Here is a 72,089-nt window from a genome sequence, read left to right on the forward strand (position 1 = left end):
TTTCACTGTATTTCATTCTCGCCTCTCTCTCTCTAGCTGGTTGCCCTTCTGACAACTTCAAATGAAGTACGCCGAGAAACACTCACCATTCAGTTTTGTTTCCCGGACTGAGGCCTCAAACCACACCTTCTGATTTCCTCAATACCAAATATGGTCACTCCATAACTCACCTCCTCCTAACACTGTGTTCGTGACGTCACATAAGTCAAAACGTTTGAGAGTCGAAGACCTCACACGCTGGGGAATTCACCTCCAAATCCTGAGTTGTACTTTCTGAGGACTTCCAAGTGCGAAGCTAAACCTCAGCGAAAAGTAGAAAACAAAAAATTGACACTTAACAATAATCATCGACGTAGTTACCAGACAATAACTTTTAGTTGAGGCAATCCATTGAGTCAGCTAGAGAAGAGCTAACTGAGCGCTCGAAATATTTACAAATTAGTAGAATGTAAACATTGTCCTCAAACGCAGACTAGTGACACTGCCAAGAAATGGAAACGTAGCCAGACAAAAGTAGAAAGTTAATAAATTGCACAAAGGTAGGAAAACAAACAAGGGTATTGACTTTGTATGAGGTTAAAGAAATCTCCTATTGCACTTATCTTTAATAAAACACAAAGGTATACAAAAATGCTTCTAGGAAGCTTGAGACAACATAATTGAACTTTCCGAGGAAAGAAAGAAAAATAATCCAGCGACGTAGATCTGAATCCAAAAGTCCGTCGATGGAATCGAACCAGGAACCTCCGACGTATTGTATCGTAACATGCCCTCCCCGCAAACAAGATGATTGAGTCTAAGAACTGAATACGTGGAAGATCTAGAACAATCATCGGCATCTAAAGGAAACTTAAAAACACATGTAAGTATACATTGATATTTTTCTCAATATTCAAAATTAACAATAAAAAACAAGCCTAAAAGCATACTTAGTTAGGACCTCGAAGTTAAAAAAAACACTAGATGTCATAGGCGGTATCGGTCGACGAATCCATGCATCCAAGCAGACGACAAGCTTTAAAATAAACAAAAGTAACGACATCACCCATCCAGTACCAAAAAAAAAAACAAATGAAAGTCAAAGTTAAAAAACTGAGGGAAAATCAGAATAAAGATAATTTAAAGGTAAGTCCTACAAATATACAACAAAAAACAATATTACAATATAAATATATGTATAGTCTTGAAGTAGGGAAAAAAGAAACTGATATGGATGGAATAATAGCTAAGCCAAAGTAAACGGAAACAAACCTGGTATTAAAATGTGTAAAGCCCAAGCAAATTTAAAAATAATAATGATAATAATATTTCTATTATGTTTGACCTTCCTTACTGAAAACAAAAGTTAATAAGTAGCATATAGCAAACGAAGGGCAGAAAAGACAAAAAAGTAAATAAATAAATAAAAAATCAGATTAATTGAAATCTAATCAGCGTTGCACTATTTTTTTTTTTTTTTTTTGCATGAATATTGAATGAAATAAATAGTTCACAATGTAAAGTCTCTAATGTAGATCTCACTCTAATGAAAGACATAGCTTAATAATTTACGCATTATTAGGTAACTACCCATAGAATAGCACAGAATGTTGGCGGAACAAAACCGGGGGCAAAGAGTGGTCCTATTAATCATTAGAAAATTGTACCATGAAGGATTTAATCTTCACGGTATCCATAGAAATGGACTTATCGCTATCCATATTCGCATTTGCAGACAAGAAAAATAGGACACGACAGACCAACACCAAACTACTTCTAACCTAACGCGGCCTAAAAGTGAAGATGTCCAGGTAAAATATCCAAGGTGAAACCACTGGTCGGGGCGACGTGACGACAAACGGTCGGCAGGATCGAATATCACAATAAATCAGATCCATTAGGCGAGATGCTTCCGTGTCCAGTAGCAAGGCTGAGGCATAGATTTTCCAATTGTAGTCCATATTAGGAAAGGTAAAATAAGTCCAAAGGAAGCATTGAAAGTAAAATGTATGTTCGTAGTGAGAGGTAGAATTTTAAACACTAATAAAATCACAGGCTATAATGTAAATAAAATACGATCTGTCGTAGCATACAAATTATGTAGTATTATTATTTATAAATATCTGTTTCTTCTAATCTCATTAAAGTCAAAGTCTATACAAAATATGCATATACAATAACGATTATACTAATCCATTTCTACATTTTTCTCCTCTTTCCAGAAATACTACTCAAATCCAGCGGTGGGACGTAGGCTTCAATGCATCCAAGGATTTCCACAAGGTAACTGTAATCTCGATATCCTTCAAATAATATAATCAAAATACTAAAATGCATCATATGCCACTACGAATTCTTAACTGTTCAATCTTTATACAAAGATATTGTATCAACGCCCATAAATATCTCTATAATAATAATACCTAATCCCAAGTTGCAATAAGTTCCAATAAATATCAATAATGTGTTATATAGTCATGTAAATAAGAAACTGAAGGCGAAGGATGTACATTAGTTCTATTACTTTCACTAGTAGTTGGTGGAGGGGGTGGAGGCAGGCTAGCACTTCTAAAAACTTTAGGATTTCGACGTAACATGGGGCGTCGCTTATAAATTTTAAATAACAGAAAAACTGCTAACAACAGTTACAAAATTTCCACAATATGAACAATGATCCACAACACATCCTGATCCAAAGACATAGATTCTGCTCTAGAGCCTTTCATAGAAAGAGTATACAAGAAAAAACCTAGTTTATATAATAAGTAACCTATAGCTAGTGTCAAAATAATATTCGAAACCACGAGAAAAATAGGAATAAAATTGTATCTATAATAAATTGCGGTATAGGAAACCAAAGATGCGACAGAATAGCTAGATAGATTTACATGAGGTACAGAGTAGTGCCAAGTAAGATTTAATAAGTTTGAGGAATTAAAAACTTCATGAGGTTTAAATTTCTGATTAAGGTGAAGAAAACTATTGGCTGACAAGAAAGCCGGAAATAAATGCACCACAGTAGGCGTAACTAATTCCGTTTGAAAATAAGGTAAGACGGCTTTCGCAAATAAATGGCTATTAACTCTTAATGTCGTACCACAAGGCAATTTAATCATAATCTAACCATACTTAGCTTTATCTGTAATGTCTATGAGTTTAGTGTTAGTTCCAGTCACTAGTTGAACCGTAGCAGGCGGGTGAGTTAACACATAAGTATGAGATTGTAATTCCAGCAATTGGCTTTGAGAATTCTCATGACAAATATAAGAGCAAGATCAAATTATATCATAGACAGTTACACCAAAATATCCTTTATATAAAGATTGCGCTAAATGGGAAGACACAGAAACATGCGATGGAGTTTTACATAAGGGTGAAACTTGCGAATTACATGACAAAAGGTCTGATCCAGTAATGGTTAGGGCTAAAATATGACCCTGAAAAATAACATAACTGGGTGAAATACAAATTGAACTTGTTTGATTATGATAACCAAATGGAATGGCCTTAACTGAAAATAATTTAAATTGCACATCTTGTTCTCTAAGTGGCACTCTAAAATGCACAAAAATGTAATTATCAGTAATAGTGCACGAAAGTAATTTCAAAAATAATATACATCAATATCTTCAGCAGAAATAGCCAAAATCATACGTTATTTAGTTATAGATTCCTGTAAAATGTGAAGCTGAGCTTGCAAAACTTCATAAGGCACCAATACGTGATCTAACTTCCCTGCTCGACAGCTTTGAATGGACGTTTGATAACGCTGAAATTTTAATACTTTCAAAATGTTCATCGATAACTGATATAATCCACCCAAAATCGCAAAAACTTCCAATTGGTCCTTATTTGATAAATTTTCTAAGGTCCTGGCCAAAAATTTCGATTGATCCAACAATGTTTCAGAAAAAAACTTCCATCTTTTGAAAATTCTTACCCAATTTCGCCTGGAAATTTGTTAATTCAACAGAAGCATTCTAAATATACACAGAATTCCTCAGCAACTGCTGTCTTAGTTCGATAACTGTAGATTCTAATTTATCTTGTTTTTTTCTGGAAAGACAATAACTGTCCTTGGGTAGCCACGTTACAGCAAAATGAAAAAAGGTTCCCTAAAATAGCAATACCTGTCTTAGAACGTGAATGTCCTCGGTATCTGAAAGGTTAATTAATTTTCAAAAAATTATTCGCTATATGTGAATGTAAAGCGTCAAGACTATGAGCTAGAGAGCATGTCTGAACAGAGTACGAAGAATTATTGGCACAGTGCAATGATTCAAATAAGGAAGACGCAGGCAGGGATTGCGGAAATGTGAAACTTACGTTAAACATGATGGGAATTGCATATTGGTATAATATATGGCCTTGTAACTCATTAAAATAAAAACCAATTGAAATCGACACATCAAAATTGGCAGAAGTACCAAAGGCAATGGATAAAACCAGAATCATCTGTAAAAAATACAGACGAACACACATATAACACCCAAAATAAATAACTAAAATAAAATTCAACTCAGAACAAAACTCAAACAAAATTCAATGTACGTTAACGTATGCTATGCATATATATATATATATATATATATATATATATATATATATATATATATATATATATCTTAACTACCATAGTATAACTTGATTCACTAAATAATAAAGCAAATAGATGCATTCAAACAAAATAACTCAGCTTAGTACCATTAAATCAAACTGCTATACTCCTCATAAAATGTTGAAATTACTTACAAACCATGACATAGCAGTCATAAAGACATAATTGCAATAAAAATAACACGATAATCAATAGTCAAACAGGTATATATTGTAATTAGTAACACAACTAACCAAAACTTATATCATAGAATGCGCATATAGACTAAATTAGGAAAAATATTCGTCATAATCAGGAAATTAATATCAAAATAGAGAAAACTAATGTCAAAAATAGGAAAACTGCAGGTTAAAGTCTTAACTCGGTGAAATTCAAACGTCACAGACCAGGGTAAAATACACAATTAGGTAAACATGTGTTATTTTGTGGTCAATTTGAAGGCATTTTGTTATACTACCATTAAGAAACCCATATACATCATATTACGAATCAATCATTATGGAACAATTTCATGTGTTACAAGCAGCTTTGGTACCAATCTTTGAAAGTTTCATTTACAACATTTTTCTTTTTTCTTTTTTAATTGATTTTGTGAGTAATGGTGCATTCAGTATAAAGGTACAATAAAATTCTCTCTCTCTCTCTCTCTCTCTCTCTCTCTCTGTCTGTCTGTCTGTGTGTAATTGTGTGTGTTTCTAGTTTCCGGCGTAAACGTGTGGATACTACTAGGTATACTTCTATGTGTACATATGCTAGTGTGTGTGTGTGGCGGGGGTATATGAAGTATTAATTGGGATCGCGTAGTGGAACTTACCAATATTAGTACGTATATACATGCGGCCGTTACTTCACACGATAACTTTGGAAGAATGCGAATTTTTTAATTCTGCTTTTTGCAATAAATAAGTAGAGTGATTCCTCTCGAGAGAGTTTGTTAATAGAGGTGATTCGCCAACTGGAAGTGCTAGAAATGAGTCATTTCCGATTTTAACGTTGATCACTATAGAGCGGAAATGGTAATAAATAGTAAGAAGCAGTTTTCGGCAATCGATAAAGGGTATCAAGTGTAACGTATATCCTGTTTCTAAATATATATTTATATTAGTACTACAATTATTTTGGAAGGATATTAACACGTTACACGCGCACCTGCCTCCGCAAAGACAACTTAAACGTGCACGCTGGAAGGAAGGAGAATTTAATTCCCCCACTAAAAAATAAATTATGGTTGTTGGTATAGTTCAAATAACTGAACAAAAGTGGGAACTTATTAAATCCAATAGCTACTAGTAAAAATACTCTCATAGCACGCCAGGTAAACTAAGCTCTACATTAGTCAAATAATAGAGTTAAATCGGATATTATCAACTTTATATCTGTAAACTCGAACAATATAATTAATTGCCAAATTTTGAGAATACAAAAAATAACACAAAATGAATTTAATTTAGATCACAAAATTGAGAACTCAACTATAAAACTCATTATCATTCAAATATTGACCAGCGATAGCAGCATAGAAACAACCACAATGTTAAATGGCGTACTAACTTGCCAAGAGAAATTCTAGAAAATAATTTACTTACAGTAGGTATTCCAGTTATAAACCAAAGCTTTCACAGCAATAAACTCACATATTCACAATTTATCAAATACACTACCAACACTTAATTTAATTTAGAAGCCAATTAGGTTGAAACATATTGAATTTTGACACCAAAGGTAAACGTTTTCCTTCCAATTTGATAGCTGCCTGTGATCTGACGATCCCTGGTAGCGCTGCACATGAACAAACTTATCATTCTAAAAATTACCACCAGAGGTCATTGAGAACCATAGCTTTTCTTGAAATGATTTAAATCTCAAATTAGAATACTATTATTATTACAATTCGGTGCAAAACTTGTTATCTCGTTTTAATAACAGAAAAATCGAGGATAATTACAATTTACAATTATTATTTTAGAAAATTCAAAACCTTGACTATAAATGACATATTACACACATCCTGCCCTCCCGAATTAAAAAGTTAACCTTTTTAATATAAATGTTCCTAAATTATAATCCATTTAATAAGCAATTGCCATAAGGTAACTACTCATAATATCTCCGTTAGTTAATTTGAATCATCCACTCCATCATTCATACCTAACCCCCAAAAAGAAAAAGAAAAAAAAGAAAAAGAAACGAACTAAACAAAATCAAATACTAATAATAACGAGAATCATCCATCGCCATACAAAATACATTCACTCATGGACCTCTACTTCTAATCCATCACCCGTTAATAATTATGGCAATTAACTCATTAATAAATTATAATAATAATACAGCCTAAATTATTTTTCAATGTTGTCTAATATCGGATAGATTAATTTCAAATCTTATTCCTCATAAGCATTTTCAAACTATTTATCAATACTCAAATTAACAAAATTTAGCTGACTCGGAAATGCAGAATTGATTTTTTTTTTACAGGTATTGGCTCTCCAAAACGTCCATTTAGGCAATAAACAATAAAAACATACTACTTACATACAGCTGACAAATTCTGCAATAATTGACAATATCCGAAACCAAACTTATTCATGGACACATACATACATCAATGGTAGTCGCGACAATATACAAAACACGGCATTGCAGGCCTGCAATAGAAATAACAATTACTATTTGATCAAAACAAATAATACACAAACAAATACACAACCAAACTAAAACTGTGGTAAGCGGTAACACTCTGACTGAGATACTCTAAATTAGCCGGATTTTTTTTTTATGTTGCAGTTACATCTCTTCTCTCTCGATACTTTTTAGTAAGGGCTACATGTGACCTACGAACATCATTAGGGTTAGCATCAGATCTAATTTGAACACTGTTTTGACCCAGGAATTTGACCAATGTGTACGGGCCCTCCCAACGATAAGCCAAGCTCTTATTAAACTTGTCCACCAATGACGACTTAACTTGCGATTTTATTAATAATTTATCCCCCAATTTATAATCAACAGGAATTCTCTTTTTATCATATAACGCCTTCCTCCTCTTCCACGCTAACTCCATATTACGCATCGCCGATGCCCAAATTTCACCTTTATTCTTATCCACAAATATTTTATCCACATTCCACTTAGTGTCAAGAGGGTCACACACATTATACCCGTATACCATATCCACTGGACTACACTTTAGTTCTGTGTGGATCGAATTATTGAGTGAAAATTCAATTTCGTGTATGCCCTTATCCCACTGTTGTTGTTTATCATGGAAAAATATTTTTAACCCATTTTTCACAGAACGTATGTATCTTTCACTCAAATTCGAAAAGGCTGCATAAGGGGAAATCCTGATATCTTTGATCCCTTGACTATAAGTCCGTGAACAATTTAGATACAAAAATGGAGTGACAATCATGGGCGAAAGCATGTATAAACCCATGCCTACACATTAACTTATACATCTTATTTATAATACTTTGGCTGGACAAAACTTTAATAGGTTCCAGATAAACAAAACGTGAACAACCATCTACTATAATTAAACAATAACGTCCTGATTTTGATCTTGTTATCGGTCCAATTACATCTCCATACCAAAGACCGTTTATAGTCTTTTCATATTCTGATACTAGCAACCCCATCTTTTTCTTATTTTCGGCTTTTGCTAATTGACATTCTTTACAAGTGGTTACGTATTCCTTAATATCTTTCAAGATACCAGGCCATGTATAGCGCGAGGTTAATTTCCCAATCGTACGGCTCACCCCTCCGTGACCACCGGGCAAAATTTGTCCATGATAGAATTCCCACAATACTCTCCATAAATTTTTGGGAACACAAACCTTATAGGGATTCTTATATGCTTTTGTTTTCTTACAAAGTATTCCGTTTACCAATTTATAACCTTCTACCTGTTGTTTGCTTTCCAATTTTTTAATTATTTCTGACAAAAAAGGATCTTTATACTGATGCTCCTTAATAGATAAAGATGCATAGGGCATGTCCCACATATTTACCATACATAGATTTTGCATTTCCTCATCACTAGATTGTACATTCTCAATCAGTTCGAAATCATGGGTGTTATATACTCTAGAAATAAAATCAGATGTTACATTTAAATTTGACGATATGTGCTTAACATCAAAATGAAAGGCAAACAACCTATGCAATAAGCTACCATATTTTTTTACACGTTTAATATTCTTGAGGGCATATGACAAACTTTGATTATCTACTAATAATTCAAATTTATTGTGTAAATAGATTTTAAATCGTTCTAGAGTCTCCACTACTGACATCAATTCAAGCAAATAAATGGGCTTACTATAATCATAAGGACGTAATTTTCGACTGAAATACGCTACAGGTCTCAAGTAGCCTTCTGAATCGTACTGTTGGATCACCCCTCCAAGACTTTTTAATGATGAATCGCAACACACTATAAACTTTTGGTTTAAATCGGGTAATTTAAGCACAATGTGGGATTCGAACATTGCCTTGATATCATCTAAGGCTTTTTTCTGGGCGGGTCCCCAATGAAATGCCACCTTAGGAGATCTCAATTCATTTATTGGATGCATTATTTCATGAAAACCAGGCACGAACCTTGAGTAATATTGCAAGAATGAACATAAACGCAACACCCCCCGACAATTTTTTGGTGCTGGTAAGTTGCGTATAATATCTAGGCGAGCAGGATCCATTTCAAATTTATTATATTCAATAATATGACCTAAATAAGAAATTCTGGTTTGAAACATAACACTTTTATCAAGTGACAGCGTAATACCATTTTCACGAAAAATATTCAACACTTTTGTCAACAATTTCTTATGCGAAACAATATCTTTAGAAACCAGTACGACATCATCAAAAAACCACTCCAATCCTTCCTCTTTTAAGGGATACAACAAGTCTGTCATAAGTTTTGACAACAAGTAAGACCCCACAGATAATCCAAAAGGTAAATAACGAAATTGAAAAAGGCCTCTGTGCGTCAAAAACGCAGTATACTGGCGCGAATTCTCAGATATCTTCAGTTGTAGATAAGCTTTACGTAGATCGATCACACTAAAGATACGCCCTTGAGATAATTGTGCAATAACATCCTCAATAAGCGGAGTATATTGAGAATTAACCAACAGTCTGTCATTCAAACCTTTGTAATTGACTACTAATCTTCTTCCCCCACTCTTATTTTTAACTAAAAATGCAGGAAAAGCCCAACAACTATTACTTTTTTCAATAATGTTCTCTTCTAACCAATCATCAATAATTTTATCCATCTCCTTCTGTTCACTACGTGAAATCGGATATGCTTTATTTCGAATAGGGGTTTCATCAGTCACTTTTAATTCATACTCAAAGTTTTTAACTGTTCCAATACGATCACTGAAAACGTCTGAATAATTAGCAACCAATTCATTTACATACCTTGGTAAATCAGGATCTTCATTCACCAACTTGGGATCGACCAAAACCTTGGTAGCCTGCCTATTAGGAGTTCTCGTATCCTCTCGTACATTGGATCCATCCCCCTGTGTACCATACTGTTGAAAATTATGTACCACCGCCCTGGATGCAGCTCTGCTGTTTGAACCTATTTCTGCTTGCACACCATCGCGATACGCCTGATGTTCCACAAACCATTTAGAAGTCGGACCCTTATGTGACCTGGAATGATTAGTTTCTGCGGCAGAATCATTTTTCAAAGGAGTAGGGGTATTATTTAACCTTATTGGAACTTTAACTTTTCCACCATCTATTATAAATTGTTTCTTGTTAATGTCTATTGCTCCTTTAAGAAAACTAATTCCGTCTATTCCTATAATAAACTTAGGTGATAAGTTTTTATGCAAAAAGAATTTAAGTTTGTAAGTTAAACCGCCAATTTTTATCGGTAGAACAACACACTGATCTAAATAAAGCACTTCCTTTCCAATCCCCACTCCACGAAAAGTATCTTTAATATATTGCACTCTCCAGTAAGTGTTTTGCTCCCATTCTTTAAAAGAGTCTGTATCACAAAGATTCACTGTACTGCAAGTATCTAAGGCTCCTTCTAACTTTCGTCCCAAAAAATACGCATCGATAAATGTAGCTATAGGTTTCCTATTATCTTCGGTTGACGTTCTATTCATCAAGGCCGCCTGTTGTTTTTGTTGTTGCTTTTTATACATACAATTTATACCTTATGATCCCCGCCACAAAAATAACATTTTATTCTCTTTTTACACTCAATAGAAAAATTTGACCCGCACATTTCATCAAAGACTAATTTTGATCTTTCATAATTCACATATTTAACAACTTCCTCATAAAGTTCTTGATAAGTTGATGGAATATTATATTTAAAGATTGCGTATCTAATATCTGGTTTCATACCCTGTAAAACATTCACTTTAATACCCTCTTCATTTAGAGTGCCTTGAAACACCACATAAGCATCATAAATATTGCTGATATATTCTAATATATTTTCATTCTTGCTCTGAATACGTTCAACAAACAATCTATTTATTTCTCGTAAGCCTAATGGTGTCAACAGAGAAGTTCGTAAGGCACGACATACCTCCAACCAGTCATTAACATTGAACAACAACTTAAGTAATTCTGTATTTAATAACCCAGTAGTTTTTCCAATAGCCAACATCATAATACATTCTAAGGGAAACAACCTCAGTTTATTAATTTTATAAACAGAAAGCAAAAACTGAAAGAGTTCTATATCTTTGCTTCCATCACAAAAGGGTATATTACGAGCAAAATCGTTTAAAGATTTTTGTGCTGAATGAGTAACAAGTTTACTTAAATCTGTTCTCAAAACAGAAGCATTAGTATTGCATGTGAAATTATTTACAACCAATTCTGAAGGAAATATCTGAGTTCCAGCCAAGTGCGAACGAATTGCTCGTATTTGTGCTGATAAGCTACCACCAGCTGTTGGAGGTGAACGGCCTTGACCGCCGACTGCTGTTTGCTCGTGGCCACCTGACACCCCCGGGCGACTAGGCGAAGCCTTAATACAAACGTTATCGCTCTGATTTTTATTGCCACTTGCAATAACAAATGAATCATTTTCTACCGTATTATTCTTTCCAGCGTCACTCAAAACACCAGGATCACTAGTGTGATTTTCCACACTAGGATTTGTCACTTGAGTTTGGTTAATTACTAAAACTCCAGTATCACCATTTTCGAAATGATCAAGTTCAAGACATAGGTCATGATTAACAGGTCCGGTCGCCATCTTACGAACCACTCGGTGACGCTCAATACAATTTTAATTACTTACTATTTAACTATAATGCAACCCTTTTACAGAATAATCCGGCTCTATCTATCACATAACAAAAAATAATAACATTTTACATTCCCACTCACCAACTGAGATCACAGGCAGCTATTTAGGTTTGTAACGTATATCCTGTTTCTAAATATATATTTATATTAGTACTACAATTATTTTGGAAGGATATTAACACGTTACACGCGCACCTGCCTCCGCAAAGACAACTTAAACGTGCACGCTGGAAGGAAGGAGAATTTAATTCCCCCACTAAAAAATAAATTATGGTTGTTGGTATAGTTCAAATAACTGAACAAAAGTGGGAACTTATTAAATCCAATAGCTACTAGTAAAAATACTCTCATAGCACGCCAGGTAAACTAAGCTCTACATTAGTCAAATAATAGAGTTAAATCGGATATTATCAACTTTATATCTGTAAACTCGAACAATATAATTAATTGCCAAATTTTGAGAATACAAAAAATAACACAAAATGAATTTAATTTAGATCACAAAATTGAGAACTCAACTATAAAACTCATTATCATTCAAATATTGACCAGCGATAGCAGCATAGAAACAACCACAATGTTAAATGGCGTACTAACTTGCCAAGAGAAATTCTAGAAAATAATTTACTTACAGTAGGTATTCCAGTTGAAGGGTACGGGGAAAAAACAAGGAATGTCCATGTATGTGCTTTTTCGAGTGCTTTGTCCTATCTCCTGGTGACTCTTGGTGCTATTTGACTGTATATGCCATGCATGCGTAAATGTAGAAATGTCCATGTAAAAAGGGGCAAAAGATTTAACTAACCCTATTCTTTTTATGCGGTTTTCAATATTAAAACGCCGTTTTCTCGAAAATGTAGTTTTGTGACATTCCTTCTTTTTTCCCCTTACCCTTCAGTTATAAACCAAAGCTTTCACAGCAATAAACTCACATATTCACAATTTATCAAATACACTACCAACACTTAATTTAATTTAGAAGCCAATTAGGTTGAAACATATTGAATTTTGACACCAAAGGTAAACGTTTTCCTTCCAATTTGATAGCTGCCTGTGATCTGACGATCCCAGGTAGCGCTGCACATGAACAAACTTATCATTCCAAAAATTACCACCAGAGGTCATTGAGAACCATAGCTTTTCTTGAAATGATTTAAATCTCAAATTAGGATACTATTATTATTACAATTCGGTGCAAAACTTGTTATCTCGTTTTAATAACAGAAAAATCGAGGATAATTACAATTTACAATTATTATTTTAGAAAATTCAAAACCTTGACTATAAATGACATATTACACAAGGATAACTTTCAGCTTCATCCTAAACATCCTGGTAAAACCGGAAGAGGTAGAAATTAACTATGATTTCTGGCTTCAAATTAATCTACATAGTGAGATTAGAAGAAGCTGTTTTAAGAATGAATTTAGCATTGTGGGAATAAATATCGTCTTTTCTTTTAAACTTCTAATCAAATCGGAAGTAGCAAAATTCAACTACTTCCCATTTTAGTGTTGATCACAACAGATTTAAACGATACTAAAAAGCGAAAAGAGGTTTTCTGAAATCAAATAAGTGTCCCAACAATATGTTCTATCTCCACTCTAATCTTTCTACTAAAACTTGAAGTGGCAAAAATCAATCGCTTCCGGTTATAACATTGAGCGTTATAGAATAGATAGCGAGAAGGCTTTTTAGGTAATTCATTAGGTGCTCCAAGAGTATATTACATCTCGGCAGTAATCCCTTTACTTAAATCGGAAGTGAAATAAATATACTAGAACTTCTGGTTAACAAACCACTTCAGAAAATATAACATGATCCTCTTTAAGATTTTTTTATTATTAGGATCACGTAGTGTAACTTGTAATATCGTAATGTTAGTAGGTACGTACACTCTTGTCCAATATTATTTTCGCATGTCTACAAGTATGTTTTTGTAAGAATATATGATAATGAATTTGCCCGGTATTTCTTATAATGTTAGTATGTGTATAATTGGCAAGGCCATATATGTGGCAAATTTCATGTCAATAGAGCAGTAAATAAGAAAATTAAAAAGGAAATTAAACTTTTTTGTTCATTTAGCAACATTTTGTTTTACTCATTCTAATTTTCGTATTTATAATTATTTTCCCTTGAAATTTACCACAAATATGTATTTCCCGATTATACACATAGTATCAGTATTAAAAATACCCTGCATAATTATCAACTTATATTTTTACAAGAGGGCAGTTATACATATGCGACAATCATTTTGGACATGAGTGTACATATATACGTCCGTTATTTCGAACGATAACATTTGAAAGGATGCGAATTTTCTAATTGTTTTCTGCAATAGGTATATAGTGTGATTTTCTCGAGAGAGTTCATTAGTAGAGGTGATTCGACAAACAAAATGGTAGAAATGAGTAATTTCAGGTTTTAACGTTAATCAATATAAAACAGAAACGGTAATGGATAGCGAAAAGCTGTTCTCGACAAATGATTATATGTTTCAAGGAAATCTCTCATTTTATTCTTAACATTCTAGTAGAACTGGAAATGGTAGAAATGAGCCATTTCCGGTTTTAGCATTCATTACTATAGAGCAAAAACGATACTAGGTAACGAAATGTTTTCGGCAATCAATTAGACTTTTCAAGAACACCCTTCATCTTCACTTTTAACAAGCTAGTAAAACTAAAAGTAATAGATTTGAGCCATTTCCGATGTCAACGTTGATCATTATACAGAGAAAACTGTAATAGATAGTAAGAAGCAGTTTCCAAGGATCTATATAGCGTTTTAAGGACAACCTTCATCTTCACCCTAACACTCTAGTAAAACCGGAAGTGGTAAAAATGAACCACTTCCGGTTTTAACGTTGATCACTATAGAGCGAAAACGAAAATGGATAGTAAGAAGCAGTTTTCGGCAATCGATAAAGCAATCCAGGAGTAACATTCATCTTTGTGCTTAACACCCTAGTGAAAAGGAAGTGTAGATATCACCTATAACTTCCGGTTTCAATTTAATTTACATAAACTATAAGACATAGGGAGAAGCAGTTTTATGGAATCAATTTAACGTTGTGGGAAAAGGTAAGTTATTATCTCTCTTAAACACCAAATCGGAAGTAGCAAAACCCAACTACTTCCGGTTTTAGTGTTGATCGCAATAGATTGGAAAAGATAATAGATAAGGAGAAGCGGTTTGCTATAATCATATAGTGTCCCAAAAATATGTTCTATCTCAACGCTAACCTTTACACTAAAAGCAGAAGTGGCAGATATCAATCACTTCCGGTTATAAATTGAGTGTTATAGATTGGAGAGCCAGAAGAGATTTTAAGTAATTCATTAAGTACCCCAAGAGTATATTCCATCTCGACAGTAATCTCACTATTAATAACAGAAGTGAAAGAAATATGATACAAATTCCGGTATCCGTATTAATTCAGAACATATTACGTCATCCTCTTTAAGGTTTTTACTAGAGTTTATTTTTAAATTAAATACTGGCCGACTCTTTTCTAAATTTTGTGAGCTACTAGCCCATTTCCTAAGAAATAAGTACTTGTATATTCTGTGGTCAAACTCGGCCAAGAACAGGGTGGGACGGGTTGAATTTCATACCTTATTTCTCGGTAACTACTTAATTAGTGTAACGAACCTTGTGCCGTGGATTGTTTGACACATACCTTAATTCTATTCAAGACAAATAAACAATGATTAAGTTTAAACAAACTATCTTTTGACACGGTTCTGATATCTGGCATAAATAAAAATAAAGAAATCCCCCAAGTAATGCAGGCTTCAAATCTCCCAAACGAAAATGCAAGGTTATCAAGATTACTAATACTAAATATTATTTTAAATGAAAGAAAATATTCATTTGGCTTTTTATTACAAATAATCAAATATCAAGGAAATAAATACAAACTAATAACAACAATTTAAATTCTGTAAATAAGTTTCTTATGAAAAGTGAAAAAGTAACTTAAATGCAACTGAATAATAAGTGAAAGTTATTTGAAAAATTTGTTAAATATACTTTGACTAAATAAATAATTCCAAACAAGAACAATTCAAAAGCTATTAACAATTTCAAAGGTGAATGAAAATTTAATCGGAATAGAAAGTGTCGAATCTTAGTCAAAAGCGAACGCGACTCGAACAATTTAAATACAATATAACGCGAAAACTACAACACTACTTAATACGCAAAGCAAGAAACAAGAAAAGAAATTCGACGACGAAAATTCAATATCTCAATAGAAATTTCAAAAGGATTATAATGGGACGCTAAATGCACTTTTCTTTCGGCATTAAATTACAAACGTATTTCGTACCAAGTTTTTAATCTAGTAATTAATAGTCTAGTAACTACTTCTACTTGCGTTAACAGGAAAAAACGTGTTAGTCAAAAAATTAGTTAATTTACCAAACCAAGGTTACCAAGGTTTTGGGTACTAGAAACTACAATAAGGTTTGTACTTACCAATTTCCAAACTGCTCTACTCTGCCATAGGAATCGTCTGTCCTCAATCACCTCTACTCGATTCTACCTTTCCCAGTTAATAGCAAAAGCTTGGTAGGAAATCTGATGTTTCTAGAGAACGCCAAACCGATAACTTATAATTACTTCGTATTCTTCCGATCCGGTATAATTCAAACGAAGAAAAAAATCAACTTCCAACTTTCTATTCCTTTAGATTCCGTTAACATTCGACCAGAAGAGCACAAACAGACAAGTACTACCAGAAGGACGTTCCAGATAGACGTTCAACGCAGCAACTAACCTGGCTCACGGCTTTCGCTCACGAGCGAGGTAGCTGTCCACGCGCAAACGACCAGACACTACGTCACGCAATTTAACCTTGAGTTTGTTGCAAAGAAACTCGCTTCTACAACCTTCGCTCTTCTTCTCATTACCTAAGATTTTACTTTTTCTTTTTTTTAAAAAAAGGCAAACACAACAGATTATCTCAATCGAGGAAATACAAAAATAGGAGTAATTTATACAATCAGATATTATAACATTTTTCTTTCTTTTCTTTCATTTCTTGTCATTAGTTCATATTTTCATTTCACATCCAGAGGCCAGCATATACAGAGTGTTCCAAAAATAAAGGCAGCACAAAACTCAATGTAGCTGAGCATGCTACATTTCTCCCCCTCCAAAGAAAAAATCTCAGAAGGATTTTTTTTGTATGGCTACCAGGAATCATTCACATTAATATCTCAGCTGGAAAACTCACAAAAAATCATAACAAAATAGGCATTAATACTATGAAACACTTTCATACAATTACATTCAAACACTTCGCAAATCACAATTTCAATTTCACTTTACATATAAAAACATTCTCAAATTTTACTTGAAATTTCAAATTATTATTTAATTATTTAATATCTCAAATTTAAAATTTCTTTCCAAAATAATTAACTTTAAATCTCTTTAAAATTTAAAAACATTAAGATCGTGATCTTTTCAACAATTTAAAAATTTATACTCAATTTCATACAAATTATATCCAATTACAACAAATTAAAATATCTGATTTAAGACATCTTACTCCCTTTACAATTAATCTTACCATTACTGTAATTCATTTTCCAGAGAGCGACGAGAAAAATCTTCTGATTGAATTATTGGAAATTGTAATTAAACATTACTTCTTGGGAAAAACTTCTTAACATCCGACACATGAACTCTCTTATATGAGTCTCGAGAATCATCAGCATCAGATATCAATAATGTATTAGGGGTCAAAAACCTCCGGATAATAAAAGGTCCATCCCACTTAAAACTCAATGATTTCGCTACCCTATCGGCAAGAGAGGATTTAACATGAGATTTTACCAATACTTGGTCATTTACTGAAACCACAACTGGACCTCTAATTTTGGATAATAAAGATGTCCTCTTTAACCATGCATTTTCCATATTCTCAAGAGCATTGTGCCATAAATCAGCATTCTTATGCTTGAACAATTCTTGATCACAAATCTTCCATTTCAATTCCAATGGGGTGTTCAAGGGACGTCCAAAATATAATTCGTATGGAATCGATTTGAGACCGGAATGCTCGCATATATTTAAATTATATTGTAACACAGGTACAAAATTAGACCACTGTTGTTGTTTTTTAGCACAATAAGCTCTTAATGACGCTTTCAAAATTTTTATGAATCTTTCAGCTAAGTTAGCCTCAGCATGGTATGGACTGATCCTAATATGTTCTATTCCTAGTCCAAATAGAAAGGATCGAAAATGGGCAGATATAAAGACTGATGCACTATCAGTAGACAACGATTCCGGAATTCCTAGCCTACTAAAACATCCATTAATCTATTACAGATGACAACAGAATTCAAATTTCTTAATTTTTCGAGAAAAACAAATCTCGAAGCATTATCCACCCCAATTAATATGAATTTGAAAGAATTAGAGGTCGGCAAAGGTCCTATTATATCAACCATTATATTCTGTCCAACTCTTGTTGAAAATTTTGATATTAATGGACCCATTTTCTTTTTTTTTGTTTTCTTTTACTAGTTGACAGGTTTTACAAGTTCTAACATACTCCTTTGCGTCATTTACTACTGAGTACCACGTGTTGCGTCGCATTATTTTCTTTAATGTACGAAAAGTTCCGGTATGACCACCTGTCAATTCATGATCGTGAAAGAACTCAATCACTAATTTGTGCAAATTCTTCGGAATTACAATTTTATACGGAAGGTTTACGGCTTTACTCTTTTTCATTAATATGCCATTATTTAAAACATAATTTCGAATGTTTTCACCACTTTCCAACCTTTCCATAATATTTCTCAACTCGGGATCTTCTTTTTGTAACTCCGGCAAGGGCTCTTTCACCATAGGAAATTGCCAAGAATTTCCCGTTTTTAAATTCTTTTTCATAATAGCCATACCCACAGGTCCGTCCACTTGAACAAATTCAAATGGATCATACATCCGTGTAAGAAAATCAGCGACTACGTTATTTTGGGACCTAACATGTTGGATACTAAATGAGAATTGACATAAAGTCTCAACTAAAGGTCCATATTTTAATAATCTCTTTGAATTTCCCAAAATCCAGGATAGCGCCTTATTGTCAGTAAAGACAACAAACTCATTAATCAAATAGTGACGGAACCTATAAATTGCTTTAACGAGGCTGATGAACTCGATCTCATATATGCTCCTGTGTCGGTCAGCTTCCTTCAATTTTTTACTAAAGTACGAAACAGGAATAAGATTATTATTCTCATCCATTTGACTTAAACAAGCTCCAATCGCTTTTCCTCCCCCGTCAACATGGATGAAAAACTTTTTGGACAGATCAGGAGTCTTTAATATAATATTATATAATAATTCTTGCTTTAACTTATTTAAAGTTTTCTGATGTTCGATGGTCCATTCGAATTTTCTTTTTATTGATTTTAATTCGCTTAATGGTCTCATCAACTCCTGAAGCCCACTACAAAATCGAGCATAATACGAGAAGAGTCCACAAATTTTTTGTACTCCGCGCCTATTCCTAGGTGGAGGAATTTTCTTTATAGCTTCAATCCTTGATATATCAATTTCAATAGTATCCCCATCAGTTACAAATCCTAAGTACTTAATCTTTTTACAAAAGAAAGCACTCTTATCGGGAGAAACTGTAATTCCATATTTTCTCAATCTTTCGAGAACCATTTTCAAAACTTCCTTATGCGATTCTAAATCAGAAGTACATATTAGAATGTCATCAAAATACATTTTTACGCCTAGATCCTTCATGTCACCAAGAATTTTATCAATTACCCTCGCTAAAATGCAACTTCCAGTCTTTATACTGACTGGTACCCTCGTATATTGAAAGCTGCCACGTGGGGTAACAATAGTGGTTATTTCGCGTGATCCCTTTTCCAGTTGCAACTGGAAATATGCCTTGGTAAGATCTATTCTCGTAAAGAATTTCTTACCCGCTAAACTCGTCAAACACTCTTCTAAATTAGGCGCAGGATATACGTCATCCTTAATCAAGCAATTCACCTTACAGAAGTTACCTACAATGCGATGAGTACCATTCTTATTTCGTACCAAGAAGCAACTACTTCCATAATCCGAATGGTTTACCTCTGTCAAAATACCCTGAGACACAAGGTCATCGATACAATCATAAAAAAATTTTTCTTTATTTTTAGGTATCGGAAATGGATGCTCCTTAAATGGTTTCTGTTCTTTTAAATAAAGTTTAGCTTCAAATCCTTGACAACATCCTATTTTTTCTGCTATAACATCAGAGAATTCATTACGCAGATCATCAATGAATTCCAAAATATCTTTATTTTTATACTGAAAGTCCGGACCTGAATTTTTAAATTTATCCTTACTATTATCTTTCGGAAACGACTCCGTTTGCAATTTATCTTCAGGATCTATTTTTTAATTTTTTTATTTAATTGATTTTTATTTTTTTCACTAATTCATAGAATTTATTGGATTGCTCTAAATCCATATCTGAAGCTGCAGAATCACTGTCACAAAAGTTCATATGAACCGCCGCAACACAGTCTTTTTCCTTTTCCTTTCCTCCCACACATCGTTCCACTGATTTCTTTTCAAATTCAGAAGAGGTAGAATTATTATTCACCTTTCGACGACTCTTCATTTTCCTCTTCCTTCTCCTCTTTTTCTTCTTCACATCTATCACCATTGTATCACCCTTTCCCTTATTGGGTGCAGAGCCAAATCTTTTATCCATATCTCCTTGATGGAAAGATGTGGAAGGAAACGATCTCAGATTCGCATCTCCATCAGATCCTTTTTCCAAAAAATGAAGATAATCGGGTTTACGTTGGCTATTTCTCAAATCATGTGAAGAACCATTATTCTGAACTGATCCAGTTAAATTCACAGAATTGGAATCCACAGAGTGTCGAATTAAGGTCTCTTTTTGTTCGGGTTGATTCAGTCCAAAAACACGATGAATTTCCTGAAGTTGTATCGAAGTAGGTGTCTCCAACAATTGCGGCTCAATTGTTGACAATTCGATATCACATTGGACCCCAACATCCAATGATCCTCTGCCATGATGAACTGTCTGACTCCTTTAGAAATTCCCATAAGATCTTGATTGGCCAACTGAGTATCCCGATCTAAGTCCATTTCTCAATGATGAATCATCACGAAAGAACAATGAAGTCGATTTCTTAAGTTTAAGTTCATTCCAACCTACACTTCCTCCATGATGGTCAACACGATCAACAGACTTAAATCCTGAAGTCGGATTCCGAATGTTTTCTGTATCGTCTCTAAAATACAATCTTCCACGAACAAAGTCCACACTCGAAGAGGTACTTCTCAAAAATGGAGTTCCCAGAAGGCAATCACACGGCAAGTCATTGACAACCAAAAGCTAACTCGCTCGAACCAACCCGAAAAATTTAGAGTAAGTTTGATCTCCTTACTGGATTCGTAAAATGATCCCAAAGGTGCACGAATTACAATTTGAGTGGTTTCCTCAAGATAATGCGCGACCCCACAACCTTCAACAACCGATAAAGTAAGTAAATTATAAGATGACCCGCTATCCAAACAAGCGCAAATTATTTCATTATTAACGCGAACATTAACAAAGGTAGCTACTGTTGCGTGTAATTGAGAAGGTACAATATTCTGTTTCTCCGAACCCGCATTAGAATTCATTGATCGTCGTAAATTTTTTGTTTGACTTTTACCAAAGTCACATAATTCAACTTTTCCTCTATTTACATTCAACATACTCATTTGAGGGGGCTTGTCCTACTTCTGGCTCATTAAAAAACAAATTTCTTCCAGAATGAAACCTATTCCTTTCAAAGGACCTATGAACAGTTGAAGGAGGTTGAGCTAAACAACTAAAGTCTCTACTAAAAGGATTCTCTAAACTGCAACTATTTGACCTACAAAACAAATTACGCTGACTTCTGTCTCCTCCTACATTTTTATTCGGGCTATTCAGAATTTCTCTATTTTCTCTTGAAATAACATATAACAATGAATCTCTAAGCGGTGGCGTTAAACTCATTGTCGATCTATCATAGATACTATCGTCAAATCCAGTTTGATCAATGGTATTCCAATCGAAACTCGAATCTACATTAGGCATGTTTATGTTTACATACTCCTCCGACATTTTCATAGCATAGAAATTACAAACTATAACAAGCAAAATACAAAATACAGCAAAAATATTAACATATACTATTAACAAATCAAACTACCACTAATTCTAAGCAAACTATGAGATACTACAGAAACTATCCCCAGGGTTCTAAATATATACAATTCAATCGGATTTTGTTTCCTCGCTCTCTGGAATTTTTCTCTCTTTAGAATATATAGCATTAATATACCAAACAGTAGTAGTCAATCTTATTTTTAACAAACAATTCAAAAAATGAAAAATATTAAATGCCTTACAAATTTCAGGAAGAGATGTCTCATCAAACAAGAGGTGAGTTGCTGCGTTGAACTTGTAACGAACCTTGTGCCGTAGATTGTTTGACACCTACCTTAATTCTATTCAAGACAAATAAACAATGATTAAGTTTAGACAAACTATCTTTTGACACGGTTCTGATATCTGGCATAAATAAAAATAAAGAAATCCCCCAAGTAATGCAGGCTTCAAATCTCCCAAACGAAAATGCAAGGTTATCAAGATTACTAATACTAAATATTATTTTAAATGAAAGAAAATATTCATTTGGCTTTTTATTACAAATAATCAAATATCAAGGAAATAAATACAAACTAATAACAACAATTTAAATTCTGTAAATAAGTTTCTTATGAAAAGTGAAAAAGTAACTTAAATGCAACTGAATAATAAGTGAAAGTTATTTGAAAAATTTGTTAAATATACTTTGACTAAATAAATAATTCCAAACAAGAACAATTCAAAAGCTATTAACAATTTCAAAGGTGAATGAAAATTTAATCGGAATAGAAAGTGTCGAATCTTAGTCAAAAGCGAACGCGACTCGAACAAACAATTTAAATACAATATAACGCGAAAACTACAACACTACTTAATACGCAAAGCAAGAAACAAGAAAAGAAATTCGACGACGAAAATTCAATATCTCAATAGAAATTTCAAAAGGATTATAATGGGACGCTAAATGCACTTTTCTTTCGGCATTAAATTACAAACGTATTTCGTACCAAGTTTTTAATCTAGTAATTAATAGTCTAGTAACTACTTCTACTTGCGTTAACAGGAAAAAACGTGTTAGTCAAAAAATTAGTTAATTTACCAAACCAAGGTTACCAAGGTTTTGGGTACTAGAAACTACAATAAGGTTTGTACTTACCAATTTCCAAACTGCTCTACTCTGCCATAGGAATCGTCTGTCCTCAATCACCTCTACTCGATTCTACCTTTCCCAGTTAATAGCAAAAGCTTGGTAGGAAATCTGATGTTTCTAGAGAACGCCAAACCGATAACTTATAATTACTTCGTATTCTTCCGATCCGGTATAATTCAAACGAAGAAAAAATCAACTTCCAACTTTCTATTCCTTTAGATTCCGTTAACATTCGACCAGAAGGGCACAAACAGACAAGTACTACCAGAAAGACGTTCCAGATAGACGTTCAACGCAGCAACTAACCTGGCTCACGGCTTTCGCTCACGAGCGAGGTAGCTGTCCACGCGCAAACGACCAGACACTACGTCACGCAATTTAACCTTGAGTTTGTTGCAAACAAACTCGCTTCTACAACCTTCGCTCTTCTTCTCATTACCTAAGATTTTACTTTTTCTTTTTTTTTAAAAAAGGCAAACACAACAGATTATCTCAATCGAGGAAATACAAAAATAGGAGTAATTTATACAATCAGATATTATAACATTTTTCTTTCTTTTCTTTCATTTCTTGTCATTAGTTCATATTTTCATTTCACATCCAGAGGCCAGCATATACAGAGTGCTCCAAAAATAAAGGCAGCTTCAACTCAATGTAGCTGAGCATGCTACATTAGGCAGAAGCATTTTCTTTATAACTATTACCGAATCGGAAAAAATTCGGTGATGAGCAGCCCTCAACCTAATTAAGATAGCTACATTTGCTGTTAATTGTTAATTGTGTTAATTGTGTTAATACATTGCCATTGAAAGAAACTATCATTGCACAGGCAAAAAGAAGAAATGACGATTGGGGAAGCGAAGTTCTTCTACGGGTCTGCTCTGTGATTGACCTTGTTGCAGTTGAAGCTAAGTATCACCGAAAATGTTTTTCTACGTTTGCAGCGAAAAATCAAAATCGTCCATCTGTGGGTTATCACAGCAGGGGGGCTGAGTTGGAAAAGGATACAGCGTTTGCAAAACTGTGTGAATTCATGGAAAATGATGATGATGAGTGCCAATATCGTTTAGCCGATCTTCATCGGGTAATGAGTGAGTTGTCTCCTGGTGTAGAACTGTACAGTGAAAGGCGCCTTAAAGAATGACTGCAGCAACATTTTGGACCAAGAGTAATTTTCACACACATCAAAGGCAAATCGGGTATCGTAGTGTCATTTAGAAGTGTAGTGAGCCGTGTACTAACGGACGAATGGTTTAAAAGAGTAGAAATCAGTCTTTCGAATGAAAAGAAGAGAATAGTGAAAATGGCAGCAGAGATTATCAAAGAAGATATTTGTTCTGTTGTATACACGACTGATACATATCCATCAGCTGAAGACATTCGAAAAGGGGTGCTGACATGGTTCCAGAAAATTTAAAACTGTTTTTGGAAACAGTAACAAAGAAGAAACATTACTGCAAATCACAAACAACACTGACCACAGCCCATGCAATTATATCAGTAGTACGGCCAAGATCATTCGTGTCACCAATTCAATTGGGTGTATCAGTTTATTTGCATAGAAGGTTTCGGTGCCGCTCAATTATCGACCTTTTCCATGCCATGGGATTGTGTTCATCTTACAGTGAAGCGATTAAGTATGAATCTTCAGTAACGGAACATTAATAGACGACAGAGCTTTCGTTCAGTATGTGTTCGATAACATAGATCACAACGTTAGCAGTGTTGACGGATATGGTAATTTTCATGTAATGGGTGGAATCGTCTGTGCAACGCCAGCTTCTTTCGTGAAAGTTGAAAATGAGGTTCTTCGTCCAGCGTCAGTGCCTTCTTCCAACAATATCGGGAGGTTTGGTTACACAAAGATCAGGACGTATAATAAGCACTACAAAAGTGGACTGAAGCATTTTTCTATGCAGGATGTTAGCATACTTAACATTAAGCCACAGAATGCTGAATTCGCAAGAAATATCGATTTGTTATGGATGTCTGGACCAAGTTGTAAAGTGTCAAATTTTGTAGGATGGAGCGGATTCATGGAAACAATAATGCAATCCGAGGAGTGTGTGGAAATATCTGATGTACTACCACTTCCAATAGTGAACCTCGAACCCAGTAACATGTCTACTATATACTCCTGTTTGGAGTTTGCATCGGAGCAGTGGAAGAAACAAAATCAGTCATCATGTATCGTAACATTTGACCAGCCAGTTTACGTTAAAGCTATGGACATCGTTTTAGCAGCAAATGTTGACAGCCCGCTCTCAAAAGTGATTGTACGTCTTGGAGGATTCCATTTGTTAATGTCGTTCGTGGGTGCCGTTGGAAAAATTATGGAAGGCAGTGGCTTACAAGAGCTTTGGCAGCAACTATTTGCGAAACACTCTGTAGTACATATGTTGACAGGACATTCTTACGCTAGAGCACTACGAGCTCACTTCTTAACTCAAAATGCTCTCTGCTTATTGCTTGTGAACAAAATCATTAACGATGAAGTGCTGTGTGAAGAAAGACTGAAAGAAGTTAAAGAAGATTATGAACTTTTATTCCAGGGGAAGAAGAAAGTAGATGATGTTCTACGCACCGATGCAGTGAGAAAGTTTATTTCATCGATTAAAACAGCTTTAGAAGTAGAAGCTCTGAAAAGCAGGACAGGCAAACTATGGGTCGAGTACTTTGAGCAGGTAGAAATCATGCGTAATTTTGTTAGAGCAGAACGCACAGGGGATTGGGCACTGCACTTATTCAGCGTCGGTGGCCATATTAATTATGCGAAATCTGCTCACATGTATTTGCAGCAGATGACAAAGCTGAAATCATATTTGTCATCTTCCGACTATGAAGAATTCGTGAAGAAGGGATTTTTCACTGTACGACGGAAATCGAAATTCTGGAGCGGAGTTTGGTCAGACTTGACCATTGAGCAGGTTTTGATGAAGAATATAAAGACGACCGGAGGTTTAACTCGTGGTCGTGATATATCCGACTCTGTTCTCGCACGCTGGATACATTCTATGTCGGCATCAATGAAAGTACTGGATGCTTTGGAAGATTTCGCAGGTGTAGCTATCGCAATAAGACAACAGCATGTAGGACTTGGACAAGCCTGCCAAAAAAGGGACTTAAGGCACATAGAAATATTCGCAATGTTTTTACGAACGCATTCCCCTTTTGAGAAACCTCCCGATCTTCTAGTTTCTGTGCACAGTGGTGTTATAGCAGACGAAACAGTGAACTGTGATTCAGCTTACGAGCAGGGAATTAAGACCTCAAAGAAGCTTGATGGAAAATCTTTTGCGGACATCAAACTTCAACGGAAGGACAAGGTAGTCAGTCTTGCAGCAATGAGGAATGCCATGGTTGTTCGGGATGTGAATCCTAACCAGCTGTTCCATCGAATGGCATGCGTTGTTCGAAGTGAAGAGGAACTGGAAGGTTGTATGAACTACGAACTGGCATCGATGCCACCAGCACTCTTCGACGCAACTATGCTTAGAAAAGGCACAAAGTCAACTTTAAGAGGTGTTATGGAGAAAATATGCCCCCCATCTGAAACCTTTCCTGAAACTTCAAGTTTTGTTCTAGACGGAGGAGATTTACTGCATCGAGTTCACTGGGCAAGACCAGGGACTTTCAGTGATGTATGTCAGAGCTATGTTTATAAAGGACAAGCAAAGTATAAAGGACAGGTTACGATAGTTTTTGATGGTTATACGGAATGTACAACAAAAGCCAGAGAGCGCATGCGACGAAGATCACAACTTTCGTCTTCAGAAGTGCTGGTAGAGCTGCAAACTGAAGCAAGTACTTCACAGCATCAATTTTTAGGAAATGAGGCGAACAAGGCAAGCTTCATAGCGCTTCTACGATCACAATTAAAAGAAAATGGAATTACTGTGATCAACGCTTCGGGTGATGCTGACCGTCTCATAGTAGTTACTGCTATCGAACTGGGGAAAAGTGAGGAAAACCGTCATTGTGGGCACAGACACCGATTTGCTAGTACTTCTTATGGCACTTGCACCAACAAATAATAACATTCGGTTGCTTACACCGGGCTCGAAGTCGCACTCCCCAAAATTGTTCGAATCTACGAAATTGCAGCTGGCCCTGGGTAACATGTATAATCATATGCTTTTCCTTCAGGCAATATCTGGCTGTGACACCACATCGGCACCTTTCAAAAGAGGAAAAATACTCGCCTTTAAGACACTGGAAGTATCTCCAAACCTTCACAAGAAAGTGGACATTTTTAATAAGGAGAATGCAGCAGTTGATGAGATCGTGACGGCTGGTGAAGAATTTCTTGTCGCTATGTACGGTGGAAAAATTTCCGATGGGCTTAACAAAACTCCATATAAGTGCTACGTCAGGACTGTTGCTAAACAGAAATAGATGCAACATTCGATTTAGCAACCCTTCCTCCAACATCAGCAGCAGCGAAGCAACATTGCTTAAGAGTGTATCATCAGGTTCAGGAATGGCGTGCCGCGTGTCCCTTCCTCCAGTCGAATGGGGCTGGAAGAAAAACAGTAATGGTGAGTTAATACCTGTCCCTAGCACTCAACCTCCAGCTCCAGATATGCTGATGAACCTTGTAAGCTGCAATTGCCACGTAGTGTGTGAAAAATATTGTGGTTGTCGGAAAGATGGACTTCGATGCTCACCATTTTGCAGCAACTGTGCAATTGAGGGATGTACAAATCAAGAGGATACTGCAGATTCAATGATTTATGAAGAAGAACATGAAGACCTGATCGATAACGAAATGCCGAACCTGATATCGACCGCAAGCAAGCGACGTGGATGCTCTAAATCCGTAGGTTCCTTCAAAAGAAAATGCTCGAAGTAAAATATTTGGAAGTATTGCCCATCTGGAAGTTGTTTTGTTACATTCTTGTGCAGCAACTAAGGCTAAGCAAGTGACACTCCATTTACTGCGCGCTCTATTAAACCATTCAGACTTGAGTTTTTGGACAAAACTAGGATATATTCTTGTGTATTTTTGTGTGCTCTACAACATTTGCTTCATTACTTTTTTTGATAAAATGGACGGAAAAGAGCGAAAATCGAGTTGTATTGAAAATATGTATCGAAACATTTTCGCAGTTGTAATTTTTATATACTTTGTTTACATAGATTTCCAATTAAGAGTTTAAATGTTGTTTTCAGTGAATAGTCTGGAGTGTCTGCGATAACCTCGCGCAAACCGCACATCAATATCTCTCTTGTGTCCGATGTTATGGCCTTCAAAAGGAACCTAAGTAAAAAAAAATTCAATGGCGGCCATTTTAAAAGATGGCGGCATGTTGCCCAGGTGGGATGTTTTGGGATTTTGAGTATGTTAATCAGTGGTATCCAAAGAACACATCCACCAATTTTCAGCTTGTTATACTATTTTTCCGCACTTTGACCAATTTGGGCCTAATTTTCCTATATAATAAATAATTACTCTACCCATAGTTTGCAATAAATAAATAAATAAATAAATAAGAATTTGCTTTCCTTCGAGAGCTATCGTGCGCAGTAACTTAGTCGGAGGAGCGATCGTGGTCTATTATTATTATTACTATTATTATTATTATTATTATTATTATTATTATTATTATTATTATTATTATTATTATTATTATGTCCAGGTTCTGTTATTCTTGTAACTGTTAGAGGAAAGGTTCAATTTTTCTACAGTCTCATTTTTCTATAATGGTACTTCGGTATTATGGTTAATGTTTAGTTAACTAAAGAAGAAGCGAATCTAGTTGTGTGGAGGCGCCATTTCATGTTAGCCTTCGGTGACCATTTAGTACTGTTCGGTAGAAGTACAATGTTCTTATAGATTATTCGTTGTATTGTTATAAAGTAGGAAATGATACAAGACGCTGTATTTTCTTAAGTAAAGTGTTGGGATCCTCCAGGGCAATGGTTTCAACTTTTTTAACAAGCGCCCACAATTTTAAACCCTACATACTTCACGCCTACATCATTCGCGGTTGTCTTTCACCGTTTTGCAATTTTAGTTGCAGCATTGTATTCTCAAATCATCAGTAATAGTAACAAAAATTGAAATATCGCTCTGCAATATGAAAAAAAATGTTCCGATGATTTTGGTTTGAGTGGCGTTTTCTTATAATTTTAGACCACTGATTACGAATATAACATCAATTTCCCCCCATCACGTCACGTTTCCCTGGAAATGGGAAGGTATGTTTATATCAACACATACAAAATACATTATAATACAGAATACATAATATATATTTTTCATGTACATACAGTGGTTTCAGAATGACAACAGTAACTAAACACACAGAGATTCAAACAAATTCCAAAATTTACTCAAATATGTACACTTAATCATACAAAAGCCTACTACTTCGAAACAATTTCCTTCGTTTGGTCAATTTTCGAGGAGTTACAACGCCTGTGTTCTCCCTTTTCAGCAGCAAACGATAGTTGACCATCATATTAATGGTCCAACCACCTTCATACATTTTTCAATATCCTGTAAGTTCTGGTAAAAGCGTTCTCCGTGTTCTTCACTATAAACATATTATGTGGGAAATTTTCGAAATGTGCATACAAAATTGTAGTTAGACACTCATATTACACCTAAGATTTCTAAGATCTTGCAGCAACTTTTCTACAATAAGTTCGTAATCACAGCGTCTTGTATTACCCACGAAGTTCTTCACAATTGCTGAGGCTTTGTCATGTTTTATTGTCCATTTGGGTCATAGGATTCTGAAAACGTGGATCTTTGATAAGTTTTCTTATCTATGGACCAATAAATATACAGCTGTGAGTTTTCCGAAACTCATAGTACTAAATGCCTTGCATATGTACTGCGAACACTTAAGACCTTATTTAGAGCACGAACTGTGTGATGATGCCTAACTTTATATGTAGGGGAGGGAGTACAATTTTTGAACGTTCAATTCTTCACCCCAGGTGACAGCATTTCGGGATGACCATTCTTTCCTAACCTAATACTCACCTTTTGCACGACTGTCGCTTTCGCAGAAATAACAAGGATGTTTAGTGTATCCTGATTGACGTCCCAGCAGGAGGCCTATAACTTTAAATTTGCCGCACGAAAACCATTGGTGTTGTTTGTAATTCACTGAATGTAGCAAACACGTAACATTTTCATATGTCTCTTTCATATGAGTAGAATATGCAACAGGAATAGACCCAACGATATTGCCGTTGTTAAATAGGAAACCTTTCAACTTGATTTCGATGAATCGATAAAATGTCTCCGATCAGAAGCATTCTAAGTCACACCAACCCATTTTATAAGTCCTGGTATGTCACAGCACTAAACTATTGATCCATGTTCAACAAAAAAGAAATAGTGTCATGTTTTCTTTCCCTATACCAAGAGAAAATTGTCCGGGATGAAAGTCCAGACATCGTAGGACTTACAAATAGCAAAATTAATGTTAACCTTCTAGCAATTACTAGAATATATTCATGTTTTCTACTAGTTTTTCCCATGGACATAAGTAGTTTTTCCACTAAACCTTGATTTCTGAGTATGTTAAATTCTCAAGAAACTGACGTGATAGAAATAAAGTGATTACATATTTGAAATCAGTGTAAACGTCCATTTCAGAAAATGTAATTCGTTTGAAAACATCAGAATGCATGCAGAGCAGTGAAATAATAACAATAATATTAATAATCTATACAGAATATAAGACAGTATAAGTTAGTTACTCATTATCGACCAAGCCATAATACTATTGTGGTGGATACATTAATAATTGGCAGGTCAGATAGTATAAGTGTATAAGGACATTGACTTAAGAATCTCTTGAATTGCTTAAAACCAGACTCCCGTGTATACGCACATTACTCTATAGACTTCGCAACCAGGAAATATGTAAAGCACTTGGTAAAAATTCAGAGTCAGGTATAAGGAAGTCTTGCTACAAGGAAGACAATTTAGTCACCTACGAGGTAATTGTAACGATAGGAATTTAAAGTATTGCAAGAAATACGGAAGGTAGTTTTCGATCTGCATGTAGAGCTCGAGGAGAGCAGTCTCGACTAAACTCCCGTTTCGGAAAGATCCCGCGATTTGACATCCAAGTCTCTATATTTATAGTGATTGTAATCTCGACACTTCCATACCAAGACTGAAGTACTTCAACAGCAACCAGGTTAGTAGTTTCTCTTGAGATGCCTAAATTAAGCAATTATTAACAAAACCGAACGATCTTTAGCTTCAACTAAAGTCAATTAAATTAATTTAAGTTTAAACTGTAAACATAATACTTTATGAATGAAATAGGAAGATAGATAGTAGCCACACTGCCCATGCAAAGCCCTAAGCCGTTTATTAATCTAATTGCCATGAGAATTAAGAATAAATTATTTAATGATATATGTTAAGTGTATTTATTTAGCTGGTTGTCTGGTTCGCTATCATCGAACCCAGATTGACCGAATTACGGTAATATTAGCATCAAATGATTAACCATGGTTATAAATCATTAACAATGAACCAGACACCGCACAGTGGCCAGTGAGTGTTATTTTTTAAACGGGTTTAGGATCATGATGGCCAGTGAGGTTCTTTTCTTTGAAGGTGGCAGAATGTGTTTAATTACAGTATAGTGGGTAGTAAACCTGCTTGTTAAGAGAGAACGGGGATCGATTCCCTGTCAGAGACGCATAATGGCCAGTATAAGTTTTAAAGGAATTTTGTAGTACGAAAAAAAAGTAATTACAGAAGTTAAAACTGGATTATCATACAATTTAGTTTGGGCAAAAGCTACTTTCTATTTTTTTTCTAATTATAAACAATGTTATTGACGGATAGAATATAACTATAATGCTAAGGTACGCGACATTCATCATTATTATTTTACATGAAAGCACAATGTTTTACTCGGGTTAGTTTTTGCGACATATTTATAAGTCAGCATTTTTGGTGTAGTTCAGCTTGTTAACAGGAAATGAAATGACCTTGCAGTTCGAATACTGCATAATGTTAACGTCCGTTTGTTACATTGCTCTTATTTGAAAAAAATGGAGAGAAAAGAATAATGATATATGTATTTTAGAAATGTTTGCGTAATTAAGAGTTAAAGTATAGCTAGGCCAAAATTATTTACACAGTACAATAAAAAAATTCTATTAGTTATAATCTATGAGCAGCCTGAATTTAAGACAATTAGGGGACGAATTAGGTAATTTATTGGATGAAATTGGGCGACGTGCAACACCGGTCTTAATTCGACAGCAGCGTCAACAACAACACGTGAGGTCACAAACTTCTGATAGAAGCGCCTATAATTTAAGATTCAGAGTGCAACGAGGAGAGATGAGTTTTCTTAGTACAGACGATACCGACGATCAGATGAGATGTAGACGTCTCCCGTCCGTTAGTAGCGACCAGTGACGTTCGTCATCTGACCAAGAGAGTCCAGAGAGAGATTTTGAGTGGCGGCGCAGTAGGCCACAACGTAACCCGGAAAATGAAAACAGACGACAGCGTGACCCGCAAAATGAAAACAGACGACAGGATGACCCGCAGAATGAAAACAGACGACAGGATGACCCGCAGAATGAAGATATACGACAGGACCAAGGAGCACAAAATGATGGCGAGAATGATGGATCAGAAGAAAACCAGCAGCGTCGAAGAGATCATAGTCCAAGGAGGGAGAATAGGACGACGGTAATTCATGTACATACAAATAATACACCTAAATTTAACATAAAACACGATTGTATTGAAAAGTTTTTCGTAATATTCAAGGATTTTATAAGGGAAAACGATTATTCGGAACGCAAGGCTAAACACATGTTACCTGCCTGTTTTGTAGGTAAAACGCAAGGTTGGGTATAGAATCTAATTAAGCGCAATAATTTAAATGCACTACCGTATAAGGACTTTAAGAGAGAAATTTTAAAGTTTTTTCTTGATCCTAAGACGAGTGCGGATCCGATTATCAAAATTACTAATAGGACACAGGGGAAACACGAAAGTGCGAAGTTTTACTTATATGATAAATTAGCGTTAATAGATAAATATGCCAGGCATATATCTCCCCAAAAAGGCAGTGTCAATGTTAGCAATGTGGTTTAAGGGCCAAAATAGTAGAAAAGTTAGGGAATAAGAAGTTTAGGTCCCCAGAACAACTTATTGATGCGGTTACAGACATAGAGAACGCGCTTGTGAAGGTGAAGATGGCGGAGATGAAGAGGGCAACTGCGAAGAATAGCAAGAAAAACAATAGAAAGAAGATAATGAGAGATTCGTCAACATCAAGTTCGTCAGAGGACAGCTCTGAGGATGATGACAGTACTGATAGAAACGAAACTACATTCAATTCCACTACGGATTCTGAGTCAGAGACATCTGAGATTGAAAGGAGGTGGAAGCTTAAAATGAAGAAACAGAAGAAACAGACAGGAAGAGAAAAGTCCATGACCAGACCTACGACGAAGCCAGGGAAAGAGGACACCCCTAAGAAAAGGAATAAGACTGATGAACTTCGTGATCTATCCAAGAAGCTAGAACAACTTACGTTGAGTATGTCACATGATACTCAGGTGCCGAAAGAGGACACCTCCCGTCAAGTTCATCAAGGTAACCAACCAGCATTCAGTGCGAGGGGACAACAGCAAAGAAGTACTTTTCGAGGAAGAGGTGGAAATTTCAGAGGTCGTGGTGATAATGCTAGTAGATTCGATGGCCAACAACAATTTCAGAATTCGACCCCGAGAGGAAGAGGAAATTTCGGTGGACGCAATAATGCTATGAGAAATTTTAACGGAAGAGGAAATTACAATGGGAACTGGAATGGAAGACAATCATCTAACTGGAACAGAAGACCAAATAATTTTAATGGTAGGCAAGCATATGGTACAGGACAATCACAACAACAGACGCAGCGCATACCAAATTTTTATTACAGGCGTTACTGGCGTTACAACAACAGCAGGCTTACTTAACCCCAGTGCTCCTAACTTTGTTCCGAATGTAGGGCAAGTATGTTCAAAACGTTTTATGCCTAATAATGTGGCGGAGAACTGTTTACAGCCAAATTTAAACTAAATAATACTGGATGTCGAGGCGGTAATCTTCCAGGTGGACAATATGTTAACCGCCACACTAATGGGAAACGAACACAGGTTTCTACATGTTCAGAGACAATACCAGAAGCAGACAACCAAGTAAATAAGATAGGATTAGTACAACAAAACAAAGATAAAAATAGAATGGCGACAAATAGATATAAATTAAACAAACAAAAACAAATTCAAGTACCTATATATATCACAGGCAATATAGTTAGATTACAAGTTCATATTGATACCTTAAATACTAATAGTATTTTAGACAGTGCGTCAACATTATCTTTAGTTGATAAGAAAATTTTGCTGAAGAACGTGGTATTAAGGCCTTTGGAAACTCAAATTAAAGGAATTGGAGATACAGTTCTTAATTTATCTAATGCTGTGAATTTAAAATATAAAATTGGTTCAAATGAGTTTTATCACTGTTTTCGAGTAGTTGAAGGAGTCGGTTTTGACATGTTGTTGGGTGTAGATTTTGTAATGGCGGCAAATGCGAATATAAATTTTCAAGATAAAATAGTACAATTAATGGTACAACCTAGGAAGTCCATAAAATTAGCACAACAACAAGAACGAACGCTACATTTAATGTCTACAACGGTAGGAGAACATTTAAACATGAAGTTGGAGCCACAGCTACTAACACCTAGAAGAATTTGGATCCCACCAAGGTCGAAGATTTTAATTCCACTGAAACCAATGTACACCAGGGAAAATCATAATCTCTTGTTGGAACCCGAAGATGACGTCATGAAAGAGAAGGGTATAGAGACACCAGTGTGTTTAGTGTCTAGGAAGCATCCATGTGTGGAAATTGTGGAACCAACCCCTGAGGGTGTAAAATTTAAGAAAAATTTCAGGATTGGAGCTGTGCAATCCATTCACCTACTACAGGAGAAGAAAGAAGAAGAAGAAGACCCCTCGAAGGAATATTTGGAAGAAGACAGGAAATTATTTGACCCAAAAAGAATTAAAATTGGAAGTGTAGCCAAAAAGGAGATTAGAAAACAAATTTTGGATCTTTGTTATGAATATGACAATGTTTTTAATTGGAATCCAGACAGAATTGGGACCATACCGAACTATGAACACAAAATGCCATTGCAGTCAGACGAACCTTTTTATATACGTCAATACGCTATTCCGGAGGGTGCGAAACAACAAGTAACTGGACAGATTGAACAATTATTAAGACAGGGAGTACTGGAACCTTCCCAGAGTTTATACAACTCTCCGACGTTATTTTTGAAGAAGGACAGTAATCAATGGCGACTAGTTACGGACCTTCGCCGATTGAATGAACGCGTTAACTTTTCATCTATAAATCTGCAACCTATTCCTCAAATAGTAGCGAAAGCATCCGGTCATAAATTCTATACACAGTGTGATGTAAAATCTGCATATTTCCACGTGCCTCTTGCTAAAGAGTCTAGACCATGTACAGCATTCCACATTCCACACTTAGGATCATTTCAGTATCGCAAGATACCACAGGGCTATCGACTCAGTCCTCAAATATATGCTATATTGATGTTTATAACCTTCCAGGGTATGTCAGAAGACGTAATGACTCACTATATGGACGAAATATTGGCCTACACTGACGATTAACAAAGAATGGTAGAAGTTCTACGTGAAATTTTCCAGCGTTTACAGCGCATTAGAATTCGGTTATCTTTAGACAAGTGTGCCTTCTTGCAAAGAAGCCTAGTAGCGTTAGGCTATAAAATTGACCAGCATGGTTACGCTATTTGTGACAGAATTAAGAAATCAGTGGAACAATGTGCACCTCCAAACACCATTAAAAAGTTACGCTCATGGCTAGGATTGACTAGTTATTGTAGAAAATATGTAAAAGATTACGCGAAAATCGTGCAACCTTTCCAGCCATTGCTTAAGAGAGGAGCGAAATTTTATTGGAATGATGAGAGACAACTAGCTTTTGAGACCCTGAAAAGGGCAATAGCGAATGCACCAACACTAGCACCATACAACCCTGAAAAGCGATTGTTATTAGTGATTGACGGTTCAATGTCCGGAATAGGAGGAATTCTCTATATTGCAGAAGATGAGACATTGAAGGAGCTTAGTGTATTGTCATATTTTTCAATTACATTAACAAAAGCAGAACGTAATCTTACCATTTTGGAAATTGAAGCGCTTAGTCTCATCTCTTGTCTCAAAGCTTTTCGTTATCATCTTTTGGGTAGACATTTTTATGTAAAACTGGATAGCAGGGCGCTATTTTTCATTAAGCAAGCGAAAAATTTAACAGCGAAACTAGCCAGGTGGAATATGTATATTTCAGAATATGAGTTTACCTCTATTCTTGTAAAAAGTCATCAGAATGAAAGTGATTACCTATCCAGGGAAACAAGAACAAAACCCCACAAGGGAGATTTTAATGTAGGGAAAGATGACGATTATGACATGTGTTTATTTTCATAGGAACCGGAATTAGATTTGGCAACATTGCAAAAGGAAGACCCATGGTGTGGACCCATATATAAAAAGAATGAGGACCATTAAGACAATCCGGAAGAAGTTGAAATTACAAGGGAGTGCTTAGCATATAAACTTGAAAATGGAATTTTGCATAGGCAAGCGAAGTATACAAATATCACGAAATTGTTAACATGCATACCAGAGAAACTATATCCAAAAGTTTTTCAATACTACCATGTAAACTCTGAATCTGGCGCGCACTTTTCATTAACCAAGATCTATCCAAGAGTTGTTGCAAAAATATATTTTCCCAAGATGCGAAAAATATTAGCTAAAATGATTGGAAACTGTGAGGAATGTGCATTAAATAAGAAGGTACATAGAAAACCTAAGTTAATTCCAGGCGTTAGAGTATCTAGAAACCTTTTTAGTCATATACATCTAGATGAGTTCGGACCACTAAAGACGGACCATACATTTCGCCATGTGTTAGTTGTAGTAGATGTTGCAACGAGGTTCCTTATTCTTATACCTATTAAAGATATTACGGGTAACTTTACCAGCATGTAATTTTAAAATACTGCATATCGGATACGATTAATCTAGATCGCCTTCGTGGCCATGAAAGTAAAATTCTAGAAGAGTTGTCAAATCGTTTAGGGTTCAAATTGGTATTTGGCCAGACAGCATACAGCGAAAGCCAAAGTTTAGCAGAAAAATTTGCTAAAACTGCTCAGGATATAATGCGATGTTATTTGGACGATGAAGGCGATTAGACTAAAATCCTTCCAACCATCGCCATGGCTATAAATTGTTCGAAACATTCACGAACAAAGTATTCAGCTTTTGAACTTCTTCATGGATACCAACCTAAACAAGCACAGGATATTGAATTTCACACTCGAATTGAATGTCTTGAAAACGAAAGCCGTATTGAGCACATGAAAATAATCAGAGATCTTGTGAAGGGACAATTATTGAAAGATTGTGAAAAACGTAAAGGTAAACATGGGAAAGATCAACATGACCATATAAAAGTTGGGAGTATAGTAAGAATACTAGACGTGCAGAGAAAGTTCAATCAACCCGACGTTTTTGCGCACAAGTGCAATCAGAAGGCGAGAGTTTTGTCATTTAAGAATCCCAACGTTGTTGAAGTCTTGTGGATGGTCAAAAGAAGGGAAAAACCGACTGCATCGACGTCCGACGAATCAAAGTAATGCCCAATACTAATTAATTAAAAAAATCTAAGCTTGAAATTTTACAATTATTTCTATCCGCTGTTTGAGGCTGTTGACTTAGATTTCGCCAACCAAATGTAGGCTACTTATGGCATTGGATCTGAAATAATTGCTGGCGACCGTACAAAAGTACGTAAAATTTCAAAGATGAAAAAAACCCTCATAACTGGATTAATTATTAGATACTCAAGTATTACTAAATAGATAAGATAGTATACTACAATAGATAAGATTAGCAAATTAACGTACGAATACGAGCTTCGTACACTGATATAGACCTATATTTCGTTTCAGAGTATAGCACGATTGATCTACATTATTATGCTAATTTCGATCCCAGCAATACACGGCGAGGATGACATACAAGTTCCTCATCTTATATTCGAAGAACTAGGAATTTCGATGTCGGAACGTGGACTAGTGGCAATGGCTAATGAATACTTGTACCAACCAATGGTAATACATTTTGATTACTTTCATTCTAGTCTTCATTCAAATGCATGTGAAGTCCATGCGGACCATTACGCAACTTCACGACTATACGAACAGGATAGACAACTAAGAAGGGAAATAGAAGCGTCAATTCCCTGCCATTTAATAATAAGTGCAGAGAATAATCATTGTCCGGCACGAACAAAGAGAAATATACTTTCAGCTATATTTTCACTAGGAGGAATTGCGTGGTCAGCTTATAATTCTTATGAAATTCATAAAATTAATGGTGTACTTGATCACTTAGCCAGTAATCAGAGACATTTAATTAACCTATCACACGAAATATTTTTAAAATTTAATCAACAAATTCAAATAACAAAGGGTATTGTTATGAAAGTTTCTTCGGCTTTACATACACTTAAGAACAAATTAACGCTAGACATGTGTAAAATGAAAGCTCAACTAATATCAATGTCAATGGATATAGTACATAGTGTTCATAACTTACAATGCTACACGCACTATTCAGAAACGAAATCAACAATCACATTTTATCAATAGGAGACGCCGAAAAATTAATTCAAGAAACTGATCAGCTAAAAGAATCAGCATTTAAACATGATCTTGGGTTACTATTTACAACTACCGAAGCGCATATAATTCAATATAATGCAAAGTTTGATTTGTTGGCTGTAATTTTGAAAATTCCAATTCTGTTAAAAATTTGCAGAAGTTATATTTTATTTCAAATTTAGGATTTCTTTCAAATAACGAAATTCTTATATATACTATTCCACAACAAGTGTTTAGGTTTAATGACACAATTTACGAACTAGTGGATTCCAAATGTCAAAGAAAATCAATGCTATTTCTATGTGATAATACTAAGCAAAATGACTATAAATTATCCCGATGTTAATCAGACATAATATCTAACAAAATTACTAATAGCTGTGAAATGTTGATATCTTTAACGAAAAATGAATTTATTTATGAATATACTGAGTCAGGTTTATTATATAGTTCACTCCAAATAGGAACTATTTTATCAAAGGGTGAGAAAAATAAATTACGCAAAACTAAGATTACTCCCGCTATGAATCGTTCACATTTCATTGCTTATCAAGACTTTACGACTATCATTACGGATTCAGTTTTATTAAATCAAGAAAGACGCTTAATATTAATTATAAGTTACTCACCGTTAACTTTACGATATTACAAGAATCAATGCCAGATAATTTAACCCAGGAATTGGATAAATACGTATCTCAACCAGATGTTTTGAATCTTAAGGATAGCAACGTATATCATATGATTTCTTCCCATAAACCATCTGTTATTGCACTAGTGATACTAGTGTCTATACTACTGATATTAACACTTTTAGTGATATTCACAGGGTATCAAATACGTAAACTTTCTAAGCAAATTGCTCTAGTACAAACTACACAAGCGCCTGACGTACAAGATAGTTAAAAAACATGGCTTTAATATATAATTAGTACGCCTATTAGAGTTCATATATGTACGCCCTATACTAACAACCTTGTAACCATATAACTTAATTATCGAAATTACTGATTATCCGAATACGGTTAGAGAGGCCTTCCACAATGATATACTTATTGGTTAAGAGGTATTTACATAAGGCAGACTTTGAACAGCCGAGTTTACTGCGGCTGTATAATATAACAGTATTAAAACAGGTCGACTTAAAACCCGATCTATTTTTTTTTTCAAAAGAGATAGAAGATGAATAATTAGAAGAAATGCAATGTCCTCTGCATTCTGAGATTAAAAGTGAAAAAGTTGTAAATAATTTTTCTTCCCTTCAAATCTCAGTTTGGCCTTGGAACCAGCCTTAATAAAATATATATTTAGAATTCAATAGACAACCTGATATAGGTGAGACCTTTATTACAGATGTCATATCAAATCCCAAGTACATATCCATTAATAGGGTCATTCCATTGCAGACTTACGTGTTGGAAGCCGCTTATTATGATGGAATTACGATCTATATACTATATTGAAACTTTACGCACGGCAGTCAAAGACTACCATAAGTGTTTAAGAATTCATATATATCTTGATCATTTATGAGCAGAGCTTGTAATATCCAGGATACACTTGAATTTTATACGATGTTATCATAAAATAGTTGCTAAAACGTTTTTATGGCATTGTAAATTTATTTACATATTTACGTACAAAGCGAAGATATTAAGACGCGATTTATTTATTTTTTTTAAATATCATGAACAACTTCGAAACATCAGTGATTAGTTGTATAACTACGTTACTTTTTATTCTTCTGATTACGTCTATTTATATTATTTCCAAGGCATGCAAGAAACGTGAGAAAAACAAGCTCAGTAATAATCAGCAAGTTACAGCTGAAACACCTGATTATGAACTGTCTGCAATAACGATATCAAATAATGGCCAAAAAGTTCACAAAAGTACATAGACTGTTTCCAAAATTAATTCAAATACACAAGTGGCAAGTTCCTCAGTAACGAATGCGAACATCATTGGCATACACCAAGATAGTGCAAGGAAGAAACGCGAATGCGTACCAAAATCCGTCAAGCGCGAAAAATATTCATTTGAAGCTCGCACCAATAGTACTAAACATTTTCTCGACGATACCAATACATGCGAACAAATATGTCACGATTTACGTATAGTCTAAATGAAATTAGGTCGTAAAGATCCATTTAAAAATATTTTTATGAAAAAGAAAGTAATTTTTAGTATTTATTGTATGACTAATAATGTTAATTAAACCAGTTAACGTCTTTTGTAAATATACTATAATCGACATTTAACTTTCTAGTGCAAGGGTAAATTATATAATGCACGGTGTATTTTATACTTTAGATTTGTACGATATTGTTCATATATTTAATAGATTTAGAGCGCATATTTAATAAATTTACTGATTGTTATTATTGAATTTACTGAGTTTACTGATTGTTGTTTTCCTAATGGTATTTTAAATTATTAAAAGTTGAAGCTAATTATCATGGTTTTGTTTATGACATTTCAAGATATGCTACTAATACTGTTAGTGTGTGTGGACATTCTGTGTTTGTGTCAATGATTTTCAACTAGTTTTATTTCTACAAATGAACTACTATCATATTTATTATTAAACATACTAAGAAATTAAATCAAATAAGTGTATTTAAAGTGCGTATTCTACAGTGATTAATAAACTAAGTTGCATATACGGAATTCAACGCCATCTTGGAATTCGGAATTCAACGCCGCATATCTACGCAGAGTTGTTAACAAGCCAACGTCCTCTGTGTTCCAAACTAATATTTATCTACATTACCGTTTTGTTCTTCGTTTTGAACACTATATTTTAACGATGATGAACACTATTACACTTTTAAATTACACCACACTATTGCACGAACACTGTTTGTAAATAATACAAATCACAACAATTCACCATCACTGTTCACGTCAAAAGCAACTCTCGATCCTGTGTAGGGTTGCCAGTGCCATACAGACGAAAATCGTAGTTGCAGAAATACTTTGAACAATGCAAAGGTGCAACTTTAAAGAACAATGTAAATACTCAATTTATGACTAGTGAAAACATTTAAAAATTATCGAACCAGTGACTCTCCAGAAATAATAAAGGAACACTAATGGCATTTATTACCCGATAATATAAACTCACCATCTTAGTCTTGGATAATTGTTTTCACGCCGATGGCACAACCTTATTTTATCCTTCCAGAAGAAGAAGCCAATTTGTAATTGTGATGCCCATCTATAAATCACTCAAAATGCCTAACTATCCTCTTTAACACTTTAACACCGCAATAGGATTCAGACTATCTACCCGGAGTTTTATCAATTATTTTATGACCAATTTATGGAAATTCACTATATACAAAACTAAATAAATCCATTCATTTTGTGATTGAATTCAAGGGGGACTCAACAAGGGAGTACCGCCCCTCATTATCCTTTCCGATACAACGTCCGGAAGCCATCCTATCATCAAACTGTAAGAAGAAATCTTTCAGTGTTACGACTGCTACTTTGTGTTAGTGCTGATTCAGTGTTTTGTTTTTTTCTCAAAGTGTTCAATTGCGGATGTGTACATCCTTAGTGATTCGGTATATCGAGTTATCGTTACGTAAGCAGTGAAGAGTGAATCTGATGAAGTCCATAAATTTTATTTGGTGTTTTAATAAAGTTGATACATATATATCGTTATCTACTCGCGACATGAGTTCCCAGTACTTACTAAATATACAAACGTATGAAGCTTACAGTTGTGACCGACATCTGATTTTAAAAAAAAAAGTAATATGCTTCGTTTAGATTTTTTTTCTGTGTTCTTACTGACACACATTTTAGGTAGTCTTCATGGCTTACCTACATCATTATATTTTCAATGGTAACTTTTCCATATAAAAAAAGACATAAAACTAGAAACACTTTAATAAAGAACTGAAAACTTTATTCATGATCAATAATCAACTTTACTATTATGTCTTCGTATACACATTGCATTTGTATTTCATTTGTATATTTTATTATGTTGTGATTAACTATTTTTGTTACAGGGTCATCCATAATTGTAGTAATGTTTTGTAAATAAACCGGATTACCATCCGATTTATTTTCTAAAGGGCAGGCTGTGTGGTGGATACATTAATAACTGGAAGGTCAGATAGTATAAGTGTATAAGGACATTGACTTAAGAATCTCTTGAATTGCTTAAAACCAGACTCCCGTGTATACGCACATTACTCTATAGACTTCACAACCAGGAAATATGTAAAACACTTGGTAAAAATTCAGAGTCAGGTATAAGGAAGTCTTGCTACAAGGAAGGCAATTTAGTCACCTACGAGGTAATTGTAACGATAGGAATTTAAAGTATTGCAAGAAATACGGAAGGTAGTTTTCGATCTGCATGTAGAGCTCGAGGAGAGCAGTCTCGACTAAACTCCCGTTTCGGAAAGATCCCGCGATTTGACATCCAAGTCTCTATATTTATAGTGATTGTAATCTCGACACTTCCATACCAAGACTGAAGTACTTCAACAGCAACCAGGTTAGTAGTTTCTCTTGAGATGTCTAAATTAAGCCATTATTAACAAAACCAAACGATCTTTAGCTTCAACTAAAGTCAATTAAATTAACTTAAGTTTAAACTGTAAACACAATACTTTGTGATTGAAATAGGAAGATAGATAGTAGCCACACTGCCCATGCAAAACCCAAAGCCGTTTATTAATCTAATTGTCATGAGAATTAAGAATAAATTATTTAATGATATATGCTAAATGTATTTATTTAGCTGGTTGTCTGGTTCGCTATCATCGAACCCAGATTGACCGAATTACGGTAATATTAGCATCAAATGATTAACCATGATTATAAATCATTAACACCGAACGAGACGCCACACTATAATTAGCAAGAATACTCTTTTTGACGAAAGCAACGGAAGTAGATGGGCGGCACCTGACCCCCGGTAGCAGAAAAATCGCCTTTTTTAAGGTCTCCTTAGATCAAGGACTCAATTTTCCAATGTCTCACGATACGCTATGACCCACGCACCGTCCACCCATGGTCTTTTACGACCTCTATGTTAGGGGTGTATTTGTTCCCTTTTATCAGCACTTATTAGGGGGTGGATTCGTTCCCTTTTATGAACACATTTTTCAACCCCTATTTGAACATAGCAGAGAATACATAAGACTACGTAACACATAGCAGAGGTGTATTCTTTTTCAACCCCATAGCATAAGACTATGTAACATAGTAGAAGTAGTAAAAGAGCATGACTTATTTTTCAATCCCTATTTGAAAATAGCAGATAACACATAAGATTACGAACACATAGAAGAGCAGATAACACATAGCAGAGACTACGTAACATAGCAAGGGTGAATTCGTTCCCTTTTATGAGCATATTTTCTAACCCGTATTTTAACATAGCAGATAACACATAAGATTACGAACAAATAGAAGAGCTGATAACACATAGCAGAGACTACGTAACATAGCAAGGGTGAACTCGTTCCCTTTTATGATCACTTTTTCAACCCCTATTGGAACATAGCAGATAACACATAAGATTACGAACACATAGAAGTGCAGATAACACATAAGACTCGTTCTCTTTTATGAGCACTTTTTCAACCCCTATTTTAACATAACAAAAATGACATAAAAATACGTAACATAGCAGAGCTAATAAAAAACTATGGCTTATTTTTCAACCCTTATAAGACTATGTAATGGGGCGTTTACACTTAGTCGATTTGCGTTCGATTCAGTTGAATTGACGTCACTTTCAACTTAATCGACCGTGTAAACGGGACTTCAACTTAATCGCTTGTTGATCGAAAGCGACTAATCGACTGGCAACTGAATTGAAAGACGTTCTATTTTCTGTGGTTGAAATAATTGAACACATCCATCGATCTGATTCGGCCTAGTTGCTTCGATTTAGTGGCCAATGCAGCTAGTCGATTTAGTCGTGCGACTAAATCGACCAAGTGTAAACGCCTCATAACATAGCAGGAGTGTATTCATTCCAATCCTTATTTTAGCATAACAGAAATAGCAAACAATGAGCACAGGTTACAATCGAACACCCACGGTCTACAGATAGTCATTTTAGAGGGCGTATTCATTCATTCACTTTGATGACCATTTTTTCCACCCCTAATTGAAATTACATAGCAGAGCAGCTAATACATAAGACTACGTAACATAGCAGGGATGTATTCGTTTAGGGGTGGATTCGTTCTATTTTAAGGATTACTTTTTCAACCCCTATTTGAACATTTTAACAAAGCAGAAATTTATGAACACATTCTCCACCCCTATTTTAACGTAGCACTGATTTCGTTCCCAACCCCTAATTTAACATAGCAGAAATGACACAAGCATGTCCCCAAACTACTGACCATCGTTAACAAGGGTCAAACTCAAAAACAAAACAACATATCGAGGTGCTGTTTCCACATTTAGTAATTGGTCATCAACTAGTACATGTTAAAAAAGTACTGACCATCGAGGTCAAAGGTCAAAATACTTAAAATCTAACAACTCAAAAACGAAACAACATATCGAGGTACTGTTTTCACATTTAACAAGACGTCCTCAGGTACTACACGTCTCAAAATTAGTGGCCATCAAGGTCAAAGGTCAAAATACTTAAAACCTAATAACTCGGAAACGGATCCACATATTGAGATGCTGTTTCCACATTTAGTAATTGGTCATCAACTATTACAAGCTCCAAAATAATGATCATCAAGGTCAAAGGTCAAAATACTTAAACCCCAATAACTCGAAAACGGAGTCACAGATTGAGATGGTGTTTCCATATTTAGTAATAGGTCATCAAAGACCATATGTCCCAAAAGTGTTGACCATCGAGGTCAAAGGTCAAAATACCTAAAACCTAATAACTCGAAAACTGAGCCACATATTGAGATGATCTTTCCACATTTTGTAATCGGTCACCAAAGTCCACATCCACCAAAAGTGTCGACCATCGAGGTCAAAGGTCAAAATACTTAAAACCTAATAACTCGAAAACTGAGCAATATATTGAGGTGCTGTTTCCACATTTAGTAATCGGCCACCAACTACTACAAGTTCCAAAATAATGATAATCGACGTTAAAGGTCAACATACTTAAAACCTAATAACTCGAAAACTGAGCAAAATATTGAGGTGCTTATTCCACATTTAGTAATCGGCCACCAAGTACTACAAGTTCCAAAATAATGACCATCGAGGTCAAAGGTCAATCTCGAAAACGGAGCCACATATTGAGATGGTGTTTCCACATTTAGTAATTGGTCATCAAAGACCATATGTTCCAAAAGTGTTGACAATCGAGGTCAAAGGTCAATCTCGTAAACGAAATCACATATTGAGATGACGTTTCCTCATTTAGTAAATTTGTGTGATCTATTCAATTTTGTACCAAGCAGAAAAATGTGAAGAAGGAATAAATTTGAGTGGCTTATTTACTTTTGTATTAATGAGAAAGAAATCAAAGAAACACAATTTTAATTAGCGCAGAATTTCTGTACCTTTTTGAGCTATTCAAATAAACGCAAAAATTTATTTGGATGGACTAACAGAAAAGAAAGCAAAGATATACCATATTAACTAGCTGAGAATTTTATATCATCTTATATTATTTAAACAAAACGAAGGACTAAATTTGAAAAAGCGAACATGGACCATTTTACTCAAATTTGGATCGAGTATTTAGCTTTGTATGAACCAGAGAAAAGTGAAGAAGGTCCATTTTAACTAGTTTAATATTTCTGTACAATTTAGTACTACCCAAATAAACGAAATTTTATTTTTGTACCAATCAGAAGAAAATCAAAGAAGGGGCATTGTAATTAGCTCAGCATTTTATACATTTTTGTGCCATTCAAATAATAGAGGAAACAAATTTCAGTGGTCTATTTTGTTTTTGTGCCGATCAGAAGAAAAGCAAAGATATGCCATTTTAACTATTTAAACAAACGAAAAGATAAATTTGAATGACCTATTCAATTTTGTACCAATGAGAAATGCCACTTTGTAGCAAGCAGAAAAAGCCCCTTTTAGTTTTATACCAACCACGAAGGTCCATTATAACAAGCTCGACATTTTTATACCATTTTGTATTACTCTAATAAATTTTGGTGTTCTATTTCATTTTTGTAACAATCAGAAGAAAAGCTCAGAATTTTATACCTTTGTGAAGGATTAAAATAAACGATTGGTTCATTTAGTTGTGGTGTTACATTTTGTATATTTTGTGTCATTTGTGTTATAATGGACCTTCGTGGTTGGTATAAAACTAAAAGGGGCTTATTCTGCTTGCTATAAAAGTGAACAGGTCACACAAATTTATTTCTTCGTTTATTTGAATAGCACAATATGGTCTTTCTTGGTTCTTCTCTGGTTGGTACAGAAAAAACATAAATACTGAACTATTTAAAAATAAACCTTCTCCGCTTTTTTAATTGCAAACAAAATTTATTCATTCTTCAATAGGTCACTTAAATTTAACCCTTCGTTTATTTTAATAGCACAAAAGGCTAGTTACCATTGACCTTCTTTGCTTAAGCCACTCACATTTATTCTTCGTTTGTTTGAGTTAGTACAAAATGTTAGTTCTTTCATTTTTGTGCTTGCTACAAAAGTGAATAGGTCACACAAATTTATTTCTTCACAAAATGATATAAAATTTTGAGTCTGGTTGTAAAAATTTATTCCTTTGTTGGTTTAGAAGCACAACATGGTCAAGAAATTGGGTAGACCATTCAAATGTGTAGCACAAAAAGTTATAACATGCTGAGTTAGATAAAATGGTATTTCCTTGCTTTTTTCGGTTTGGTACAAATTTTACCAAAAGGTATAAAATTCTAAGCCAGTTAAAAATGGTTCTCGTTGGTATAAAAGGTAATAGGACATCCCAATAAATTTATTATTATTTAAATGTCTTCGATTTTCTGATCAGTACAAATTTATTCCTTTTCCTGCTTGGTACAAAACTAAATAATCCATCCAAATTTGAGTATTACAAAATGATATAAAATTCTGAGTCCATGTTCGCTTTCTCAAATTTATCCCTTCGTTTACTTAAATAGTAAAACATGGCCTGTAAATGAGATTTCTCGTTGGTATAAAATTCAATAGGAACCTCAAATGGTCTTTCTTCGCTTTCTGCGGTACAAATTTATTCCTTTGTTTATTTGTGTAGATTTTTTTCTGTTTGGTACCAATATTACAAAAAGGCATAAAAATGGTTAGAACATCCATATTTAAATGGCAACATTAGGTATGGCCCTTCTTTCGTTTATTTGGGTAGTACAAAATTGTACAGAAATATTGAACTAGTTAAAATGGGCCTTCTTCGGTTTACTCTCTGGTCTCACTCATATTTATGCCTTCGTTTATTAGACTAGTTTAAAATGGTCCTTTTTTCTTATTCCTTTTGTTTGTTGAAATAACACAGAATGCCCCTTTTTAGAGTTGACACAAATTATAAGTCCTTCATTTGTTTTTCTCGGTGGTATAAAACTAAATACTCCATTGTTTATTTGAGTAGTAAAATTTCCAGCTAGTTAAAATGGCATTTATCATTGGTACAAAATTGAATAGGTCACTTAAATTTAATCTTTCGTATATTTGATTAGTACAAAATGTATATAAATTCTGAGCTTGTTAAAATGGTCTTTTTTCGCTTTTTCTGATTGATACAAAAATAGAACATTTCAGTAGTTCAAAAGTTACATAAATTCTGAGCTAGTTAAAAGGGTTTAAAAGTACATAATGATATAAAATTCCAAGCTAGTTAAAGTAGCTCTTCTTCTCTTTTCCAGCTGGTACAAAAGAAAATAATCCACCTAATCTTTACTTCCTTTTATCTGGTTGGTATAAAAATAAATACTCTATTCCTTCGTTTATTGGAATAGTACAAAATGGTATAAAAGCCTGAGTTAGTTAAAATGATCCTTCTTCGGTTTTTTGTTTATTTGAGTACTACAATATGACAAAAAATTCTGAGCTAGATAAAATGGCATTTCTCATTGGTACAAAATTGGATAGGTCATCCAAATTTATCTTTTCGTTTGTTTAAATAGTTAAAATGGCATATCTTTGCTTTTCTTCTGATTGGTACAAAGACAAAATAGATCACTGAAATTTGTTCCCATTATTACTTGAATAGCACAAAAAGGTATAAAATGCTGAGCTAGTTAAAATGACCCTTCTTTGATTTTCTTCTGATTGGTACAAAAATAAAATTTCGTTTATTTGGGTAGTACTAAATTGTACAGAAATATTGAACTAGTTAAAATGGACCTTCTTCACTTTTTTCTGGTTCATACAAAGCTAAATACTCCATCCAAATTTGAGTAAAATGGTCCATGTTCGCTTTCTCGAATTTAGTTCTTCGTTTTGTTTAAATAATACAATATGATATAAAATTCTCAGCTAGTTGATATGGTATATCTTTGCTTTCTTTTTTGTTAGTCCATCTAAATTAATTTTTGCGTTTATTTGAATAGCTCAAAAAGCTACAGAAATTCTGCGCTAATTAAAATTGTGTTTCTTTGATTTCTTTCTCATTACTACAAAAGTAAATAATATACTCAAATTTATTAATTCTTCACATTTTTTCTCCTTGGTACAAAATTGAATAGATCACACAAATTTACTAAATGAGAAAACGTCATCTCAATATGTGACTTCGTTTACGAGATTGACCTCTGACCTCGATTGTCAACACTTTTGGGACATATGGTCTTTGATGACCAATTACAAAATGTGGAAACGCCATCTCAACATGTGGCTCAGTTTTCGAGTTATTGGGGTTTAAGTATGTTGACCTTTGACCTCGATGGTCATTATTTTGAAACTTGCAGTAGTTGGTGGCCAATTACTAAATGTGGAAACACCATCTCAATATTTGGCTCAGTTTTCGAGTTATTAGGTTTTAAGTATGTTGATCTTTGACATCGATGGTTATTATTTTGGAACTTGTAGTATTTGGTGGCCGATTACTAAATGTGGAAACACCACCTCAATACGTGGATCCGTTTTCGAGTTATTGGGTTTTATGTATTTTGACCTTTGACCTCGATTGTCAACACTTTCGGGACACGTGGTCTTTGATGACCTATTACTAAATGTGGAAACACCATCTCAATATGTGACTCCGTTTTCGAGTTATTGGGGTTTAAGTATTTTGACCTTTGACCTCGATGGTCATTATTTTGGAACTTGTAGTAGTTGATGACCAATTACTAAATGTGGAAACACCATCTCAATATGTGGATCCGTTTCCGAGTTATTAGGTTTTAAGTATTTTGACCTTTGACCTTGTTGTCCACTAATTTTGAGACATGTAGTACCTGATGACCTCTTGTTAGATGTGGAAACAGCACCTCGATATGTTGTTTCGTTTTTGAGATATTAGGTTTTAAGTATTTTGACCTTTGACCTCGATGGTCAGTACTTTTTTCACATGTACTAGTTGATGACCAATTACTAAATGTGGAAACACCATCTCAATATTTGGATCCGTTTCCGAGTTATTAGGTTTTAAGTATTTTGACCTTTGACCTTGATGGCCACTAATTTTGAGACGTGTAGTACCTGAGGACCTCTTGTTAAATGTGGAAACAGAACCTCGATATGTTGTTTAGTTTTTGAGTTATTAGGTTTTAAGTATTTTGACCTTTGACCTCGATGGTCAGTACTTTTTTAACATGTACTAGTTGATGACCAATTATTAAATGTGGAAACAGCACCTCGATATGTTGTTTTGTTTTTGAGTTTGACCTTTGTTCACGATGGTCAGTAGTTTGGGGACATGCTTGTGTCATTTCTGCTATGTTAAATTAGGGGTTGGGAACGAAATCAGTGCTACGTTAAAATAGGGGTGGAGAATGTGTTCATAAATTTCTGCTTTGTTAAAATGTTCAAACAGGGGTTGAAAAAGTAATCCTTAAAATAGAACGAATCCACCCCTAAACGAATACATCCCTGCTATGTTACTTAGTCTTATGTATTAGCTGCTCTGCTATGTAATTTCAATTAGGGGTGGAAAAAATGGTCATCAAAGAGAATGAATGAATACACCCTCTAAAATGACCGTGGGCCGTGTCTGTAGACCGTGGGTGTTCGATTGTAATCTGTGCTCATTGTTTGCTATTTCTGTTATGTTAAAATAATAGTTGGAATGAGTACACTCCTGCTATGTTAAATAGTCTTATAAGGGTTGAAAAATAAGCCATAGTCTTTTGTTAGCTCTGCTATGTTACGTATTCTTATGTCATTTCTGTTATGTTAAACTAGGGGTTGAAAAAGTGCTCATAAAAGAGAACAAGTCTTATGTGTTATCTGCTCTTCTATGTGTTCGTAATCTTATGTGTTATCTGGTATGTTCCAATAGGGGTTGAAAAAGTGATCATAAAAGGGAACAAGTTCACCCTTGCTATGTTACGTAGTCTCTGCTATGTGTTATCTGCTCTTCTATTTGTTCGTAATCTTATGTGTTATCTGCTGTGTTAAAATAGGAGTTGGAATATATGCTCATAAAAGGGAACGTTTCACCCTTGCTATGTTACGTAGTCTCTGCTATGTGTTATCTTCTGTTCTATGTGTTCGTAACTTTATGTGTTATCTGCTATTTTCAAATAGGGATTGAAGAATAAATCATGCTCTTTTACTACTTCTGCTATGTTACATAGTCTTATGCTATGGGGTTGAAAAACAATACACCTCTGCTATGTGTTACGTAGTCTTATGTATTCTCTGCTATGTTCAAATAGGGGTTGGAAAATATGCTCATAAAAGGGAAGGGATCCACCCCCTAATAAGTGCTGATAAAAGGGAACAAATACACCCCTAACATAGAGGTCGTAAAAGACCATGGGTGGACGGTGCGTGGGTCATAGCGTATCGTGAGACACTGAAAAATTGAGTCCTTGATCTCAGGAGACCCTGGAAAAAAGGCGATTTTTTAGCTACCGGGGGTCAGGTGCCGCCCATCTACTAACGGATAAGGAGGGATTTTTGGAAATATTTAACATTAGGGACGTAAATAGCTTTTTTATAGTGTATCTTGCTAATCCCTGAAGTAAGGAAGATGAAACTAGGCATATAAAATAACCATCAAAAATAACTGAACATGTTTCTCACAGTTTCAGAACATTCCGCACCTAAACAAGGAAGAAGTAATTCGTATAACAATAATTTTTCAAGTGTATTTTATTTCATTTATTTTTAGAAAATGATAAATATAAGACTTCTTTATATTGGACACGTGCAATTTCAAAATTAAACTCAATTAAAAACAAACCATTACATGTACAGCCTTTCCGAAAATTCTGTCCTAAGAGAAGGATGGTGTATAGTGTCTACCTATTAAAATTTCTGCATTCGCTTACGTTTGAGGTGTGAAATTTGGCTTTGACCTCTTAACTAAAAATAATTGAACGTATGTTTCCGGAAATTCCACTCTTTTAAAGATGGAGAAGAGAGAGGATTTCTATAATATTAAAATGTACCACTATTTATTCAGAAAAAGTCATGAAATATGAAATTCGCTTAAATTCGAAATGTAAAACTTGGTATATAAACTTTGAACTAAAAGGAATGGAATACGTATTTCAGAGTTTTCGAAATTCTCCTTTTAAGCGGAACGAAGGAGGAATTAATTTAATTATTTCTCAACATTTAAATCGGCGTTCGCTGTCTCATCATAGAATATTCGAGGATAATTACTGAACATATTTAGAACTATTCTAGAGCATGGTATCATCATATCACTTTCACTGAAATGCGTATCCTAAGGGGAGGAGTCAACGTCTAAAATATTTGCTAAAGGTACAGCATCTTACAAATCTCTCATGTATGAACATGAAATTTAATATAAAAACCAAATAGACACGCAACCCAGCGTTCTAGGAAATTCCACTTCCATCTCATCTCATGAAAAATGATTGAGAATTTTAGAACATAGTTAGCACTTGGTTGAAGCCATTTTTTAACCATGTCAGTTTCATTAAAATTCGTATCCTAAGAGGGTGGAAGAGTTAATATATACGGCAAAAATTAAATATCTTCCAAGCCAAGGAGATGAAACTAGGTATATAAAATTTTTACTTAACGAAGTCACCATGTGAATATGCTCCAGCGTTTTCGAAAATTCTGCTTCCAAAAGATGTTACAGGGTAGCAAAGTGTTTGAAAGGGCTCAAATAAATTTTTAAACATATTTAGCACGTGTTACATTTCTATTTTATCAACTCAGTTTGAAGAAAAGAATCGTAAAAGCAGAAGAGAATTTAGATTTCTTGCAAAGAATAAATACTGCATCGTATGAAACATATTTTTGAACATAGTCCAGCTATTTTTTTTATTTCACTTTTGTTCAAATAAGTTACTGAACTTCGCTTACGTACGGGGAAAGAGTGGTCAAATATAACTTTCAAATATTTCCCATAAACCTATTCTACCCGTACGAAGAACGGGCTTGCATATAATAATAGTAAATAATAATAGCCATATTCTCACAAATTTATATTTATTTCCAGCAAGACTCCTGCATAGCATTGTAGTGCAGTGGAATATTATATTTTACCAGTTTTGTCCTTAATGAAACCACAGTTCTTACACAATAGTTATTTCGTGTTTAAATGATATTTAATTTAATGTTGGTTACAACATTCGTAATATTTGTAATTTTAAATTTAGTTCTGTCAGAGACTCGCGCCCCTAGATTAGGAGCCACTGCTCTAGGGACTATCTAGAAACTTTGAATTTACACCTACATAGGATTTGTGACGTGGTGTACCACTAAGAAAAATTTTTGAAAATTCACGACAAGAGGAGGAATTGGGGTGAGAGTTATTTTAATATGATACCCTTATCTCCGAAACGTATAGGACTGGGAACTTAAAATTTGGTATTTGGATTTCCAATTAAAAACAATTTAACACGTGTTTCAGCATTTCTTTTATATCTTAGTAATAAAGGGGAAGGAAAAGATGAGAATAGGAATTATTACTCATATAATAGCATATCGGTATCTCAGAATCTCTGAAAGTTACATACATGAAATTTGGCTTTAGAACTTCTTGTTTAAAACAAAACCTCTTAAAGACAGTAAACAGGACCATCCAATATTTTTCAATTAAAATTGAAACCAGAAGTTGTAGTAGATATCTACCACTTAGTTTTATAGACTAGTGATTAAAGTAGAGATGGAATATATTCTAGGGACGCTTAATTGAATACAAAAACCGTGCCTATTTATTGCAATTTGTCATATACAGTGTTGTTCAAGAAAACTTTTCCACTCACCTCTCTTTGAAAAGGCCTGTAGTCTTACCTACAGTTAAAATTAAATCAAATAAATGTGAATTTTGTTTGGTCGATTAAGAAGTTTATTTAGAGCCACAGCATTACAATTTCCTTTTGCGGTTGCAAGAATATCACCTTTCATAGCAGGGTGAGTGGTCGAACAAGACTGCACAACGATGAACGTTAAAACCGTAAGTGGTTGATTTCTAATAATTACGTTTGATTACAGGGTAAAAGAAAATATGGTACCTATTTTAAGAACGCTAACTCCTCTTCTCGCTGTCTCTTATAGGTCATGTTGTTTGTATATTACATTTAAACTGGAAGTCATACTGGATTACCAGGGTGTCTATCGGTCACGAAAGGGATTTTAAAAAGTCACGAAATCAGAAAACGGTCGTGAAAGTCAAGAAAAAGTCACGAAATTTTGCTTTTGTATCACGATTCATTTTATCTGTACAAATATAAGTACATACTGGAAACTGTTGTTCTATAAAACGTCAAAATTCGCCACCAAAAACGTCTATTGTTTTAGACGCTACCAAATCACAACTAAAGCACGCTTCTATCTCTTGCATGAAAATTGGTCCAAGTCGCACTCAAATTCGCTTTTGAGAATGTTACTAAATGTATTGGTTTGTTAAAGAAAAGGTCATGAAACTTCATTTTGGAATTTTAGTAGACACCCTGTCATTTCTGATTTTATTAGAGTGTTATGGATAGATAAAATGTATTCTTGCGACGCTCAGTCGATTGTCGAAAACAGCTTCTCGCTATCTATTACAGCTTTTGCTCACAGTAATGGAAAGTAAACCGAAAATTGTTGATTTCTACCTCTTCTAGTTTTATCAAAGTGTTAAGGATAGAAATGAAAGGTGTTCTTGGAATCTTTTAGTAGATTTATCAAAACTGCTTCTCGCTATATATTACCGTTTTCCCCTTTCAATGTTAAAGCGGGAACTAGTTTATTTCTGCCACTTTCTATTTCAATACAGTGTTAAGGATGGAGTTGAAACGTATTCTTGGGATGCTAAATCGACTGCCGGAAACCGTTTCTTGCTATATATTACCCTTTTTGGTTTACAGGATCAACGTTAAAACCAAAAATGGTTGATTTCTACCACTCCTGGTTTATGATCCTCTACTAACGAACTCTTTCGAGATAATTAATCTATCTATCAATTACAAAAAAAAGAGAAGTCAAATTCAGTTTCGTTCAAGAGTTTTGTGCGGAGTAACGGACGGGATGGACCAAAGTACTAACTGTACAATATTATTATAAATCTTACTCTGTAATACCAATAATTAGATACATATTTCAGCGTTTTCGATTGTAATCTAGAAGGGAAGAAAAGGGTTTGGAAGAGAATAGAGGTGGATATTACAATTATTATTATACTAAGATGTTTATATCTCGGGATTCCGTAAAGTTGAAGACATGAAACGTGGTATTTGAACTGAAATTGGTATGTCTCCAGATATATAAAGTGCAAGGCCATAGGCCGAACAAACACGGTGGCTTGGGAGCAAAGCCCCCAGGTATTTCAACTGAAATTCAGTATACTTGCAGATATTTGATGTGCGAGGCCGTGAGCCGAGCAAACACTGATGATTGCAGGTTTGATATCGAACAAATTTGTGGGTCTGAGGGCAAAGCCTTCAGCGAAACGAAGGCTTGTATTGAATAAATTAATGAAGACACTAAGAAGGCTCACACAATATTTTCTTAATTAATAATGAAATAGGAAGTGATAGTAGATTTATACCACTTCCGGTGTTAATAGAGGGATTGGATTGGTGACACAATTATATTCTTGCGATGCTTAATAGATTGCAGAAAACTGCGTATTGCTATCTACCTCCGTATAGAAGTTAATATCTACCAGTTCCAGTTTTAGTAGAGGGTATAGGATGAAGATGAAGTGTATTCTTAGTCGATTGTAGAAAACCGGGTTACGGTTTCTGCTCTGCAGCGATCACCGTTAAAACCGGAAAGGGTTGATGTCTACCACTTCCGGTTTTAGTATAGGGTTAAGGATGGAGATGAGAACGGACGGTAAATCGATAATGGAAAACAGCGTTTTGTTATCTATTACAGTTTTTCTTCCATAGCAATCAACGTTAAAAACAGGAAATAGTTAATCGCTACCACTTCCTGTTTTAGTTGTAGGTTAAGAACAGAGATAATATGCATCCCTAGGACGTTTAATCGATTTTTAGAAACAGCTTCTAGCTTTCTACTAACGTCTTTTGCTCTACAGTGATCAATCTTAAACCGGAAATCGTTGATCTCTGCCACTTCCAGTTCAAGAGTCACCTTCATTAATTTTAAAACATTTTTCCTACATAATTATGTAACACTTGGTTTAATTCCAACTAAACTTGATACATATATGTCTTACAATCTGGAAACAAATACTCGGGAGGGTAAGGAACCCCTAGTATCCCAAGGAGTGGGGATGGGAGAGCTGACATTTTAAAAATAATTGTAATGATCGATATTCGTGTTGAATCCATAGTTTTCGGGTCAGTCGCTGATATGGATAATGACTGTTTCCATGCCGTTCAAGTTCATCCCTGAAGAATCGGGAAGAGTGACATTTTAAAAGTAATCGAAAATGACGGATATTAAAGGCGAATCCATAGTTCTCAGTAGTGCTAAAACGAATAGTGGTACTTTTGATACAATTTAAAAAGAAGTGAGAATGCAACTTTTGAATTTAATTAATGTAAACTTATGCATTAAGAAAAACTAGACTATTTACCATCCATTGTTGTAGGTGCAACTGTAGAGTTTTTTATTATTATTTTTAAAGTATACTTTTTAAATAGCACCACGACATGGGAGGGAGAGAGAGTGAGATTTCTGGCCTTTTCAACATATTCTTAAACGTTTATAAAGATTTTGTAAAAATTTTCTTATAATTTTAATTTATGTTTGTTTCTTATATTGCAAGTACACACAACTTGTAAGATGTAAATACAACTTAATTTTGAAGAGACTAAAAATGGTGACGCCATTTCCGTTTGTTCTAGTAGCTAGCACGCGCATCTTTCGTGCACGTAGTCACACGTTCGATTCCCAGTGGGAGCCTCTTACAAAATTTGGACGATTATTGTGTTTGAATTTCATCATAATCTTTGAGTCTACGTCTCATATAACTTCGAAACAGAAAGGGAATCCTAAACTTAGATAATGAACTAACTTGAAACCGATGAGAGTACAAAACTCAAAGTTTCATCAGAAAACTAGCACAAAAATTTGGAATAGAAAAAGTATCAAGTATTCAGTTGGAGGGAAAGGATGGGAACACGGACATAAGACCATAAAACACATTATTGAAATTTCAGTCAGTGATGATTATAGAGGTGGCTCTTGAGCCTAGAGCTTCGAAATTCCCTCTAGGACATTTCCCGAGCGTGCTCAATCTGAGTTAACAGAAATTTCACAGTACTATATTCACCCATGTTTTTAATCCCCCCGCACTGGAAAATCTGAAATGAACATTGTCTCCTATCGTGCTCAATATGAATTACATGTATTTTTGCAGTATTGATTTCACCTCTAGTGTAATGAAATTCTTCCACGAGAAAATCTGTAATCAACACTCAGGCACGTAGCCAAGGTGGGATCCGGGAGGTCCGGACCTCCCCCTTCGAGACCAGAAATGAAAAATTAAGGAGGGATAAAACAAAATGAAATGACAAAAAGAAGGATCAGCGTTAAAAATTAAGAAGAAAACTACAGGAAATTTTTGTTTATTCTTTCTTGTGAGGAGATTTGTACAGGGTGCGGCACGTAAAACTTGCTCGTAAAGTGAACACATAAAATGAAATGTAATGTATTGAATATGATTAACTACAACGCATAAATGAAATGGAATGTATTGAATATGACTACTCACCTTCACAGCAGCCTTCACAGCAGGTGCTGAAAGTGTCCTCCGCCCACTTCAACACACATGTGAGCACGATTGAGGAGATTCATATTTACTCTTGTCAGTTCTTGTGTTGTAATGCTATTGGTGACATCCTGGATCCTGGTCTTGAGTTCTGGTACAGAACGTCCTGGATTTTTTTAAAGAGTGGTGCATAGTAACAGAACTTTATTTATTGAGTTGGAAGGTGATGGGCATCAATTTAAGTAAAAACATTTGTTGATTGCTGAAGAACTTGGAATCAATGGGTGTGAAGAAACGGCCACTAGAGGGTTTCGACCTCTCTCTTGGCCAGGGGTGTGGGAGCATCAATTATTCTTTATTAAACTCATAGTTGGTTAAGGAGCTGTGAAATAATCATTGTTATTATACACTAACAAATATCAAAAAAGAAAGATATTAAACAACAATAACATTAATAATATATCAATAATAACAAACTAGTAATGAAAGGTGCACATAGAAAAAGATAACAAAAGGTGGGAAAAAAATTAAAACTAATGAATAAGCGTAGAAGATGCATAAATGGATAAATGATGATGAGTGAGGTGCTCGTAACGCCACAACACAACATATAGATGTTAGTTCAAACAAATGCAGATTAATCTTCTGTCCTGGGGCGTCTCAGGACTGATGAGAAACATGGGGTAAGCCCAGATTAGTGTTGTAGAGAGACAAGTGCTACGATGGAAAAAGATGTGGCAGATGTTGACGGATGAGTTGGTGACGGAAAAAGATGGCATGGTGGTGATCTGCTAGAAGGGTGCGGATGTATATGGAAAGCAAAACTCTGAGTGGTGTATAGCAGTATTTAGATTGAGATTCTTGTTGTAAATCAATAAATATGGTGTCAAGAAAGATATCTTTATGATCATGGAGACTGGTAGTTATGAACTTATGACGCAATTGTGCTGTGTGTTGAACAAGCGGAGGAAAGGTAATTTTGTCATACAAGTCTGTATTATGATACGGAAGTTTGATCCTAAATGCAAGACGAATGGCATGTCTCTCTAGAATTTCAAGTCTATTGTAAAATTTCGGAGGCGCTGAACACCAGGCTATGTGTCCAAATGTAAGTATACTCCGCATAAATGCTTTGTATGTGTTAAGCAATAATTTGGAATTTAGACCCCAGGTCTGGCCAAGAAGACGACGAAGAAGTTGTAAGCGGTTCTTTGCTTTGATAACAAGTTTCTGAAGGTGGGGCGTCCATCGCAACTTATCGTCAAAAATGATTCCTAAGTATGTTACAGTTTTAGCTGGCTGAAGAAAGTGATCTCCCACACGTATCTGTAGTAAATTTGGATTTCGTCTAACTTTGCTGCGGCATTTAGGAGGTAAAATAACAAGTGATTGTGTTTTGTCTTCATTAACTGAAAGTCTCCATTTACTACACCAATTCAGAAAGCTAGTAATTGTTGTCTGTAAGTTTGTATTAATCTGCTGTATCGTGTTTCCCAGTGTAAGAAAAGCTGTATCATCAGTATATTGAAAGAGATAAGTGTTCGGTGATGGAGATGGTAAATCGGAAGCATAGAGTATGTACAAAAGAGGAGATAGACTAGAGCCTTGCGGTACTCCTGTGTATGGGAAGACTGGATGTGATAATGAGTTGTTTATGCTGACATAGGCTATTCGGTTGAGTAGAAAAGAAAATATGACTCGGAGGTATGTAACAGGAAGACCCAGTTTAAGAAGTTTATAAAATAATCCATAATGCCAAATCCGATCAAAAGCTTTTTCCAGATCCATTAAAACGAGACAGGACGGAAGAGACTTATTAAAATGATTGGTAATAATGGTAGTTAAACGAAATAGTTGATCATTTATGCTATAATGAGGTCGAAATCCAGTTTGGTGGAGAGGTAGAAGTTGTAGATCCATAATGTATGGGTGTAAACGAGATACGAGTATTTCTTCAAAGACTTTACCTAACGTGGAAGTTAACTGGATTGGACGATAGGACTGTACGGAATGCGGTGGTTTGTTGGGTTTCAGAAACATACAGACTTTAGATACCTTCCAATCAAGAGGATAGAAACCAGTTCTAAGCATAAATGTATATATCGATGCTAGAAATATGAAAAAATTGACCGAACATTCCTTAAGTAATCTGTAAGTTATTTGATCAAAGCCTGGGGCAGTACTACGTTTACGCTTGATGATGGACTGTATCTCCGCGGAGGTGATTTCACGAGTCAAAAGATTATCCGCTTCTAAAGTGTGCTGGATGGAAGGTTGAAGTAATTGTGCAATTGCCTCTTCAGAAACTCTAGGGCTGAATTGGTGTGTGCAAGGCGGGGGTGTAAATACTGACTGAAGATGTGTGGCTAAAGCGTCTGCTTTATCTTGATCTGTATCTAGAGATTGATTATCCTGTATGAGAGGATAAGATGAACTAACTGTCTGTCCAGTTAGAAGATTAAATTTTTTCCAGTATTTCGTGGGATGTGACTCTGTATTCAATTGATTGCATGCTTTGCTCCAGGTAAGCCGTTTATGAGCTACAATATAGTTATGAACTGTCCTTTGCCATCGTCTTGCTTGAGTCAAATACTCCGGATTCCGTGTTTGTTCGTATTTTCGAAAGTAAGTGCGAGACTTTTTGACGAGAGCCAAATATTGCGGAGGTAGCATAGGTTGGTATGTTTTGCCTCGATATGTAGCTATGTTTTTGTTGGCGCTACTGGTGATAGCTGTGCTAATGCTATGGACGATATTATTAAGGTCGGTCTCTGATGTCGGTAGTACAAAGGAGGCAAGAGCAACATCTATATCAATACGAAACTGATCCCATTTCGCCTTGTCGTATAACATGATAGGTTTCATAGTTGATTCAGATAGTTGTCGTCTCTGATGATTGATAACGACTTTCACCGGAAGATGGTCGCTGCCGATACAATCTAGTACATGTATATTGCATTTATCGACCATAGAGGCAGTGCTAATAACAATATCGGGTGTAGTCTGACTGCTTGGTCGCGTATGTTTGGGCAATTGATGGACATGCCCATTTAAATTAAGAGTTATATGATCGAAAAACTCAGCTTTATCACGGGCAGAGCGACTGTGACTATTAACGTCGGCTAGTATGACAAGATGTTAAAGTGGTGAAACAAATAGGTGAAGAAGGCAAGAGGAATGATAACACCTGGTCGAACGTATATTGTAGCTACTGTTAATATAAGGTGAGGAAGATAAATTGTTGTCACTAGGTGTTCCGGTAACTGCATATGCTGCGGAACAGAGTTGTACCTATAAGTAAGTTTATTACGAACTCCAATTGCAGCGCCACCTTGGGCTCGTGCGTTATTGTCTGCATAATCGCAGCGAAGAAATTGATAGCGAGGAAATCTGACATAAGTAGCAGGTTTAAGTGCAGTCTCATTTAGTACAAATAAATCGATATTTTCCTCAAGCAGTAACTGCTCAAATAGTATTCGGTGTTGCGCTAAAGAACGAATGTTCAGAAAAAGAAGTGTCAGAGCCATATTCATACACAAAAATTACGGAGTTAAACTGCAGCGTCTCGGGGAGCAATACGGAAGTGAACGTACGGTCCAGAATATGTAGCATACAAGTTAACTTGAAATATAGCGGAGGCTGCTGCAATAACATGATCTAATATAAGTTGACGTTGGAATGGGAAAATATTTTGTAATATGAGTGTTATGTAGCGGAGGAAGTTTTCCACAATAAGAGGAGAGGTGATAGACTGTGACAAAGGTACGTTAGAATCTATGGTACGTAGCGGTACCGTCATCTCCGGGTGGTCAGAAGTTGGATTCGGTTTCCCTTTACATTTATAACTATACGTTGGGTGCTTGTCACTGGAACAGGTCGAGCATAGAGGTGGTTTTCCCGTATTAGGACACTCTTTCGTATCATGGTTGCCAGCACAGTAGCCGCATTTTACGACATTTTGACACTTAGCCGTTATATGTTGGTTGTACACCTGGCACCTTTCACATCTAATTGGAAGAGGGACGCTTGTTCGGGAAGGTTCCACCCTATGACGTTTCTTAAATATGTATGCGCCATCTTGTAACAAGGCATCGATGGAGGATTGAAAAGTAGTCAGAACTCTCACCATATATGTTGGACCGTTATTATTTCTGATACGTATACATTTGGTCACTTCAATTCCCTCTGCTTTTAGCTCCTCAAGCACCTCATCATCTGTTATTTCAGGTAAAACTCCGCGAATAACTACGGACATCATTGGTGTTCTCGAAGTTGGAAGAGTTTGCTTGATTTTGTCCGGAAGCTTAGACAGTTGTGCAGCTTTGCCAAAAATCTCGTAACTGGCCTTATTACGGAGAGTAATGCCAAAATTTTCGTCCTGAGATTTAATAATAACACCGCCCCTGGTGAAAACTATCTGTTGGATACTGGCCCTTGGAAGATACTTGATAATCTGATTAAAGATATGGCGGGTGTTACTGTACTTTGGGTCGAAGTTAGTTAGAAGGAAAGAATGCAATTTAGGACGAGCAAGGGTGGCTGCATATGACTGTTGTAATCCAACAGTAGATGTGCTAGGATCCCCAGCGGCCGTCTGCATTGGTTCCGATTCTTCCGACTTACGAATATAGGTAGGAGAGCGAGATCTGGAACGCTTATCAGTCTATTCTAAACTACCCTCCGAGAGCTGACGGGTACGTCGATTCGTTCGAGGATCCCGTTTGGCATCAGCCACTGCTTTAGGTGTGGGACCTTGAACTAATCCCGGTAGCTTATGCATGGTGCGATAAAAATATGCACCGCATAAAGAGATGTAAACAACTCCCCGCTCAGATAGTGCTACAGGTAGCCCTAAAAAAGCGACAAAAGAGTTGGTCAAACTGTGATTACAAGCAATGACCTTCAAAATTTAAGATAAACCCTCCAGAAGATGAAGATCCTCTGTCAATCTCCTATGTAGGGTATCTGCGCTGATCTCACAAGTACTTTTGCAATACTTGATCACAGTAACTAACTACAAGAGGAGTTAGGTTCGTAGTAAGTATGATGAACGTCCTGGAAATTTCTCCCGAAACAAATTCTTTGTTTACACAAAAGATCCAGTGAGAATGAACCCTTCAACAATGGCAACACGCTCGGGTATTGAATACGGCATTATCACACACTGACGCTCACCCGGCTTAACACAACGAGGCCTTTTTCTCAACTGGTTTCGACAAGTTTCACTGGCTGCGGCTGCACGTGACTGCTGCAGGTAACGTAAGTCGACCCGACCTCGACACGCCATCTTTTGGTAGGAAGGTAGATTATTTAAATGTTGCCAAAAACACAATATACCATAATATTACGACGGGCCGGTTTTACGTGCCGCACTCCGTATTATTTGCAATATGGTGGCAAGGTAAGCGAGGTATTCTGGAAGAGTCAGGGAATTTAAAATTTCAAGAAAAGTTATGGGATTCTCAGAATTCCTGCTACTAGTCAGGGAGATTTCAAGCTTTCGAAAGCATAAGTGCTGTTGTGTAACAGCGTGGACATTTTTAATCATAATATTTCGTCATCGCATCCTTGCAGCATCAAACATGCTATTTCAAGGACAATTTTCTGTTGCTCCTTTAACCTGTCATTTAGAACCGACAGTAGTTGACGGAATAATAAAAACAAAAAATTGTGTTGAAAGAAAGTTCTGTTAGCATTTGATTCAACAGAGAAAAGAACGCATATATTGTAAAACTAGTTGAATATAGACATGCTTCGCACAGGGGCTGTATTTGGAAGTCAACGCCTGTGGGAGTATCACCATTGATCTCAGAGACCGCGAACAGTATGTATTTGATACTAATATTGGTCATTTTGGGTTATTTTTTACCTGTCACGGTATCCAACCCCCTCTGACTCCCGGCCCGCATACTTGAAAGTCATCGCTAATGGAAGTGTCACCATTGATTTCAGAGCGACTGCGAAAACTATGGATTTGACACTAATATCGGTCATTTTGGATTACTTTTAAATATCTTGGTATCTCACCCCCCTCCGGTGACCCCCGGCCGGAGCCGAATAGCGTGAATTTGGAAGTTAATGCGACTGGAGTTTCACCATTGATTTCAGCGACCGCGAAAATATGAATTCGACACTAAACGCGGGACCATGGCCTGACCAATACAAGACACCTGAGATCCAGAATCCAATAATAAAGGACTCTCCTTCCCATTGATATTAACATTAACATGAGGAAGCGCACGATCAATCTGAATAGGAACATTAAGACGTTGAAGAGCTGATGGCCCTGCGTCATCAACTCTATTGATCAGTTTAAATTACTTCTACAATGGGTGGCAATATGGTTTTCTTTTTCACATTTATGACAAATAATAGGACTCCTCTGCTGTATCCTATTCGCTGCTTTGTTGTTCTCTCCACCACGGGAACGATTTTGCTGAAACCGTTGGTCATTGCCCCGTCTATTATAATTACGTCCATAATTATTATTACTATTGTTGTTATTAGTATTCTCGAAAACGAACGTTGATCATCTGTTCTCTTATTTTCTGCTTGCAAAGACAATTGCGTTAATTGCTTTTGTATAGCTGCCAGCTGATCTTTAACCTCATCAGTTTCCTGTGCATTCGTAGCTTGAGAGGCAAAGTCCGTAGTATAGCCTGGAAAAGCTGACTTTGCGGAACAGAAGCCGATTGAACTTGAGTATTCTCAGGCGGATTACATTACATTAATTGAGAATTTGCTAATAACGGATTTTTCTTAATCAGCTTTTCAATTGCTTTTGTTTCCAACAACACGCGCGTTTTCTCTTCATCCAACAAATCTTGCACTAAAGCTTCAACGGTATCATATTGCTTTCTTATTGCCAATCTCATATACTCTCCTTAGATAATCCATCGATTATTAACTGCACTTGCTTAGCTACTGGCGCATCCTTATCGTTACGTAAAATCAAATTGTGTTTGTTCTCGCATCCGCATTTCCTGTTCTGTTAGTTGAGACAAAAGCGCGTCCTTGAAAGCAGATGTTAACTTCTGTTTAAACCGCTCGTATGACAACTCCGGAAAATCTGCTTCTTTTGACGTAGTTTCAAACCAATAGGCTGCTCACCCCTTTAAAAGCGAACCCAGAATCCATTTTTTCTTTACGTCTGTCCAATTATTTACTTGAGCCAATACTTCAAATTGATCGATATAGCAAACAATATCATCGCCCATACGTCCAAAAAATGGTTCTGGCCGAAGGATATGACTCAAAATACCAATATTATCCTGATTTCCCCCAACAGCCATGTCAACAATAAACTCAAAAAAGTCAGAATCTAACGAAGGTACAGTGTCAATACTCGAAAGTGAATGCATAAATTGTAATTGCTTTGTAATTTTATCAAAACATTGTCGCGTAAAACGTATACAACCCGGAGATGAAGTAATAATCGGCTCAAAAAATTCAGTAGCATCTAAATCATCACAAAAATCAGATAAAAACAAGTTATCCTCAGCAAAGTAACGCAACATATAAAAATAAATGTGGTCAGAACAATAAAGTGAAAACGCCATTTTTTTCCCAGCTGCACAGGTACTGCAGAGAACAAACCTAAAGCATCTCCATCATGAAACATGCCTAAATAGCAGTTATGTTTAGCTTAATTTCATCTATCCCTTTGGTCATTATGAGACCGATAGATGACTAGATTTTGGGGTTCTTTCTCCACCACCAGCAACATACGCTGGAATATGAAAGTAAATTTCATCGGAAAGATAACTATACAATTAAAGTATGTGGGTACGCGCCATTGGCGTGGGAGATCCGGGTTCGATTCCCGGCGGGAGCTCATGTGGTTCGGATTTCACGTTAATCAGTAGGTCCACGTCTCCTTTAGCCTCGCTACTGAAAGGGACGCTAAACTAAAATCAACTCAACTCATTAAAGTATGTGGGAAATGTAGCTCATAGGTATTTAGAAATCATAACCCGTACACAAATTTGCATTTTTAAAAGTGCAGCAGATAAGGAAAGGTTAAATTAGAATATTAACGATAAGTTTGGCGTAGTCACTTGATGTTTTGACATATTTACTGTACCTTCATTAATGGTTGATATTCCATTCTTGCCTCTCTCTCTCTCTCTCTAGCTGGTTGCCCTTCTTACAACTTCAAATGAAGTACGCCGAGAAACACTCACCATTCAGTTTTGTTTCCCGGACTGAGGCCTCAAACCACACCTTCTGATTTCCTCAATACCAAATATGGTCACTCCATAACTCACCTCCTCCTAACACTGTGTTCGTGACGTCACATAAGTCAAAACGTTTGAGAGTCGAAGACCTCACACGCTGGGGAATTCACCTCCAAATCCTGAGTTGTACTTTCTGAGGACTTTCAAGTGCGAAGCTAAACCTCAGCGAAAAGTAGAAAACACCAAATACACACTTAACAATAATCGTCGACGTAGTTACCAGACGATAACTTTTAGTTGAGGCAATCCATTGAGTCAGCTAGAGAAGAGCTAACTGAGCGCTCGAAATATTTACAAATTAGTAGAATGTAAGCAATGTCCTCAAACGCAGACTAGTGACACTGCCAAGAAATGGAAACGTAGCCAGACACAAGTAGAAAGTTGATAAATTGCACAAAGGTAGGAAAACAAACAAGGGTATTGACTTTATATGCGGTTAAAGGAATCTGCTATTGCACTTATCTTTAATAAAACACAAAGGTATACAAAAATGCTTCTAGGAAGCTTGAGACGACATAATTGAACTTTAAGAAGAAAGAGAAAAATAAAATAATCCAGTGAAGTAGATGTCGTCAATCCAAAAGTCCGTCGATGGAATCGAACCAGGGACCTCCGATGTATAGTATCGTAACACAATGAAACCTTACAAGATCAATGTGAGAAAATTAGCAAATACAGACGGGTCAGTGTTAGTGGACTGTAAAGAAATCTGATTACGAACATATTCTAAATAGAAATATTATTCTTCCACTGTAAACTTCAACCGAGAAGACAGAGTATAATAGATAGTATGCCCGATAAGCCAATTAACATCATTTAGTATAGGTATACCACACAGTCTGGAAAAGCAAGTATACGGCGATCAAAATAGTGAGCCGGTTTACGTAAGACCACAGTAAGTAAAACCACATAAGGAGGTCCAGATGCTAAGAGTATCATTACACTTTGATACACGATGCAAAGGTGTATCCAGGGAAAAACAGTACGCACTTTTAGGAGAATGAGCACGATGGATAGTATAAAGTAGTGGAATGTAAATCATGAATAAGGCTCAACCAAACACTACCAATGTAAGATAATATTTTCGTGTAAAGATTACGTCAGATCACATACCAGTCATATGTGGGAAATTTGATACAGATACTAGGCACAGAATGACATACAACACTGAAGTAATTCAAGATGTAACATTTTAGTGGACGTGTTGAAAGTCGCAGGTGACTGAGAAATACGCCCATGCGGGGCGAGTTTCTTTACATATTTAGCGCAATGGAGGAAAATCGAATATAAGGCGGATTATTGCCGGTTATTAAAAATGTTCAGCATGTTGTTCATTGCGACATGTGGGAGTCAGAATCAAGGAAAAAGTTCAATCCAGCACGCATATAAAGGGCTTTACATTTCTGGCGCACATTAATAACTTATGATCCTCTTTGAAGATATGAACAATAGATAATGGGTCTTGGTAGTAGAAAATAAAAATCACTCCAGAAAATGAACAATCGATAATGGGTCTTGGTAGTCGAAAATAAAAATCACTCCACAAAAACCAACATAATAGAGAATCATTTTTTCTGGTATAAGATTTAGGCAGCGTCAATATCTGAGCGGTATACCCCACTTTTGAAAGAATATAAGTGTTAGCAAACCAGGTGCGTTGTTTTTTGCTCTAACTCCGACATTTATTAGCTGCTCCAAGTAGGCGTAAGTTCTGAAGGATAGGGTCACAAATTATATCTGTTGTGATGTCATTGCGCACTTTTAATATAATACCAAGGATTTTTCAATGTTCGGCTATCAGATAAGGGTGTTCAAGAGAAAAGGGCGACTGAGCCACAGAAACATTATATACTAATACTTTCAACTTGCTCACATTCATTTTTCACCACTCACCTGTACAAAAGTCTGTATACATTATTAAATATGCTAAAATTGTTAATTCCTAGTGAAAAGATTATTCACATCATCAGCGAACGCTTGAGCGTTGATATATTGAAAATCATGATCTACTGGTGAGGTTAGGAATACTAAATGGTAGAACGGAGATTCAAGTGCGAGACTAAAGCAATACATAGCACAACCTTGTAGGACTCCACGACCTATTAAGAAAGGCACCGTCTAGTGACCATTGATTTGTACACGGGAAGTACCGAAGAGTAAAACGCACGAATAAGGTCAATAAAATCACCAGCGAACTTGTAAGCTTGAAAGGGAGTGTAAAGATATTCATGAGATAAAAAGTAAAACGCATTCTGAAAGGCCACTGAAAATAAACATGCAAGGAAGCATTTAAATTTAAAATATTCAGTGATGTCACGGATATTGCTAAGCAGTAAACACATTCTTGGTAGGATGAATTGTTGCTGGAAATCACTAATAAGCTCATTGCAAACAAGTTTCAAACGTTGTATTAACAATTTAGAGAAACGTTTAATGTCAGTATTAAGTAACGTGATTGGGCGGTAATTGTGTATAGTCAATGGACAGTTTGGTTTAGGTATTAGAACAATGACACCTTGGTTATCTATGAAATTGTGATGCCTTAAGAGTAAGTTAAAAAGATGACATAACTCCAATCCAACAAGATCCCAGTATGTGACATTTAGTTCATAAAAAAAACATCAGGTCTGCCACATTTACGATCCTTACATGTACGCACTGCTTCTCGTACTTCCGTCGGAGTAATATCCGAAATTAATTGTTGGTGTACTACGGGAGACATTTGGGGCAGTGACTCCAAGAAATGCCTCGACTGCTTTAGCACTGATTTGTCCAGGCTGATATACCGAAGTAAAATGTTCATAAACATGACGTTGAATATCATGAACATCTTAACTGTATCAACACCATTTACCTTAATAGCTTCAATGCATTGCTGTTGCTGACGTTGCTAAGATTGAATATATTAATAAAAGGAGATTCGTTCTAATCTACAACATGCTTCATGAGATGAATTCTTTTGGTAACTTTGAAGAGTGTGAAGTTGTAAACGTGCAATCTGCCCTTTAAACTTATAAATATAGCTGATATTTTGAGGGTTACTAGGTTGAGACGAGAGATAGATTAAGACAGCATAGTAATATTTTATAGTGTGATGAGTCTCGCGCTTAAGTTCTTTGCCATGCTATTGAAAAACACGTTTTATATTTGGTATAACGTAACAAGTTCACCATTGAGATATGATCGAAGAATAACGTTGTTTCCAAAAATTCCAATATTGTCGACAATCATTCTTAATAGTATCTGGATAAAGAAGCTTAGCATTTAATTTCCAGTAACTTCTACCATGTGTATGGTAAACACCTATCGCAATTTTAAGAACACAATAAACTATTGCCTGGTCACTGAATGAGATAGCATGGATGTCCATTTCAACTATATTATAAAACTGAGAAGATGTTATGTGCCAGCGATCTAGTCTTGAAATGGAAATATTCTTAAAGGTAAATTTTGGAAAAGTGCAATGATGCCACCATACATCCCGAAGGCATAACTGTTTGGGAACGCAGGTAAAATTCACGCAGGGTGGAAAATGCTAGTGGGGTCGACTTGTCATTACATTACATTAATTACATTAGTCTCCAGCCATAATAATAAAAGCATAATTATTTGGCAAAAGATGGACAATTTCTTCATTATAAAAATCTTCACGAGAACACTGATTAACTGTCCCAGAAATACCATATACATTGATAATATTACATTCATCACAAAAGATACTGATGCCAAGGCCAGAAGGAAGTCGCTTAACACGTTCTAAGGCAATATTCTTTTGATTAGAGGGGGCGCGGTGGCTCAGTGGTAGAGCGTTCAACTCCGGTGCTTGGGGTCTCTTTTTCGATTCCAGCTCGCGCCGTGTGGACTTTGTGGTGGGCAAACAGCGTGCTCATGGGTTTTCTCGGGGTTCTCCGTTTCCTCCCACTTTCTTCATTCCACCATTTCATTCATTTATCATAATTACCGTCTCCTTTAGCCTAACCGGCATAACCATGGGACGTAAAACTTAAAGATTTCGTTTCATTTTCATTTTCTTTTGATTAGAATAGCAGTACCTCGGTTCGGCGGATCAAGATTCAGAGTTGCAGTGTACATAAGCCGAAATTCAAATATGGACATGTCGAATCATTGAAGTAGATTATCAGGTCGTAATCACTTTGTAGCTCAAAAGCTTGTAAATTGTATTTTGTTTCGCTGGATATTGAATGCCAGCAATATTCATAGTGCACAAACGACGAACATTACGTCGACTATAGTACGGCCGCTGCGTCTCTGGCTCTGACAATTCTGCACGTGGAAAAACAATGTTGCCAATTTGTCCTTTATACACTATTTTCTTTGGCTTTGGTTCTGAAGAACTAGCCATTGTCACCAAATAATAACAACACTTCTTAACAGCACACACAAACACACAAAAAGAAAAGAAAAAAGTTGCAATAACCAAACACGATCTCAAAGCACTTTTCACTGAACTATGCACAAACAAAAGGAAGAATACGGAGCGGCAACAACGTCTGGTTTCCATGCCAGCGCGGTGATAGCTCGGTCACTCATTGGGCCTTATGGGGTGTGTCAATGTAGTATCTACCCTCGCTTTCTTTTTTGCATAGCTGTCAGAGCCAGAAATACAGCGGCCGTACTTTAGTATACGGATGGTGCGCCAGCAAGTGATTAAACGAATATAAGAAAACAACAACATGAAAAAATAACAACAATAACAACGGAAGATGTGTAAGAATATACCATACTCCAGAAATGAAAGAAAAAATCATTCTGCCTCTAAGAATATATTACGCTTTCAACTGTTCCAAAATTTATTAAACAAATGAAAGAAAGAAATGAAAATAAACAGTCTGAGAAAAATAACGTGAACATTGCACTGGATGAATCGTATAAAATAATGCATATATTATCAAAACAAAAAAATCACGAGAATGTTGATCACTAGAAGCACAACACAAGAACTTACGTAATAGTAGGTTTTGCAAAAATACTCTGGTCATGAGACTCGTCTGTAGCAGAGAGTGTGTTACAAACCATATCAGAGTCAAGATCACAAGCACCGATATCTATTTCCGGATCACTCACACAATCTTGTGTTTCTTGGCTGCCACTATTTGTTTTATTTGAAATCACTTTTCGTTTTTACGTAATGACCTCTTGACTTGATTTAAAGGAACTCTAGCAAGAGGCGAATACGATTCAAATGAAGTGTCAGTAGTTGTTGTTGGGTTCTTGTTTAGAAGGACATTTGAGGTGGACAAGGCCACTACATCATTCTGTGACGTTGCCAAATTTAACGGGGAATTAAATTCTGTTTTACTCAATTCCGCTTAGGTAGATTACCATCATTCAATTCCAGTTGATACATCTTACGTACGATGTTAATGATTAATCATTAGCAAGAAATAGTTTTGAAACTTAGCTAAAAGGATGTGCATTCTCTCAATATATTATTTCTTACTATCCGTTATTTATATTTCTAAATCTCGTAATTTCTTAAAGGGATTAAAATCAATTTAAAATAAAGCATCTCTTACTAATATTTAAATATTACTTTTGTATCAATATAGTATATATGAATATGGTACACTCCGCATCAAATAAATT

Source organism: Thermobia domestica, chromosome 11 (assembly GCF_964235325.1).
Source record: "Thermobia domestica chromosome 11, izTheDome1.hap1.1, whole genome shotgun sequence".
In the NCBI taxonomy this organism is placed as follows: domain Eukaryota; kingdom Metazoa; phylum Arthropoda; class Insecta; order Zygentoma; family Lepismatidae; genus Thermobia; species Thermobia domestica.